The sequence below is a fragment of the Bos grunniens genome, chromosome 17 (assembly GCF_055505025.1).
Source record: "Bos grunniens cultivar Pamir isolate PY7600 chromosome 17, Bosgru_T2T1.0, whole genome shotgun sequence".
NCBI classification, from domain to species: domain Eukaryota; kingdom Metazoa; phylum Chordata; class Mammalia; order Artiodactyla; family Bovidae; genus Bos; species Bos grunniens.
The window spans coordinates 50,139,128-50,211,216 of record NC_141181.1 but is presented as its reverse complement, the minus strand read 5'-3'; the positions used below and the strand labels follow the sequence as shown (position 1 = coordinate 50,211,216).

At 41.7% G+C, this 72,089-nt stretch overlaps 1 protein-coding gene across 2 annotated transcripts; it reads right to left on the bottom strand.

The window, feature by feature from the left end:
* Positions 1 to 18,509: 18,509 nt before the first annotated feature.
* LOC147355316 (uncharacterized) lies at positions 18,510 to 44,068 on the bottom strand. 2 transcript variants are annotated; one of them, XM_086345978.1, is made up of 3 exons: positions 43,846 to 44,068; positions 43,535 to 43,614; positions 18,510 to 18,861 (listed from the first exon to the last, which is right to left on the bottom strand). In XM_086345978.1, the coding sequence occupies exons 1-3, from the start codon at positions 43,856 to 43,858 to the stop codon at positions 18,682 to 18,684; spliced, it is 273 nt and encodes a 90-aa protein (XP_086202104.1). In that variant the 5' UTR covers positions 43,859 to 44,068; the 3' UTR covers positions 18,510 to 18,681. The 2 variants fall into 2 exon arrangements, with proteins under 2 accessions (XP_086202104.1, XP_086202103.1); XM_086345977.1 differs by lacking the exon at positions 18,510 to 18,861 and adding an exon at positions 37,331 to 38,621 and having other exon boundaries at positions 43,846 to 44,047.
* Positions 44,069 to 72,089: the final 28,021 nt, after the last annotated feature.

Genomic DNA, 72,089 nt, shown 5'->3' with positions numbered 1-72,089 from the left:
GAGGAATTCAGAAGTGGCTTGATTAGGCTTTTCTGCTTCTTGGTCTCTCATGATTTTAGCATATGATATAGGCTGGGGCTTCATTCTTCTGAAGTTTTGACTGGGATTAATTACTAGGTGGAAAAATTCACCACCCAAAATGGCATTCACCTGACTGGAAAGTTAGTGCTGACAGGGTAATCAGGAGCTGTCTGTGATGAACAGTATTAAAGATGGATTCAGTTCAGTTCAGTTCAGTTCAGTTTAGTCGCTCAGTCGTGTCCTCTTTGAGACCCCATGAATCGCAGCATGTCAGGCCTCCCTGTTCATCACCAACTGCCGGAGTTCACTCAAACTCATGTCCATCGAGTTGGTGATGCCATCCAACCATCTCATCCTCTGTCATTCCCTTCTCCTCCTGGCCCCAATCCCTCCCAGCATCAGAGTCTTTTCCAATGAGTCAACTCTTCGCATGAGGTGGCCAAAGTATTGGAGTTTCAGCTTCAGCATCAGTCCTTCCAGAGAAATCCCAGGGCTGATCTCCTTCAGGATGGACTGGTTGGATCTCCTTGCAGTCCAAGGGACTCTCAAGAGTCTTCTCCAGCACCACAGTTTAAAAGCATCAATTCTTCGGCACTCAGCCTTCTTCACAGTCCAACTCTCACATCCATACATGACCACAGGAAAAACCATAGCCTTGACTAGACGGACCTTTGTTGGCAAAGTAATGTCTCTGCTTTTGAATATGCTATCTAGGTTGGTCATAACTTTCCTTCCAAGGAGTGAGCATCTTTTAATTTCATGGCTGCAATCACCATCTGCAGTGATTTTGGAGCCCAAAAAATAAAGTCTGACACTGTTTCCACTGTTTCCCCATCTATTTCCCATGAAGTGATAGGACCAGATGCCATGATCTTCGTTTTCTGAATGTATTAAGTACAGCATATTAACTAAATATGGCCATTGATCTGACAGTTTCCCAAAACCAGTGCAACTGTGTTTGGTATTTCTCTTTTCACTTTTATCTGTAATTTAAAAAAAAAAACAAACCTTGCTTGTTGAGAAAATGAACATTGACAAAGAACAGAATAAACAGTCCTCATTAGCACCAGATAGATTACATTGTTCATACAATTCTAATTATATTTTCCTCTCTAGTGCCTATCAGCCAGTACTATAAAACACAGACATCAACCTCCAATAATATATTTTCTTACATTCCAGACACTGGAAATTCCACAGAGTTGAGTATGAATAAACACCAGTTTAGCCAGATCCTCTGAAAGGCTAACAGCAGCCAATTTTAATTTGTCCTGGGACCAAATGGTATTTCAACAATCTATTCAAATAATAGCTCTTCCCAAATAATACTTGATTTGGTTCATCTAAGGCTGTGCATGCTAAGTCGTGTCTGACTCTTTGCGACCCCATGGACTGTAGCCCACTGGGCCCCTCTGTTCATGGGATTTCCCAGGCAAGAACAGTGGAGTGGGTTGCCATTTCCTTCTCCAGGAGATCTTCCTGACCCAGGGATGGAGACCATGTCTCTGGTGTCTCCTGCTTTGGCAAGCGGGTTCTTAACTGCTGAGCTGAGCCACTAGGGAAGCCCTCACCTAAAGCTTGAAGAATGGAAAGAACAGGAAACTTCTAACACTGCCTTCATCCTCAATGTGTGCCTGCCATGGTATCTGTACCCTGACACTTACATTCTAGCAAATTTGGAAAGACCCTGCATCTCACTGGACTGGAAGTGATATTGGATCCCTTGTCTGAAGACACTGAAATGTGGGTTGGTTGGGGGTCTGTCTCAAGTACTTACAAGGGCTTAGCCATATGTCTATATAAAACATTCTGATTTTCTAAAAGGGGCACATTTTGGGGGCACACAAGACAGTCAGGGTAATAATTCTATACCTTCACAGAAATATATGAGTTCTACTCCATTTTCATGAACAATCAACCCTACTTATTGGTCTAGTTTTCATTTATTCACTTTGGAAAGGAGACACAGGAGAGAGGGAAAAAAAATAAAACTTCACTTTTCTCTTGAGTCTATTTCAAATAAAATCAAAAGCAGAGCCTAAGAATGAAATGGAACTCACCTCCCAGCTCAGATGAAGGCACCTAGTGGGAGTGGGGGGACAACGGTACCTGGAGAGCAAATGCCTCTTCTCCCTTCCCCCACTATTGTCTTGGTGTTTCTGGGGATTGTCATACATGTATAAGGATCTACCAGAAATACAGAGAATCACCATGTCTGTCTTTCTGCCTTGTTCCCAGGTTAGACACAGATTGCATCCATCTGCACTGTGTTCCATCTGGCCAGGTCCCAGGAGTGTCAGGGATGTGCCTGATATCAATAGCTGATCACTCCGCTCATGTCTTCCCTCTCCCAGCTCTGCCCTATCTCTGAGAGGGTGGGGTCATAGTTTGTGTGCCCTAGTCCGGCCCCTCTTCCATAGCCTGGGATCTGGACCAGGATGGATGGGGGCTGTCAGAGGAGGAAGGTGAAATCAGGAGGTTTGAGGTTGGAGAGGGGAAAAGCATGAAGCTCCCTTTGTCCCCATAGAGCCCCCTCCTTGGATCCTAGAACTGGAAAAAGGCAGAACATCATTTTATCTCCACAACATCCGGAAGGACCTGCTGTATCTTAATTTTACGTACTGAGACCCAGGTCAGACTTCTTGCCTCCAGAACTGCAAGAGGATAATTCTGTGTTGCTGTAGAGAGAATGGGGCTTCAGGGGATAGACTTCTTTGGGGGTCCGTAGGCTACTGTTGCCATCTTGAGGGCAGTGAGGAAACAGTGTGAGCCACGGGAAGAAAGAAGAACAGAGAATGAGATCCCCAAACTCCCGCAAAGGGGACGACAGAGGATGAGATGGTTGGATGGCATCACTGACTCGATGAACATGAGTTTGAGCAGGCTTACAGAGTTGGTGATGGACAGGGAAGCCTGGCGTGTTGCAGTTCATGGGATCATAGAGTCAGACACAACTGAGTGACTGAACTGAACTGAACTTGTTCGAGTTATGGCAGTGTTTTTAGTATCTTTACTTTGTGCCCAATCCCTGGCCCATTGTGGATGCTCAACTCAAAGGGGAGAATGACTGGCACCTACTATAAAATTTTGCTGAGCTTTTTTCTCTAGAGTCTCAGACAAACGAGCTGCTGGTTGCTAATGGTGCTCTGGGATTCAAACACATAGGGAATTTGAAAAATATTTCCATGTCTAAATAAAATAAGAGCTGAGCTGTACCAAACATGAGCTGTGTGGTTCAAAGAGGAAATGCAGATGGCCAACAGGGACATGAAAAGATGTTCAACATCACTAATCATCAGCGAAATGCAAATCAAAACGACAGTGAGATAGCACTTCACATCTGTCAGAATGGCCAGCATCAAAAACAACACAAACAACAAATATTAGCCAGGATGTGGAGAAAATGGAACCCTTGTACACTGTTGGTGGGAATATAAATTGATGATGTCACTATGGAAACAATATGGCCGTTTCTCAAAACATTAAACTAAGCTAAACTCAGCGCTTCTACTGCAGGGGCTGCAGGTTCAATACCTGGTTGGGCAACTAAGATCCCACATTCTATGTGGCCAAAAATAAATAAACAAAACAACAGAAAAACTAAAAACACAACTACCATTTGATCCAACAATTCCACTTTTGGGTACATATCCCCTTCATGAAAAAAAAAAAGACAAACTCAAAAAGATATCTCCACCACAATGTTCATAGCAATATTATTTACAATTTTAAATATGTAAATAATGTTTATGGTGATAAGGAAGCAACCTAAGTGTCCATCAACAGATGAATGGATAAAGAAGATGTACATATATTCAGTGGAGTACTACTCAGCCATAAAAAAGAATGAAATTTTGCTATTTGCAAATTTCATGGATAGACTTAGAGGGCATCATGCTAGATGAAAGAAACCAGACAAAGACAAATATTGCATGATATCACTTACATGTGGAATCTAAAAAATATTAATACAACAAACTAGTCAATGTAACAAAAAAGTAGACTCAGATATACAAACTGGTGGTTACCAGAGGGGAGGGGCAGTACAGGAGTCGGGAAAGTTAGATATAAGCTACTGAGTGTAAGATAAGCTGCAAAGATGTATTGTACAACACAAGGAATATAACCAATACTTTGTAATAACTATAAATGAAAAGTAACCTTTAAAAATTGTATAAATTTTTTAAGTGAAAAAAATTTATTATACCTCATTAAAAAATTAACTGTGTAATGGGCACTGCCCTGGGTATATCATTAAAACCCCTTCACCCCTGTGGTAGTCTTTGATTTCATCATTTTTTAAACGAGGGCACTGAGGCTTAAAGGATTCCCTTGAGTCATAGAACAAGTTAGTGGTGAAGTCAGGATTGAGACCCAAGCATTCTAAATCCAGAATCCAAGATTTTAACCAAGAGGTTTCATCTTGAGGTTGGCATCATTCAGAATAAGGTCAAAATGCCACCACATCCTTTTCCAGGCCAAATACAAAGAATCAGAGTAGAAGATAAAAGATCGGTCAGTGGCTTTCTAGATGGCAAAAGATTCCAGTCTTAAAAATATCAATTACAATTCCATGTTTGACTTTTTCATTTTTTCCCCCAATTTTCTAAGATATTCCTTTTGGTTCTTAAAATGTGGTGAGAGATCAGTATCTAGATAACCTGGAAGATAACAATTGAACTAAAAATTGCATACAGAGGGAATTTTCAGGGAGACTGTCTGGGAAGGGTCAATTATGGAGACATTACAGCAAACTTTGCTGGGCCTGAAGAGACCAACGCTCTGAGTTCACATGCCCTGCATTCCCGGGAGGAATGCATTTGAGACTCATACATATTTATATCCAATAATGTATTAGAGTAAATGTCAGCTTTTTTTTTTTCTCCTGTTAACTTAACATGCAGGAAAGTAAATGACCCATAAAGAAAAAGAAATGATTTTCTCTCTACCATGAAAGCCTTTAAATATGCAAACATTTCAATACCTAATAGAGCAGGTCATAAAGTGAGTCTGGTGCATTTTCTTTGAGAGAGGTTTTACAAGGTTTTATAAGGGTTTTGGTTGCTGTGCAGTGTTCAATAGTTTATATGGTTGCATTTTGAAACCTAGTTATCAGGTGATTCATTCGACAAAGCATTAACAGCTCTGTAAATGTTCGGTGTGTGTTGATGTAGAGACTGAATACTGATGGGTTTATAAATCTATAATAACTAATTGGGGTGATCGGGGTTATTCTTCTGTTTGTTTTTAACTAATTTATTTTTTAAACTGCAATGAGTTAATCATGGGATTTTAGTTCCTACACCAGGGGTTGAACTCAGGCTCTCCAGCAGTGACAGCGAGGGGTCCTAATGACTATACCTCCATAGAATTCCTGGGCTTATTCTTTTTAAAATGCCTGCAAACTTTAGTGATCGAACTTATTGAATTTAAAATTGAAGGTACATTGCTTACCTGAGACATTTTTTTTTTTATTATTCAGTTCTGCCCTTTATTAGTTTAAAATAATGGTGGCTACAGACACACTTACAGTCTTGCATCTCCACGGCTTAGCCCAGAGTCCAAGTAGCTCAGGGCTATAGGGCATTCTGTTTCATACAGTCACTCAGGGACCCAGGCCCCTTGCATGCTCTGGTCTTGTAATCCCTAGAACCCAAGAGAGCTTTGTTGTGTCTGTGAATCCTGCCAGCTGCTGGGGAGAGAGAATAGAACGAGGACTGTGAGGGAGGAGTCTATGAGTGGACTCTGAAAACAGCCCATGACACTCGGCCACTTCCATTGGACAGAACCTGGTCACATGACATTGCGTACCTGCAAAGTATGCTGGGACACACAGTACAACTGTGTGTCTGGGAGAAAAGGGAATGAGATTCCCTTTCATAACCAACTATCAGCTTACTGCAGTTTAAAACTGTATGTTTGGATAACATCTCCTGTGGGAATTGATAACCTAAACTCAGAATCAAAAATAAATGATGTTCTCAGTTTCCTCATGCATCGGTGTGAGCATATGAACTCAGTTCTGATCCTCAGGTGTATCTGTGAGAGGCACTGTGTGAGAAGTTGATAGTGGAAGCAGCATAGGGTCAAGGACAGTGATGGGGTGGGGGTTCATTAAGGCAGAGTCACTGGGCTTCCCATAGAAAAACATGTTAAATGGTTCTGCAGAAGCTCTGCCTACAATCTCTCCCTCTGTCAACTTCAGTCATTCTTGGAGAATCTTAAAATCCTTTAATAAATCTATACTGCCTCAATAAGAGTGAATCTACTTCTCTGCAACTATGAATGTTGTCTTTTTACCTATTTGTTTTTGAGGGGGAAAAAAGAAACAAAACACATATACTTTAGAAGTTGAAACATGAAGCCTTTGACCAGTCAAGATGTTTTATTTGAATATTTTCATTGATTACTAATATTTAATGGTTATGTGATTTCATATGATTTTTTTATGTCTGTCTTTTCTTGAAAACCAAAAGATCTGGCAAACTGAAGGGAATGTATAAAGGATTTTATGAGGAATATATACTCAACAGTTAATTTATTCCCTCAGAAAACCTGTATTACATGCCTGGTGTTTCCCAGCCCTGTGTTAGGGGATGGTCTAGAGAGATGAATAAGGCTTAGGGGGTGGATGGGACAATGCACCCTTTCCTGGCCTGAAATTCCCATTTACTGGGTATTTCATCCACTCAAGGTTTTGATGGATAGTAATAATAATAGCTCAGTAAAGGCTGACTCTTCACAAGCACTCACTCTTGCAAGTCACGGATTGCCTCACATCTTAACATCTTATAGTGTTATTGCCACTTCATTTCAACCAATGAGTAAGAGAGGCACAGAGAATTCAGACAACTTCTCTAATGCCTCACAGCTGGTAAGGAGAAGAGTTGGAATTTCAATTCAGTTCCATCACCAGAATCACAGTCCTAACCATTATGAAGGACTGCCCCTCTCCTAATGCCCATGGGTGTTTAAGTCTACTTGTCTATTTACATCACCAGTTAAGTGTTTTAAAGCATCATGAATTGTATGGATGAACCTTGAAAATACGATGCTAAGTGAAAGACGGCAGACATAATAGGCCACATATTGTATGAATAAGTATTATCTCATAACTGCTCCAGAAGGGAATTTCAAGGAATGCCTTAGTGAATCAATGATATGATCAAGGCATAAGATTATTTCTTGAGTCTTATATGCAAATTTGTTTCCTCATTGTCTCAAAGTGGCTGCTGCTGCTCCAGGAAACACTTTATCCCATGATAATGATCATAAAAGAGGAAGAAAAAAAAGGGAAGAAAAATCACTGTCTGCATTTCTGTTTTTATTAGTGAGAGAAAAAATTTTCCAGAAACACCAAAGCACCAAGATGCTTCTTAGCATCTCATTGGTCAGAATTTAGCCACTTGCTTGCCTATGACTTCAAAGGAGGATGGAAAAGTGAGCATCTGTGATTTTTCAGCTGAAACTGTGGGAATGGGCTCACCCTACAAGGAAAAAAGTTGGCCACAGCACTTCAGGCAGAAAAAGTGAAGAAAAGCCTTCATATTAGGTCTGCCAATCTTATGTTTTTGGGAATTTTCACTTTATGACATTGTTCTGAACCTTCTCAATATACTTAAGGAAGGCAGAGGGAAAATACAGAGAAGAAAATTTCCCTTATTAATTTAAGTAGTTACAACTCAGTTTAATGGTGTAGATATTGTCAGTGACTTTATGGGGAGCATGGAGAAGGATGGCCAAACTCTGCCCTCATCGCTGAGTGGATGCAGTCTCAGATGGGAATTTATAAGTGTTGCTGCAAGTGTAGGATGGAAAAGGGCTCCCACAGTCCTCTATGGGAAAGGCCAAATACAGATAGGAGGTCTGGACACATTTTCAAGGTTGGTAGGCACGATTCTGCCTTTGGAGATGCAAAGAAGATGCTCTAGGAGTAAGCAGGAGTGAGGGAAACTCTGGAGGTGTGATCTCCTTTATTGAAAGTTGACAAAATCCAGTTTAAATGGAGTAGGAGACAGAACTCAGAGATGGGGCAGGAAATGCAGACTGGGCCAGACTGGTGGTCCAGTGGCTAAGACTCTATGCTCCCAGTGCAGGTTCCCAGGTTTGATCCCTGGCCAGAGAACTCAATCCCACATGACACAGCTAAAGATCCCACATGCTATAATGAAGATCAAAGATTCTGTGTGCCACAACTAAGACTTATCGCAGCCAAATAAATAAATAATAATAAAAAAGAAAGTCTTGGAGTCCAGTCTTAGAAGTGGGTATGTCATATTCTAGGGAATAGAGAATACTGGGTGATGGGACAAGGGGCACAGTTCTATGACTCTGGCTGTTGAACTTTGCTTGTGGTCATTGTCTGGGAGACATACCTATACTCTGCACCTGTGTCTATGTGTGTATATGCGCAGGTGTGGTGTGTGTGTGTGTGTGTGTGTACATGAGTATATGTTGGTTTGTGTGATGTGTGTATATATGAACATGTAGATTTGTGTGGACATGTGTTTTTGTGTGAGTATATGTGTATGTGTGTGTGTATGACTTTGACCTCAACACTGAGATCACTCACTACCATTTTTTGAAACTTATCTTCTGGCTAAGTCAAAGTCCATGATCTTAGCAGAGGCATAGACCTCTGTGAATCTGCTGAACTACTTGGTAACTGCTTCTATGGAATATATATGGGTGTCAGGATCTTCTGTTCTAAGCCTCATGCTTTCATAGTTGGGGGACAAATGCACTTTTCAGGAAATGCGTTTTCATGAGTGGCTATTTGGGCTAAGACATGGTCATTTTAAAGTTCCCTAGGGATTTCCCTGGTGGTCCAGTGGCTAAGACTCTGTGCTCCCAATGCAGGGGGCCTGGGTTTGATCCCCAGTTAGGGAATTAGATCCCACGTGCCACAGTGAAAACCGAAGATCCTGCATGCTGCAACTAATACTCAGTGCAGCCAAATAAATAAAAACAAATAGTAAAAAAAAAAAAGTTTCATAAACTGGTCAAATTTAATCAGTCACCCTTAGACCTCATATATGAAGACCAAGAGGCTTTGTTCTATTTTGGAGGTGAAAGTTACCATGCACATCAATGCACATAATGCAAGTTCTAACATATCACAACCAAATAAACAGTGAATGGAGAAGAAAAGCAATCAACATGGCCTCCCCTTCAACAGACTTTCATTTTAGGACTACCCTCATTTCATGGTATCCTGTTCTTTTCAATGATGACAATTAAATAAATATATATTTAAATGTGATTTGGTGCTTCCACCTTCGGAAATCTTTTCCTCATTGTCCATTCACAATGTAGAATACATTGTGTTTTGTTTTGGCAGTAAGATCAACTCAATTCATCCAGGTTGTTACTTTATTTTTTAGCAGTTTTGCGCCCTGTTTCTTATACAAATTGCCCAGGATTTGGCTGAGATCTGCTGGTCTTGGCATCTGCATAGTCTGGTTTGGAACTGATTCTCTTTATTTCCTCTGTGGATGTCTAAAGCCTTCCCACAACATGATGAGGAGGCTTATGATCCTGCAGTCACATCTCACTTTTGCTTTTATTTCCAAGCTTCCCTCTCATTTGCAAGCTATGAACCCCAGGTTTAAAGCTCAGCACCTTCTTTTATTTTCACATCTTTACTTACACAAAGCATTAGTGAGTTGAGTACATTCTGGTGAAGCTAGGTGAGGGGCAGAGGGGCCAAAGGAAGAATTTCCATTATGGATACAGTGGCAACTGAAAATTGAATGCAAGGCATCTCTGTTCATAAACTTACACTTTAAAAACATCCTCTGAGGACTTGCCTGGTGGTCCAGTGGTTAAAATTCCTTGCTCCCAATGCAGGCGGCCCAGGTTCAATCCCTGGTCAGGGAACTAGATCCCACATGCTACCACAACTAAGACTCAGTGCAGCCAGATATATATGTAAAAATATCCTCTGGTCTCTCAATCATTGGGAAATATCCTCAGAATTCCCAGTCCCAACTATCTATGGGCTTCCTTTCTCTTGGCCAAGTCCACTAAGCTTGACTATGTGGGGCTCAAGGGCACCAGCAGAGAGGCTGGGAAGGGTGAAATTAATCCCATGCTGGGTTTACCAAAGTCCTGGCAGAGCTTGGCTCTCCTTCTGCTCATTCCTTGCACTTCTTTGCCTATCATGCTCCATTCCCACCTTAAATCTTAGAAGTGGAACCACCTTCCTCACTTTCTCACAAGCAACAGTCACACAATGCCTCTTGTTTTGCTTTGGTTTGCTTGTTGCTTTCGTGTTAATATCTATACTCCCAAGATATGCAGTCCAAACACCTAGCGAAGAGGATTGAGAATAGAGGAGGGACAAGATAAGGAACATAGGTTTCCAAGATTTCTCAATAGCATCTTGCGGAAGGCAGGGATTAATTCTACCTACCTTGACCATCTTTACATTTCATAATTCCTAGTACTAAGTGATTTTTAAAAAAGTCTTGGGTACTAGAATGAATGGTCTATCAAAAGCAATTTCCGTTCTGCATGAGTATTTTTGATCTGTAGGATGTCTTTGAGTTTCAGCAGTAATACTTTAGTTTTGCATCATTAATTCAATATGTTGATATTAAACACTTAATTGTACTCCTTGAAGTTGTTTTGAAGTGGATTCTGTCTGGTAACATACCCATAATGGGATTGAGACAGCTGGTAGAGCTCAGCGGTTTTATAATTTCACTTTTTCACCTTTGAGCTGACTGCATTCTGATGAATCTGGACTTGCTTTGGCCATAATCCCACTGAACAGGGCAAAATCACAGATAAGATCATTTGAACTATAAGAAGTCAGCCTCTTTTAAGGAATTATCAGATGATTCAACATGTCATGAGGCACCTTAACCAGTTTTAAATGAAAACTTGAACTTTTGGAAGAACACTAGGAAAAAATGGCACGAATCACTGTGTTTTAAAAAATTGAAGTTAGGCATTTACAACCTCTTAGAGTCAAATAATTCAACAAGGCAAATATGTATATGTGTGTGTGTGCTCAGTCACTACAGTCGTGGCCGACTCTTTGAGATCCAATGGACCACAGCTCCCCAGACCCCTCTACCCATGGGATTCTCCAGGCAAGAATACTGGAGCAGATTGCCATGCCCTCCTCTAGGAGATCTTCCACACCCAGGGATCGAACCTGTGTTTACTGCTTTGCAGGTGGATTCTTTACCACTGAGCCACCAGGAAAGCCCGCCCCCTACACACACACATATTTTTAAATCCTTGAACTCATACTGATTCCTCTACTCAGAGGCAACCATTTTCAACATATATAAGCAATTTGTTTTTAGGGTAATTTCTACATCTCAGTATATTTTGGTTGCATCCTATGTCTTGATATTTATTTATCTTGATATTTATCTTGATATTTATCTCTTTTATAAATTTTCTTCTCTGCAAAGCTCTAATCCCTTCAAGTTGCTTCTTGCTGTGTTCTTGCTTGTTTCGGTGTGTACCTTTGGGCTGGAAGATTTCCTCATGGATGTGAACCCTGATTACTGGTTTAAGAGCAAGGGACAATGATATTGAACATGTGGTGGAGAATGTCCAGTGCAGGCTGAGCTGGGCTGTTTCACTAAAGCTTTGACGCCAGTTCCTTTGTTGTTGTTGTTGTTTGTTTGCTTTTTGTTAGACTTTGGGTTTTTATTCTAGGAGACATGAGAAACAACTGAACCTGCATCTCTAGAGAATATACAGTGATAGAATATCTGTGTCATAGGGTGGGCATATCTTCAACTTAGTAATAAACGGCAATTTATTTTCAAATACAACCACATCAATACACTTCCACTGGCAGTGTATGAAGAATCCTTGTAGTTTCACATTTTACCAACATTTGATATTATAAAATTTTAAATCTTTTTGCCAATCTGATGGACTTAAAATGCTATCTCATTGAGGTCACAATTTTTATTTCCATGATGGCTGAAAAGATGGAAACTCTTTATTTTTTCTATGAAATAATTTTATTCTAACTCTTCACATCCATCATCAACATAAGGGCATTCCTTTTGCCAAATCCAGAGCCACCTTTAAAATCAGTTCCTATTTTCTTTTATTTAGATTGTTTAAAATACAGTGGGTATTTTTTTAACCTGAGCATGAGGCTTTCACTGGTAAATTTTATCCTAACACCTAAGTTACATTTGATCCTGGTACCTTTGTGTTTTTCCCCATTGGCTCCTGCAGCTCCTCAGAGGTGGATCTTGTGAGCATGGTGTGGAAGGTGGGGTCTGGCCATCATCATTCTGGAGCCCAGATGGTAGGGAGGGCTGTGCATCTCCTCTGGGTCCAGGATGCTCTGCAGGAATGGAGTATAATAGCTCATCTTCAAGTGTACCTGAGCCCATTATAATCATCACAGGAAATATACCATGGGTTCTGCCAGCTAGAGAAGAGATCAAACTTCTTAAGCAAATGCTGTTATGTTAATATTGCCTGTCTAGCTGTTTAGAGGCTTCTGGTGTCAGGATTCTTGAACCTCTGAGTAGTTCTTTGGAATAAACTGGGTTGTTGCTTAGCTTTTCCCTATTGGACTATAGGGGCTTCCCTGGTGGCTCAGATGGTAAAGAATCTGCCTGCAATGCAGGAGACCTGTGTTCGATCCCTGAGTTGAGAAGATCCCCTGGAGGAGGGCATGGCAACCCACTCCAGTATTCTTGCCTGGAGAATCCCCATGGACAGAGGATCCTGGTGGGCTGCAGTTCATGGTGTCACAAAGAGTCAGACACCACTGAGAGACTAAGCACAGCACAGCACATTGGACTATAATTTAGTTTAGCTTCCAACTTTTTTTGTTCCTGTGGTCTCCTCTGTCTTTCTTAATCCTTGTTGATTTACTTCTCAAAAATAAAACCAATTCACAGATATTGTAGCAGCAACTTGGAAGGGAGTGAAAATAACTCAGGAGGACAACCTCCTAGTTGAATCAAAAACTGATCCCCTGATTTTTTACATGTTTTGTCTGTATGAATGAACTTGGGGTAAACAGCATTCTAAAGCAGTCTACATTTTAAATTTTTCATGTGAATTAATTCTACTCAAAGTCATTTTTAGCCCCTTAAGCTAATTGTCAATCTTGCCTAATCCGTGATGTCCTATCCTCACCTTTTAGTGCCTTTTAATCAGAAAAAAAGAACAAAGTCATAAGTATTTCATACCACAGGTTTTTTGTTTAATTTTCTTTTCTTTTTTTTTAAGTTGATCAGAGTTTGAATGCAAGCCAAGGTTTCTAAGAGAAAAAAGCAAAGAGCAGGGTTAAACATAAAGACATACGTTTTTTTCCCCTCTCTGGCTCACTAGATATGTTTCCCTGTACCTTTCATTCTGGCAAAAAATAAAATTTATCTCAACTAAAGGACACACACAGCATAGTACCTGTAGTCTAGTAAGACCAAGGCAAAAGGTTACTGATAATATGGATTTTTTTGTGCCAGATAATGATTATTAATCCCTAGATCTAAGTAGGCTAAGCCTACATGTTGATTAATCGTCCAGTGACACATGAGTAACATTTACATTTTACTGGATTGAATCAACCTAACAGAAATGGACTTGGCTGATGAATAAATGGATCCTTTTATCCCAACAGTTTAAATGATTACTGAATATCTCTAAACTCTCTTGCACTTTTAACAATTATTTTAAGCACAGTAACCATAACTCACCTCATGGAAAGTGATACATCTGCAAAATGATGGATTGTTGATATGTTTTTACACCTTTTACACTAAGTAAGTTCATAATTTATTAGGAAAATTGAAAAGACTCATTAGAGGAAAGATTTCTATCCTTCCTTCCCTTTCTCCCTCCCATCTTCCTCTTGTTTTTTTGCAGTGTTTGGTTTATGAGAAAGAGAAGAAGGAAAGAGAAAGAAAGAGAGAAAACAAAATGGGCAAGTTGCAAATTTAAATATGGTTAGCTTCCTCTTGGAAATGATAAACCTGCCGTCTTGTTTCCCTTTACATCTGTGGTTTGCATTTTCTCAAGTCACAGCATCATTTCACTCCATCCACTTTATCCTTTCTCTACAGCTATAGCCTTACTTTTATTTTCTCCAAAGCTGCCCTTGAAAACTTACTTAGAAACTCAGATTTATCTTAATTTAACAGTGATTGCTATCTTGTTTCCAAAAAAGAGTCAGGAGAAAAACCAGATGACCGTGCTGATGGACTCTCACACAAAGAGATTAATTGCAGTGCTCTGGAAGACTTGGGCAAAGTGATGAGCAATCCACAGAATGCAGAGAAAACTAGAGCTAGTGGTGTTTGCAATGTGCAAACTCCTGGATATTTGTAAATATCCTCACGCTGGGATGGTAAATTGGGAACAGCCATCTGGATGTTTGGCTACATTTTTCACTTTTTAGATGATATTTAAGACTGCTAGATAGGAGCTTTCAGCTTGGCTCCTTATTCTTTGGTTTTTGATAGCAGCAAGTCATGATACAATAAATTCAATGATATTTTACAATTTTCACAGTACCAGACAATGAAATTCACAACATGCTATGAATCAGTATCTGTTAAGTGATGTAATTGTATGTAGCTAGCCCAAGAATCTATTAAAAATACTGTCATGTATTAAAAGTATGAATTCAGAGAATATAAGCAGTTGAAATACATCTCAGTTTTTATAATCTCATTGCATCATTTTACTATTTAAAAAATTTGGTGTGTTAGGTCAAAATGGAATCACCTAGGCCTCCATCAGCCTTTGATGGGACTGATTCCTTATGAGACCCACTTATATAAACAGTACTATATGCAAAATAGATAGTCAGCAGGGATCTACTGTAAAGCACAAGGAAATCTACTCAGTATTCTGTAATAACCTATAAGGGAAAAGAATCTGATAAAGAATGGATATATGTATTGATATATATATAACTGAAGGACTCACTGGTGGCTCAGCGGTTAAGAATCTGCCTGCAGTGCAGACGACCAGGGTTCAATCCCTGGGTCAGGAAGATCCCCTGGAGAAAATGGCGACCCACTCCAGTGTTCTTGCTAGAGAATTCTGTGGACAGAGGAGCCTGGCTGGTTACAGTCCATGGGGTAGCAAAGAGTCAGAAACAACTGAGTGACTATTCTCTTTCTCTCTCTCTCTCTCTCATGTAGAACTAAACCACTTTGCCATCCACCTGACCACAAAATCAACTATAGCTCCAATATAAAATAAAAATTAAAAAAAAGAAAAGTGCTGATTTTTCACTAGTGTGATGGTGATGGGAGTCCAGTGCCTGGAAATGGGATGAAACTGCCTCTTCCATGTTTGTTCACACACATATACTCTTGAGTTTATACCCACACACCAACAACAGGCAAGTCCACACATAGAAGCCTGGAGCCCCCAACGACCTCATCTCTTGAGCAAGAACTTTCTTCTCCATCACGAGGTGAAGCCCACAGCTTCCTTCTGCACCAGTCAGAAAGGATGACTGCAAAAACAGCACACTTCTTTGTCCGCACAGGAAGTGAATAGCAGAGAGGGAGATGACCAGTCATCACATAGAGTGGCACCTCCACACCCCAGTGCTGCAGGTCTGAGAACTCAGAGCTCTGAGGACCAGGTGGAGACGGAGCAGCACAGAGATGATGCCCAGAGATGCCCGCAGCACCGTGCACAGACCCAGCCGACAATGACCCACAACCGTGGCAGAGAGTGCTGATCCCAGCCTCACAGGTATTCCATGGAACACTGTCATACCTCTCACTTCAAGAATGACTGTATTTACTGAAATCCATTTTAATTATAGAGGGAGTCTGCCTCCCATTCTGATGGGTGTCAGACTCCCTCAGTGGTGTCCAACTCTGTGACCCCATGGTCTGTCCATGGAATTCTCCAGGCAAGAATACTGGAGCGGGTTGCCATTCCCTTCTCCAGGGGATCTTCCCGACACAGGGATTGAACCCAAGTCTCTTGCATCTCCTGCATTGGCAGGAGGATTCTTTACCATTGTGCCACCTGGGAAGCCCAATTCTGATGCTTCTTCAAAATGAATAAAATACTGACTGTAGTAACTTACACATATGGTTCAGAAACAGACTGTTGACACATCCCTTTCATGTCTTTTACAATTACATATTTTTCCCAGGTCTGAAGAAAAAATTGGCCAGAGTTTACAATAGCTTCTAAGCATGAAAGTGTCAGATGTAGTTATTGCAGACTGAAAACATTTTCCTCCAAAATTCTATAGTCCTCAATTTCTGCAAACAGTGCTTCTCTAAACAAAATGTTAACAGTCAATGTTCTGTTTTCTAAAGTAGAATGTGTGTTCTAGGGTCAAATATTTTCTAATGAAATCTTTCTTGCATTCTCTGAGGCTTAAATAAATGTTGGCCTTTGACAGTCAGATACAAGGGAGATGTTTCCACTTCCCTTCAAGGATGTTAAGTGTTCCCCAGCTTCCCTGGTGTCTCAGTGGTAAAGAATCCGCCTGCCAGTGCAGGAGATATGGGTTCGATCCTGGTACAGAAAGATCCCACATGCCACAGAGAAACTTAAGCTGGTGAGCCACAACTACTGAGTCTATGCTCTAGAGCCTGGGAGTTGCAGCTACTGAGCCCATGCACCCTAGAGCCTGTGCTCTGCAACAAGAGAAGCCACTGCAATGAGAATGAAACTAGAGAGTAGTTCCTGCTTGCCACAACTAGAGAAAAGCCTGCGCAGCAAGGAAGACCCAGCAGCAGCAAGGAAGACCCAGCACAGCCAGAAAGAACTAACTAAATAAAATTATTGTTTTAAAAAAGAATGGCACATGAGACCCTGTCATCCACAATGCCATACGATCCTGACTTCACTGCTCGTCTCCTCATGCTGGCTGCTGGGTAAGTTAGAAACGAAGGGTAAATGCTGATACATCCCACTGATACTCAAGACACCCACAGAAACACTTACCAACTTATACATTTCCTAGAGTTTTCAATTTACTTGTTTGTATATACAAAATAGATATATAGAATTTACCCAAATGTTACCATTTTGTAAATTCCATTGCCACCAACCACCATAGAACACAAGTTAATTTTTTTGCTAAATTGAGCAATATGAATTCTCTCTGCAGCTTTCTGTGACTTTTTCACACTTATCAGTTATTTCAACTCTCTCCTGTGCCCTCAATAGAGTATTTCAATTCATTTCCCAGATCAAGTGAGCTGCCAGCAATATTTTAGGACTGGAAAACAGGGCACAGAAATGACTGAAACCTATAATTAGAGGGGAAAAAAACCTTACTTTATATTTATTCCTAAATTTTAAAAAATTTGTTTATTTTTTGGCCGCTCTGGGTCTTCTTGCTGCATGTGGTCTTTTTCCAGAGGGGACTACTCTTTAGTTGCAGTGCACAGTCTTCTCATTGCAGCAGCTTCTCTAGCTGTGGAACACAGGCTCTAGGGCCTTGGGCTTCACAAGTGCTCCCAAGCTCTAGAGCTCGGGCTCAATAGTTGTGGTGCATGGGCTTAGTTGCTCCATGGCATGTGGGATCTTCCCAGATCAGGAATCGAACTCGTGTTTCCTGCATTGGCAGGAGGATTCATATCCCCTGCGCCACCAGGGAAGTCCCTTGTGCTGTGCTGTGCTGTGCTTAGTCTCTCAGTCATGTCTGACTCTTTACAACCCCATGGACTGTAGCCCGAGAGGCTCCTCTGTCCATGGGAGTTCTCCAGGCGAGAGTACTGGAATGGATTGCCATGCCCTCCTCCAGGAGGGGAGTCCCTTACTTTATATTAAAACGAACTTTTTCATTTTCACTAGTGGCTCAGATGTTAAAGAATCTGCCTGCAATGTGGGAGACCTGGGTTCAATCCCTGAGTCAGGAAGATTCCCCTGGAGAAGGGAATGGCCACCCACTCCAGTATTCTTGCCTGAAGAATTCCATGGACAGAGGAGCCTGGAGGGCTACAGTCCATAGGGTTGCAAAGAGTTGGACACAACTGAGTGACTAAACACTTCAAAGTTCACTTCACTTTCATTTGAAAGAAACAAGCACCTTGTCACATGTTAAGTGAATATTAATTATGAACACTGGATTATTTGTAAGAAAGCAATACAGAAGTAGATTCTGGATTTCTCTCTGGGTTGGACTGAATTCACAACAGATATGATATAGACCGTTTTTTAAAAGTCTCTTAATTTGTCAGTGTTCCTGGTGGTAAATGATATATTAGGCCAAGTAATAAAAAGGTAATGAAATAGATTGTCCCTTTATGAAATATTAGCATCCATTAGATCTGATAACCCTGAGTCTAAATGTGAAATCTCCCCTTTATGAATCATCTCACCCAATATGAAGGGTGATATGCTCAAGTCAAGAAGAATCTCGCACTCCTCATTAAAGGAACCCCAGAGGATAGTTAAAACCAGATTTAGGGATAGCAGTTCCATCAAGGGAAGGAAAAAATAAAATTGGAGAAGGACACCCAGGAGGCTTCAACAGTATTCTTAATATTTTAACCAAATTCTGGCCTGTGTTGGTTATATTATTCTTTATTCTTTTAACATTGCTATGTGGGAATTCTTTCTGGATCAAGAAAACAATACGAAAAAAAATACACCTGCTTTCCAAAGTGAGGTGCTACCCACCATACATAAAGTAAACTTGATTAGATATGAAAGGATTAAAGTTGAAGAGTTCTAAACAGTGGGCTGAAGAGAGGGCATCTCTTTGAAGAGAGTCGTCTGTGTGCTGAAGTTGGATCTGAAGGCTGACAGGATGCTCTCATGGTTCTTCTCAAGTCTGCTCAACTTGGGAATGACGAGTGAAACCTTAGGTGGAGGATTGCAGGAATGATGGAGAAGTTGCCAGATTCTGATCTAGACCAGAGCAAAAGAAGACAATCAGGGGATTAAGCTATGTGAGATGATGGAGATCATGGCTTCTAGAATACTATTCCTAGTGGGAATAGACTACATTTTGTTTATCCATTCTTTAGTTCATGAACTTTGGTCATTTTCCCATCAAACATAGATTTTTTAACTTTCTATTTCTCTACACTGCATTTTAGTAATGTGAAGGGAAATGGAAGATGACAGATACAGCATGTTTAATAAAATATCTTAAAACACATTTTGATATCATACAAATGTTAACTTTGCAGGATGTCTTAAATGTTTTCCAGGGTATAAGTTTTTGCATTTTTAAATATACCACATTTTATGTATATGTCATGTGCTCAGTCATGTTGGACTGTTTGCAACCCCATGGACTGTAGCCCACTAGAATTTTCCAGGTAAGAATAATGGAGTTGGTTGTCATTTCCTCCATCAGGGGATCTTCCTGACCCCGGGATCCAACTCACATCTCCTGTGTCTCCTGCATTGCAAGTGGATTCTTTGCTCACTGAGCCATCATGGAAGCCCCATTTTATACATAGGAATAACTTACAAAGTGAGATAAAGTAATTTGTTTTGAGGCGGGGATTGTCTGAAACTAGTCACTTAGCTTAAGCTGAGTTTTTAAATTTGAATAAACTGAATTCCTGGAACCAAAAGGTAAAGTCTCCTGAAAGCGGTTGGTAATCTAGCTCATGAAAAATCCTAAATAATGGAAAATAATAATTCCCCGAATTTTTGCCATAATGAGTCTTCTGCCTTGAGAATGGAATCCCCTTATAGAGCTAAAGAGATAGAGCTTTTACTAAACATGATGTTATAAACTATTTAATTATCCCAAGTTTGAGTTTGATACGGTTTATATCTGCAATTTTTTTCTATTTCAGATTAACAATAGCTGTTTGAAATTTTTTCCTTTTTTTTTTTTTCCTTTTGGAGTCCAGGGTCAAGGTCTTAGTATTCAAATGTCACACTTCTCTTCCTAAAAATAAATGGTGCATTTGGGTATTCACTGTTATATTCATGCTATTTTCTTGGCCTCATTATAGGGCTAGAAATTGCTGGGGGATTTTTTTTTAACAAAGTACCAGCTGAAATAGGCACCCATTCACTCACCATCAGAGGTCACCGGGGCATCATTCTAAGTGACCCTCCTCACCTCCTTCTGCAAATATTTCCTCAACTGTGGGCTTGTAGGGAGGATCCCCTGTCACTCTGAATCATAATCAAGTCCTGTTCAGAATCCCAGGAATATCATTATTTTGTGGAAGTCCCCAGATGCCACATTTTAACGAGTATCAACAGCTCTTGAAACAGCTTCACAGGCTTTTTTTCACCCATCGTATGGCCTTTTTCCCATGTTCTCCAGCCAGACACACAAGCAACTCATGGCCCAGGAATGAGACAACCTTAGTCACTTCAGAGATCTTTTTCTCACCCTTTTTAAAATGCAAGCAACTCACAGACTGCAGTTCTAATCAACAGCTTCCAGCTGCCAAGACAATGCAGACAGTGAGATGCCTGACACCCAGTGGGTTTGTCCCTCTGTTCATCATCTAATCATTTTCATGCGCTGTCAACATGGTGACTGCAAAGCCATATTCCTCAATCTCAAAAGGAGCAATTTGGGGAAATAGCCAAGTGCTATTCAGCCCAGTTATCAAGAAAGCTTTGCTCAAACTGCAGAAGAAAGGAAGAAACTAAAGCATGAAGAAGGACGCATGACAAAACAAAAGAACTTTTAGTATTGTTTCCATATGACTTTCCCATCAACTCAGCTTTCTTTTTTTAAAATTGACTTTTATTTATTTAGTTGCATCAAGTCTTAGCTGCAGCATGTGGGATCTTCGATCTTGGTTATGGCTTGGTGCTGCATGTGAATTCTTAGTTGTAGCATGTAGGATCTAGTTCCTTGACCAGGGATTGAACCCAAGCTCCCTGCATTGGGAATACAGTCTTGGCCACTGGATCACCAGGGAAGTCCCAACTCTGCTTACTTAAATGATGAGAAACGTTACTTCATGGAGGAAAAAATGTGTTTTCTTCAAATTAGCCCATGCTCCTATACGATTCCTAGTTCTTTTTATTTTAACTAGTAATGCAAAATTTGATTTGTTTTCCGTACTGTTAATAGTTGCTCCCAAAATTCAGGTAAATTATTTTTTAAATTTGAGATAATTTCTAGAGTAATGTAACACCATTTAAATGACCACAAAATCATTCTTGCTCATAAAATATCGGTAACTAGGTAACTGAAAGGGTCATCTGTCAACTACATGTGTTACAGACCTATTTATGCCTTCGTCCCAGATAATTATTTATAGCACTCTCCTTTCACACTCAGAAATCTCCAAGGGTAGGGAATAAGTTATTTCACCATCCTAATAATGAAATTCTTTTAGGGTCTTTGCTTTCTTGGTATTTTAATGTATCATTTGATTTAAGGTGCCTTTTGGAATCCCTTTGGCTGAGAATAAGAGGTACATTTTCTGACCCTATGCCAATGACTGTGCTTTGTGGGTGGAAGGAAGCAGGAGGAAGCCTGGGATGCTGGCACTATGTGGACATCACCATTTAAGTGTGAAGTTCACACATGGGATTAAGTGTTGGGATGCTTCAGACTACCAGGCTTAAGGGACTGGAAACATATCCCATTTAGTTATATGTAATGGCCAATGGGGCTTTCCAGGTGGTGCAGTGGTAAAGAATCCACCTTCCAAAGCAGAAGATACTGGTTTGATCCCTGGGTTGGGAAGATTCCCCTGAAGGAGGAAGTGCCTACCCACTCCAGTATTCTTGCATGGGAAATCCCATGGACAGAGGAGTCTGGTAGACTACACAGTCCATGGGGTGGCAAGGAGTCAGACACGACTGAGCATGCTCCATTTGCTCCACTTGCAAAGTAATTAATAGCTCTGAGGATCCCACATTTCTTTTGTCCTATCTGCTTTGCCACAGGGAGAAAGAAGATGCTTATTCATTATAGCTGAAGCTCATTTCAAAGCAGTCAAGCTTCCCCCTAAAAGGCCAGTGCCCTCCATCTAGGTCAATCCTCAGAGAGAACAAACTCCTTCAAAGACTCCAGGTAGAACTTGGTTTCATAAACCCTGTTACCAAACTCAGGTCCACCTACTTGCTGTTTGAAAGCTAACACTCAAGAGGCAAGTGTTGGTAGGAAAGGAAAGATTGCTTTATTCAGGAGGCTGACAACCTGGGGAGAAGGTGGACTTGCAACCAAAACCAACTCCCAACTGCCCATCGGGGCCAAGAGCTTTTAAAGGGGAGTTTCAGGGGCATGCAGGTGGAGGCAGGGGGCTACATGCAGAAAGATCACAGTAGCTCTGACAGCCATCTTGAAATTGATCACGTGGTGGTCTGATCCAGTATCATCATGATTGTTTTAAGCACAGTTAATTTTCAGTTTGAGGGTCCATTTGTTCCCATTCCCTTGAGGCCAGTCCTCAGAATTGTGTCAGCTCATGTCATGGCTACAGTCTGGTCATCATTTAGTTAATTTCTGCCATCTGGTGGGAATTTCAGTGTCTCTAAGACAGCTCACAGGAGATGGCTCAGAATATTATCTATTTCTTGAGGAGGAACTGAAGATCCTTGACTTTGTTTAATGGCTAAACTATTATTATTTTGTCTTGTTTGACTCTTTTCCTTTGCTTCTGCGTTTTCTCATTTCTCTGATTAAATTTATCCTTTGGTTAGTTTTTTTACAGACAGGAGGAGGCAGGCAGAGACAGCAGTTGGTGGGTGGGGGGTGGGAGGGGGGAGTCTGTGCAGGGAAGACCCATAGGTTTCTGCTTGGTTACAATCCAGCTATTTACTCCAAGCATCCAAAAGTGCCCTGGGCAGGTGACACCAGCTTCCCTTCCTTACTGGGCCCTGAGAACCATGATCTAAGGTTCTAGCTGGCTGTTCTCCCTGGTACCATAAATGGCCATTGTAGCACTTCTTATACTCTGTAAAAATTGGTGTGTTGTGTGTCTGTTTAAGCTGTCTCTCTATGCTATGGGAGCTGGAATTACTTTGACCATTTCTCTTTGTTGATTATTTTTCACTTTATGTGGAAGGGGTCATTTGTCATCAAGTCACCCAGTGCCGAGTACAGAGTAATTGCCCATCAAGATAGGTGACCACAAGTTTTCCCTCCACTTAGTCACACTCCCTTGCAAATGACTTTTTCACTGGTCCCATGGAAAGTGGTTCTGTTTGCTCATATTTTTGCATCTAGATTTGTCATTGGGGATTTGTCTGACTGATCGTAAATAATGCTTAAACAGAGAACTAAAGACCATTTACTTTTTAAAGCTTTCCTTCAGGGACTTTCTTGGTGGCCCAGTGGTAAAGAATCCACCCTGCAGTGCAGTTGACATGAGTTTCATCCCTGGTCAGGGAACTAAGATTCCACATGCTGTGGAGCAACTATGCCTGTGAGCCACAACTCAGGTCTTGCAACTAAGACCCAACATAGCCAAATAAAGAAATAAATATTTTTTAAAAGCTTGCCCTCTCTTGCTCTGGAAACCCCTCGCTTGCTCTGCACCCCCCACCCCCCTTCAAACAAGCCTCACTGAGCCTATGAATGAGAAACCACATGACCTGTGATCTCCATCATGTCTCCTGCCAGGCACAGAGTGAGGCCACAGGACCCTGGTGACAGGGAAGCCCATCTCAGCAGAGGCCAGACCAGATCTCCAACCTGGAGAATCATGTGTAAACAGATACTTCTGTTTAAAGTCACTTTGGTTGTTCACAGTTTGTCATGCAGGAAAAGCTAATTGGCATACCCAATAAATATTTATGAACAAAAGAATTAATCATAGCCTGAGAACTTGCAAAACACCAGACATCTGTGTATGTATATGTATTCATTTTTGCACATGGAAAGCATTGTGAATTTTTACATATTTATTCCCTTCTGGAGCACATGAAGGAAGTACAAGATTCCTCTTTGTATTAGTCAGGGTTCTTCAGAGGCGCAGTCCCAACAGGAAATATATTGACATATGGAGATTTATTGGGTTTCCCTGGTGGCTCAGCTGGTAAAGAACCTGCCTGCAATGTGGGAGACCTGGGTTCAATCCTTGGGTTGGGAAGATCCCCTAGGGAAGGGAACAGCTATGAAATCCAGTATTCTGGCCTAGAGAATTCCATGGACTCTATGGTCAATGGGATCGCAAAGAGTGGGACATGACTGAGGTACTTTGACTTTCACTTTTTAAATGATTTATATATGTATTTGATTACATCAGGTCTTTATTGTGGCAGGCGAGACTGTCACTGCATCAAGCGGAACCTTTCATTATGTTGCACGGACGCTCTAGTTGGTGGCATACAGGCTCCAGGGTGCTCAGGCTCAGTAGTTGCCGTGCTCAGGCTTAATTGCTCTGCGGTATGTGGGATCTTGGTTCCCCAACCAGGTACTGAACCCGCGTCCCCTGCATTGCAAGGCAGATTCTTAACCACTGGACCACCAGGGAAGTCCCTGACTTTCACTTTTTATGGAGCTTTATTATGGGAAAGTGGCTCACATGATCGTGAAAGGTTGAGGAGCCCCATGATTTGCAGGGTTAGGGCTACACTTAGGTTTAGGTCTGCAGACTGGACACCATGGGAAGTTGGAGAGATTCAAGTCCTAGTCTGAAGGCCTGAGAACCAGAAGAACCAACAGTGTAAGCCCCAGACCAAGGCAGGGGAAAGGATGTCCTAGCTGAACCAGGCGGGCAGGAAGGGGCGCTTTGCTCTATATAGGCCCTCATCATGGCTGATGCCCACCCACACAGGGGAGGATGAGCTACAGAGTCACTGATCCCAATGCTAATCTCACTCAGAACACTCACGCCAAGGAGCGATGTTTACTCCGGGCCCCCCATGGCCCAGTCATGGGGACTCACTAAATTAACTGTTTTTTTTTTTTTTTTAACTATTTATTTGGCTGTGTTGGGTCTTACATGTGTCATGTGGGACCTTTCATTGTGGCACATGGACTCTCTAGTTGTGGTGCACAGACTCCAGGGCACATGGGCTCAGTAGTTGCAGTAGGTGGGCTTAGTTGCCCTGTGGCATGTGGGCTCTTAGTTCCCCAACCAGAGATCCAACCTTCTTGCTTGCCTGGTTCAGCTGGGACATCCTTTTCCCCTGCCTTGGACTGGGGCTTACACTGTTAGAAGGCAGATTCTTTACCACTGGACCACCAGGGAAGACCCATCTCAAATTAACTCTTGCACAGTTGAAATACTCACTTGACCAGTTGTTTCTCTATAAGCATTGCCTTACTAGAAATAACTACTGTGGATATTTCCATCTGGTGTCTGAATATTGCCAACCGCAAGATCCAGAATATACAGGTGAACAAATTGAGAGGTTCAGGGAGGACTGGGGACAGTCCTGAAGTCTTGGGGCCATCAGCAATGGGCAGGTCTCAGATCTGGAAGCTGGAGCACACAGTCTGGAGGATGTCGGGGTAGAGGGACAGTGTGGCTTCCCCAAGTTGCAAGGGAGGCAGTCTGTACAGCTCACCCTTGGACTTGAGTTAGTTCTACGTTGGAAGGCCTTGAAGGATAAGAAGGGCAGTGGGGGAGATGCCAGTGATGGTGAGGGCAGGATGCTATGTGCGTCTGCTCACTCTTCTCCCTTGAGACTCGTGGAAGATTCAGATGCAGGGTACTCTGTTACTCAGGGAAGAGAGATATGCATCCCTGGTGCCCATAGGACCAGAGGCAAAACTATTCACTGCCTTCCTCCATTACCTTAACAATTTCTACAAATGCCTACTGGTTGACAACATGTAGACGCATCAGTATCATTGAAAGAGGAAAGATCTGTGAGACAAAGAAAACATGTTTACTTAAAGAACAGCGGAGTTTGGGGTATGGATTTCCTATTATCAAGTCATCTGATATTTTATTAACTCCTTTCCTTGGGCTACATCTTGTTCTCTTTAAAGTTTTGCATTTTATCTCTATTTTTTTTTTTCAGGAGAAAAAATTCTGATGACGCCTGTGATTTCAGAAGAAAATTACACAAGCAAACAATATAAAAAGTATAATTTGTTCATATGCATAATTCCCACTAGTGCACTACTTAAGATCTGCATTTTGCTAATTAAAAATACTTTTTTTTTCTGCCTCATAAGCTTTCTGGCAGATATATATATTTTTGTTTGTTGTTTCGGATGGTTAAGTTTTTTAAACTTTTTATACAATTTTTAAATGTCATCTTTTAAAAAATTTTATTGATTTCCTTAGTTATGGTTATGCTGGGTCTTCATTGCTGCCTTGGGGCTACTGTCTCATTGCAGCGAATGGCTTCTCATTGTGGCGGCCTCCCTTGTTGAGGACCGTGAGTTCTAGGGCACACGGGCTTCCGTAGTTGCAGCACATGGACTTTGTTGCCCTGCGCCACGTGGGATCTTCCCAGACCAGGGATCGAACCCTTGTCCCTTGCATTAGCAGGTGGATTCTTAACCACTGGATCACCAGCGATAGTCCCACAATTTTTAAAGGTTACCTTCCACTTACAGTTATTAGAGAATATTGGCTATGTTCCCCACGCTGTGCATACACCCTTTATCCTACCTCACACCCAACAGTTTGGGCCTCGCACCTCCCCACCTTTATATTGCTCCTCCCTCCACCACCAGTAACCACTAGTTTGTTCTGTGTATCTGTGAGTCTGGTCCTTTTTTGTTATATTTGCTAGTTTGTTGTATTTTTTAGATTCTACATATACATGATGTCATACAGTATGCTTTCCAAGTCTATCCATGTTGCTGGGAATGGCAAAATTTTGTGTGTTTTTATGTCTGAGTAGTACTCCATTGTGTATATACGTACCGCATCTTCTTTATCCAGTCATCTGTAGATGGACACTTCGGTTACTTCCATATCTTAGCTATTGTAAATTATGCTGCTGTAAACATTGGATTGCATGTATCTTTCCGAATGAGTGTTTTTGTTTCTGTTTTATTTTTGTTCTGGATGTGTACCCAGGAGTGGAGTTGCTGAATCATACAGCAACTCTATTTTTAGTTTTCTAAGGACCCTCCATACTCTTTTCCACAGTGGTTGCCCGAGTTTACATTCCTGCTGACAGTGCTGATGGTTGCTTTTTCTCCACATGCTTGCCAACATTTGTTATTTGTGTTCTTTTTGGTGACAGCCATTCTAACTGGCTTCTTTAGGCTTTATAAAGAAGCACCATAGATATATGGTGTCAGGCTCAGGTACAGCCACAACAGGAGGCATAGGAGAGATTTAGGAAAAACAAGGGTTATTATACTCACAAGTCCTAGAGATGGGAGACACAAATGCACACACGGCCACGTGCAAAGGCACCAGGAAGAGGAGGCTGAAGACAACAGTGAGGGGAAAGTTAGGCCATGACCTTTAGGGGCATTCCTGGGGAAAGCCAAGGACGGCAGAGTGAAGAATTCAGGGTTAGCTCACTGGAAAAGGTGGTGGGATTTGTGCTACAGGAGTGGTCCCCTGCTTGCTGGCTGCTGGCCCTGGGGTCATTAATCAAGAGGAAGAGTTCCTCCTGGGGGGTAGGGCCCCAACGAGAGGAAGCCTGCTACAGGTCGGGTATTTTGTGTATCAGAGACATAGTCCTGGCTGAGCCCTTATTACTAATATCTCTAAGAACTGGGGACTTCCCTGGTGGTCCAGTGGCTAAGAATCTGCCTAGCAATGCAGGGGATATGGGTTCCATCCCTGGTTGGGAAACTAAGACCCCACATACCACAGGGTAGCTAAGCCCACACACTGCAACTACTCAGCCCGTGTGCTCTGGACCCCATGTGCCACAACTAGAGAGTGTGAGCTGCGACAAAAGATCCGGCATGATGCCAGGAAGATCCCACGTGCTGCGATTAAGACCCAAAGCAGCCAAATAAATATTTGAAAGAAAGAATTGTCTAGTCCCTGGAGGGGTGGTCTTTTCTCAGCCAAAAAGGATTCTTAATATGTCAAAATATCATAACATGTAGAAAATTTAAAAAATATTTATAACACAGTATACCACTTCTTAGGGCTTCCCAGGTGACTCAGCAGTAAAGAATCTGCCTGCCAATTCAGGAGACAGATTTGATCCCTGGGTGGGGAAGATCCCCTGGAGGAGGGCATGGCAACCCACTCCTGTATTCCTGTCTGGAGAATTCCATGGACAGAGGAGCCTGGTGGGCTACCATCCATGGAGTCACAAAGAGTCAGGCATGACTGAGGTGACTGAGCACGCATGCACACACACATATATTTCTTAAATTTACAATAAAGGCAAAAGAGAAGATGAACAAAGAAAAGTCAAATTTATTAATACTCAGTTCAGTTCAGTCACTCAGTCATGTCCGACTCTTTGCCACCCCATGAACTGCAGCACGCCAGGCCTCCCTGTCCATCACCAACTCCCAGAGTTCACTCAGACTCACGTCCATCGAGTCAGTGATGCCATCCAGCCATCTCATCCTCTGTCGTCCCCTTCTCCTCCTGCCCCCAATCGCTCCCAGCATCAGAGTCTTTTCCAATGAGTCAACTCTTCACATGAGGTGGCCAAAGTACTGGAGTTTCAGCTTTAGCACCATTCCTTCCAAAGAAATCCCAGGGCTGATCTCCTTCAGAATGGATTGGTTGGATCTCCTTGCAGTCCAAGGGACTCTCAAGAGTCTTCTCCAACACCACAGTTCAAAAGCATCAATTCTTCAGCGCTCAGCTTTCTTCAATGTCCAACTCTCACATCCATACCTGATCACTGGAAAAACCATAGCCTTGACTAGACGGACCTTTGTTGGCAAAGTAATGTCTCTGCTTTTGAATATGCTATCTAGGTTGGTCATAACTTTCCTTCCAAGGAGTAAGCGTCTTTTAATTTCATGGCTGCAGTCACCATCTGCAGTGATTTTGGAGCCCAAAAAAATAAAGTCTGCCACTGTTTCCACTGTTACCCCATCTACTTCCCATGAAGGGATGGGACCAGATGCCATAGTCTTCGTTTTCTGAATGTTGAGCTTTAAGCCAACTTTTTCACTGTCCTCTTTCACTCTCATCAAGAGGCTGTTGAGTTCCTATTCACTTTCTGCCATAAGGGTGGTGTCATCTGCATACTGAGGTTATTGATATTTCTCCCGGCAATCTTGATTCCAGCTTGTGCTTCTTCCAGCCCAGCATTTCTCATGATGTATTTGTATGGTAATCTGCCTTCTCTTCAAGATTCAAGTCAATCATTTTATGGCCCAGGATGACTCACCTGGTTCCAAGATTATCTCAAAATACATCTTGTAGGTGAGGGGCCTGGTGCTATTCTCTGAGTTTTGAGACGTTCCTTTATTTCATTAACAGACTGCTAGTAACTATATACCAGAGAAGGCAATGGCACCCCACTCCAGTACTCTTGCCTGGAAAATCCCATGGACGGAGGAGCCTGGTAGGCTGCAGTCCATGGGGTGGCTAAGAGTCAAGACACGACTGAGAGACTTCACTTTCACTTTTCACTTTCATGCATTGGAGAAGGAAAATGGCAACCCACTCCAGTGGTCTTGCCTGGAGAATCCCAGGGACGGTGGAGCCTGATGGGCTGCCATCTATGGGGTCGCACAGAGTGGGACACGACTGAAGCGACTTAGCAGACTTAGCAGCAGCACTAACTATATACAGAGAAGGCGATGGCACCCCACTCCAGTGTTCTTGCCTGGAAAACCCCATGGACGGAGGAGCCTGATATGCTGCAGTCCATGGGGTCTCGAAGAGTCGGACACAACTGAAGTGACTTAGCAGCAGCAGCAGTAACTATATAACATCCAGCTAAAGATTAGCAGGCTGGTATTCTTTCTGCCCCTTTCTAATGGCTATGTCAGAAGCTTTCTCTACCTCTTTTATACTTTAATAAAACTTTATTACACAAAAGCTCTGAGCGATCAAGCCTTGTCTCTAGCCCCGGATTGAATTCTTCTCCTCTGGAAGCTAAGAATCCTGGTGTCTTTTGTGGTTCAGCAACAACCTTTCAAGTGTACATGGAAAATAACCTTTAAAAGTTGTATAAAAATTAAAACTTAATTTGAAGGAAGAAAGGAATAAATACCTTATACAAAGCTCATCATTCAATTGATAAAAATCACTACTGATTGCTGACCCAATACCCCTTCCCTCACAGAGAGAGAGATTGTTTTAATGTCTACAAAAGAGCTTCTTTGGGGAGAGGGGAGGAAAGAGTGGAAAAGTTGCTTTGCATTTTTAGCTGTTAAAAGATTTTACTGAGGTCCCCTAACTCTGGTCTGCCTAAGCCACAGCTCCACCTAATTGGCATAGGTGTCAGTTGCTAAGTCCTATCTGACTCTTTCTGACTCCATGGACTGTAGCCCATCAGGCTCCTCTGTCCATGGACTTTTACAAGCAAGGATAATGGAGTGGGTTGTCATTTCCTACTTCCCAGGTGGCTTAGTGGTAATGAACCCCCTGCCAATACATGAAACCCTGGAGACACGGTTCTATCCTGGATTGAGAAGATTCTTGGAGGAGGAAATGGCAACTCACTCAAGTATTCTTGCCTAGAGAATCCCATGGACAGAAGAGCCTGGTGGGCTATAGTCCATGGGGTCGCAAAGAGTTGGACACATCTGAGTGACTGAACACACACACACACACACACACACACACACTTCAGGGGATCTTCCTGACCCAGGGATCAAACTTATGTCTCTTGTGTCTCCTGCATAGGCAGGTGAATTCTTTACCATTAGCGCCACCTGGGAAATTGGCATGGGGATCCTATTAAATTGACTGGTGGCTCAGACAGTAAAGTGTTTGTCTGCAATGCAGGAGACCCGGGTTTGATCCCTGGCTTGGGAAGATCACCTGGAGAAGGAAACGGCAGCCCACTTCAGTAGTTTTGCCTGGAAAATTCCATGGATGGAGGAGCCTGGTAAGCTACAGTCCATGGGGTCACAAAGAGTCGGACACGACTAAGCAACTTCACATTATTTCAGGAATCGGAAGGCATCCAGTCCTAAAATGACAATGCATCACCCAGATATTAATATAAAGCAGCTGGAGCTTCCACGGACTAATGGATTATTGATCTCAGTTGAGGAGACATATTTACAAGGTATAGGGTTGGCCTAGGGAGGATTTTAATGTGGACTGTGAAACTGTGCTTAGAAAAGAGCATCACACAACTTAACAGGGCTTCACCTGGGATGTGGCTGAGCTCAGCCACAAGAGGTCAACCTTATTTGCACCAGGGACTGGTTTCATGGAAGAGAATTTTTCCATGGACCATGAGGAGAGGGGATGGTTTGGGGATAATTCAAGTGCATTACATTTATTGTGCAGTTTATTTCTATTACTATTACATCAGTTCCACCTCAGATCATCAGGCATTACATTCCAGAGGTTGGAGACCCTCGGTGTAACAGGTAGTCACAGAAACCAACGTGTGGTACACATGGCCATTCTATAAACTCCATCAGTTGTCAACCACAGAACTGAATCATTGCTTTTCCATGTTATATGTGGCTTGAAATCTCATGGTTCTGCATCTTGGAAACGTTATTTGAAATTACATTTACTTGGACATTAAAGGCATTATTGTTGAAAACAAGCAAACCTATGTAATGTTATATTTTAAGCATATATTTGTCAGAGAAAACTTACCAGAATATCAACTGTTTTTGCCTCATGTTGATAGCATACTAGTGACTTTCAATTTTCTTTCTTTTAAAAATAATCTGCATGTTCTGATTATTTTAAAACGATGGTATTTCAGGTAATTCAACATCTTTACACAAAAATGGAGTGATGTTTTTAAAAGACAACATGTTATTAGTTTGAAAATGAGACTGCAGGCTAGTCTTCTTCCTGGGCACGTTTTCTTATCTACCTTCTTCTTATCATAATTCAGTCTGATGGAAAAATGATGCTCTTCACTGCTATGATGGCTTCACATTAATTTATATTCATCCTCACTCAGACTCATGACTCACATAGACTTACATTTTTTCCCTTAAATATACTGAAAGCGTGAATCATTGCTGAGTGCCTCAATGATTTAGGGCATGTTGGTGGCAGAAATGCCTGAATAACTATGATAGTCATTTACTTATGAATATAGTCAGAGATCCAGCCACAAATCTGTCCAGGATGAATTCACGTGGACTTGATTAACATTCATATGGAATGAATTTCAGGGCATGTCCATTTGCAGTGCACATTCTTGACACACAGATGTCATATTTATAATAATCGTTCTGCCACAATAAAAAGCAGAGACATCACTTTGTTGACAAAGGTCTGTATAGTCAAAGCTAAGGTTTTTCCAGTAGTCATGTACAGATATGAGAGTTGGACCACAAAGAAGGCTGAGTGTTGAAGAACTGATGCTTTTGAATTGTGGTGCTGAAGAATATTCTTGAGAGCCCTTTGGACTGCAAGGAGATCAAATCAGTCAATCCTAAAGGAAATCAACCCTGAATATTCATTGGAAGGACTGTTGTTGAAGCTGAAGTGCCAATACTTTGGCCAAACTAATAGCCACCTCCAATACTTTGTTTGATGAAAAGAGTTGACTCATTGGAAAAGACTCTGATGCTAGGGAACACTGTAGACAAAAGGAGAAGCAGACAGCAGATGATGAGATTGTTAGATAGCATCACTGACTCAGTGGCCACGAATTTGAGGAAACTCTGGAAGATAGTGGAGGACAGAGGAGCCAGGCATAATACAGTCCATGGTGTTGGGAAGAGTCAGACACAACTTAGCCACTGAACAACTCTGCCACAATGCATGGATTTTGTACCATTCTATTTTTTATATATAGTTGTCAAATTGCCAAATTTATAATTGTGGCTGTGTTTCCAATTTGAAACAAATGTCTGTAACTTGTGAAATCATTTGTCATTAAATGATCAAATTTCATAAGACATAGAAAACCCCAAAGAGGTGTCAGTGAAAAAACAGTTTTTAACAAAAAGGAATTTCCTCCGCAGTCAATTTGAGGGTCTTTGATTTCCTAAGTGACCTTGAAAGAATTCTACCTCTGCATTTCAAATCAAAATTGACCTCAAATAAACCTATTATTCAACTCTTAAAAAAAATACCTTCTGCTTCTAATGAATTGATGTGCCTGTAGGATGGTCACATCTTATTGAGATAAAGAGCTCATTGCTCCTCACTGGAAACAAATGAGGAAGATCAACCTTGGGAAAAATAACGTACAGTTTCAAAAAAAAAACAACTTTAAAAAGCAGTCTTTCTTAACTGCAGTATTCTTTCTCCTTGAAAGCAAAATCAGTTTTGAACTTAATTTATCCTTATTAAATATATACACACAATAAAAACTTTAGATCCCCCCACACCTCTTCTTCCTTTCTCTGACCTTAACTGCCAGAAAACTAGTACTTTTCTGAAAGGCCCTCAGATCTATTGCCCACTGGTGGCTGTCACTGCTTATTGCCTCTTCATCAGCTGTTCTCTCCTGTTGCCAGGGCCCTGATTTGGTCAGGGTGCCCTGATTCCAGGCCCCAGGAGATAAATCAGTTCTAGTCTAAGTCTTGGCAACCTGGTGCTCCCTTGTGATTGGTCTAGACACGAGCACGTGACCCAGTTATGGCCAATGAGAGAGGAGGTGAAGTGATCTTATGGCACTGGGAAATATTTTTCTTAATAAACAAAAAATAATCACACGGGATAAAAAATTTTCTGCCACCCTCCTGTTCCTTCCTGCTGTGTATACAGTTTTGGAGGACATGACACCTGGATGGGAGACAACTCCATTGGGATGACAAGGGACTGAGCCTTGGAAAACAGGCTATGTGCCAAGGACAGGAAAAGAGAAGACTTAGAATTACTTCGTCAGCCCTGAGGATGCCCACCGTGGTGGGCAAAACAATATCAAAAACATATATCTCCACACCCAGAACCTGTGAATATGCTACGTTACACAGCAAAAGAGAATTCAGATAGCAGATGGAATTCAGATTGTTAATTAGGCAGACACCCTGGATTAACAGGGTGGATCCTATGTCATCACACGGTCATTAAATGTGGAAAAGGGAGGCAAAGGAGTCAAGGTCACAGAGATGCTGTGTGAGAAAGTCTAAGCTGGCCACGGCTGGCTTCAAAGATGAAGGACATGCCCACGGGCCCACAATGCTGGTAGCCTCGAGAAGCTGGAATTCTAGAGAATGGGTTGTCCCCTAGAGCCTCCAGAAAGGAACATAGCCCTGCAGATATCTAATTTTAGTCTCATGAGACCTGTTTGAGACTTCTGACCCTCAGACCTGTAAGACAATAAATTTGTTTTTGTCACTAAGTAGAGTAAGTCTTCTACATACAAACCTTCAAGTTGCAAACTTATGTGTTCATGTCCAATCATGTCAGGCATAAGTGAAATTGTGGCTTGCCCTCCATCTCCTATTGCTAACAATCCTTCAGCTCTACCATCTCCCACCTTCTCTCCCTCCTCCATCAGTAACTCTTCTTGCCTGTTCACTCGATGCCAGCACCTGTGTGCCAAATGTGGTACTATACTGTATACTGTTCAAGGTCCTGTACTGTAAGATTAAAACTGTTTTCCTTATTTTTGTGTTTGTTTCTTATGTATTATTTGTATGAAAAGTATTATACATCTATTACAGTGAAGTATTATAGAGCCTATTGTTAGTTGGGTATCTAGGCTAATTTTGTTGGACTTACAAATATGCTCTCAGAATGGACCTTGTTCATATATAGGGCACTTACTGTATATGGTAATTCATTACAGCAACAACAGAAAACCAATGTATCCACTTATGGATGTTCAGTTTGAGGACAAAATTCTGTTTGAAGCCATTGTTAGCTCAATTTCTTGTCAATTATAGCCAAAGACTTGCAGATATAACACTCCATCATCTGAGTTAATATTATTATTTTGAAAACCATTACCTTCAAAGAGATGATTACCACCAAAGAGATCATCACACGAATCCCTGACTAAATGAGATGTTTCTCAAGGCAAGAAATGACAAGCCTTTCTCTATTATATAGTCTCATGAAAACTCCAGGTCCCTCCCCAAGTATGATTTACTGTCTGTGGGATTTGAAGATCCATGAAAGAAAGATGAAAACTACAAATTTATGTAAGAAACAGAGTGCTTAGTCTCTCAATTGTGTCTGATTCTTTGCGAACCCAAGGACTGTAGCCTGCTAGGTTCCTCTATCCTTGGGGATTCTTCAGGCAAGAATACTGGAGTGGGCTGCCATGTTCTCCTCCCGGGCATCGTCCCAACCCAGGGATCTTACCCAGGTATCCCGTATTGCAGGTGGATTTTTTACCATCTGAGCCACCAGGGAAGCAAAAACAGGGCAAGTACGTTAAATCACATACTTTCTTTCAGCCACACGGAAGGCATGTAAGATCTTAGTTCCCCAACCAAGAATGGAAGCTGTGCCCCTGCACTGGGAGCGTTCAGTCTTAACTGCTGGACTGCCCAGGAAGTCCTGGGATCATTTCTTTATAGCAGGTTTTGAAGAATTTATTCACATGGAATACAGTTATTATATAAAATTTTATATCCATTCGACACTGTCCTAATGATATAAATCAGAACAGAATTCCAAATTTGCCTTCTGAAATTGATGGTGCCATCAGCAGTGTTATTCCAAACTTTGAAAACTTAATGACTAAATTTAGTTCCTGTGGTCTGTATGTTGCATTAATGTACATATAAATACATTATATGTCATGTAGATTATGATTAGATTTCCCATTTGTCATTTAATATTTACAAGGACCTATTTCTCTGGCCAGTGGGAATTAATAATGGTGACAAACTTTCTTTCACTACAGTGGCCTTGCCAATCTCTTTGTTTATATCATTCATATCCCATCATTGTATGGCTATGTGTTACTCACAACATATAACTTTCCAGTAAACGTAGTATGTTCTCCAGGCACAGGGCTATCTATGATTAGGAAAGCCCCAGGCATGCAGAGTATCAAGCCAGGTCTCCTGCATGGCAGGCAGGTTCTTTACCATCTGAACCACCAGGGAAGCCCTACATTAAGACATCCACCCATAAACACCTAATTGAATGTAGATAATGGGAGAAGGCAATGGGAACCCACTGCAGTACTGTTGCCTGGAAAATCCCGTGGATGGAGGAGCCTGGTAGGCTGCAGTCCATGGGGTCGCTAAGAGTCAGACACGACTGAGCGACTTCACTTTCACTTTCATGCATTGGAGAAGGAAATGGTAACCCGCTCCAGTGTTCTTGCCTGGAGAATCCCATGGACAGAGAAGCCTGGTGGGCTGCAGTCCATGGGGTTGCACAGAGTCGGACACGACTGAAGCGACTTAGCAGCAGCAGCACAGCTCCAAGAGGCTAGCTACGGTGTGCACTGCTTTCAGAGGACCCCTCGGGTGTCATCCCCATTACCTCAAGTCCTCCTTACTCTCCTGATTCGTGTGTCCTCAAGCCTCCGTGAGGAGCCTACTCTGCCTGAGGTCACTCAGGACCCAGTGGGGTGAGAGAATGGAGAGTTGCCAGTTACAGAAATTTCCTACCCATTCCAAAAGGCTTCCGTGTTACCAAACCATCTACCTCAAACATAGGTGATCTTTAGGCATTTAGGTTCATTTTCAGCATTTTCTAATGATTGAAAATCTTTTTTTTAAAAACTGTAAAACTACTCTCTAATGACATTCCAAAGAGGCTAACTAAATTCAGCAAAACAATCTAATTTATAGCCATGACTTTACGCTAAAGATACTAGTTACCTATTGTAGGTTTGTCTATAAAAAAAATTTTTTTTATTATAGTTGCTTTACAATGTTGTGTTAGTTTCTCCTGTACAGCAAAATCAATCAGCTGTATATTTTTTAAAATTTCCTTCCCATTCAGGTCTCCAGAGTGCGGAGTAGATTTCCCTGTGCTATACCATAGATTCTCGTTAATTATCTCTTAAAATATCTTTATGACTGGCCAAGCTTTAAAGATAGAGAAATCGGGGTTGGAGTGGGAAGTATAAAAGATTTTCACAAATGCTGGTTGGGGTCCTTGGCTAAGAGGAGACTCTGCCTTGGGCCCGCGGGTGTAATAAACTGCACTCCACTATCTGCATTGTCCTTCTGAGTTTGTTTCCTGGAACGTGTGGCTATAACATTGTAAACACACACACACACACACACACACACACACAAAACCCTTATTTATTATAGAATCCTTAGTGATATGTGTGTGTGTGTGTGTGTGCTCAGTGCTTTGTTCAGTTTATATCATTCATATCCCGCCACTGTATGGCTATGTGTTACTGACAATATATAATTTTGTTCTCTAAAATTGGTATGTTCTCCAAACTCGGGGCCATCTATTGAAAGGTTGTTGCTGAACCACGAAAGACATTGGGATTCTTGGCCTCCAGAGAAGAATTCAATCCGGGACTGGTGACCAGGCTTGATTACTCAGAGCTTTTGTGCGATAAAGTTTTATTAAAGTACAAAAGAGATAGAGAAAGCTTCTGACATAGACATCAGGAGGAGGCACAAAGAATACCATCCCGCCCCGCTAGTCTTTAGCCAGATGTCATATAGCTACTAGCAGTCTGCTTAATTAGAGAAAGGAAACGTCTCAAAACTGAAGAGAATAGCACCAGGCCCCTCACCCACAACATGCATTTTGAGATAACCTTGGCACCAGATGAGTTGTCCCGGGCCATAAAATGATTGACAAGAATCTTGAAGAGAGGTTTCCGAGCAAACAGTTTCATTAACATAGCTTAAGAGAGCATTTGCATGAGTAAAACATACCAGTTTGTCACGTTGGTTCTGAGTCTTAGGCAGAACTAAGAGTCTAGGGTAAATACATAGCTCATTAACATAGTTTAAGACAATCATTTCCATAAGAAAAGCGCATTGGTTAGCTCAAGGTTTGAGAAAAGTTAACTTCAGGTGGAACCAGGTGTCATTATGGCAGGTTTTTAGAATTTTAAGAGAAACCTCTTTTTAAAATGTGTATAGAGAAGGGGGAAAAAAATCTAACACTTGTTTCCTCCTGCCACTTAAGACAGAGATAAAAAAAAATGTCTGACACTTGCAGCCTATATCCTCCATTTAGAGACACCTGGCCTTCCTGCCTGTTACCCTCTCATTCCCCCCTTTTCTTTTAGGAGAATTATGTTGCCTAGGGAAAGGGGCGTCATTCTCGGTTCCATAACTGCTTCTGAGCTGATAAGGGGTGTTGCTCCTAAATTGGTGAGGCAACATATTCTCCTAACCCTCATATTGAGGGTCTCTGATCCAGGGGCCCCAAGTAGTTGTTGGAGGAAGCTGAGGCAGTTGCAGGAGTTTGAGCAATCATTTGTAACTTAAAAGCCTTCATGCGACTAGAAACAAATCCAGCTACACAGTTACAGATGCAGGGAGCAAGCAGCAAAAACAGAACAATAAGCAAAGTTAAAAGTCACATTATGTCCATAGTTAAGGTAAAATTGTTGCACTAGTCCATTTTAGGATTGTTAGATGTCATCAGATGAACAAGAGGCTTTACGTATGATTGGTAGTCACAGACTTGAAGAAAGTCCTTTCCCCGAAGTGAAGGAAGTCGTCCACTGATAGAGGGGAGGGCTCCGCAGACCCAGCAGCTAGACTGATTGTGGAATGCAGCGTAGGAGTGAGCCCAGGACAGGAAGGCATTGTCTTGAGGATCAAAGGGCAGACTCAGGGTTTTTGGAGTCAGCAGAAGCAGGCTCACATAGATTATCAGGCCCATCTGAAAAGTAAAGTCACAGCATAGAAGGACATAAAATGACATCACTTAGTTCTGATCAGGGTGCCACCTCTTAACTCGAGTGTGGTGCACCCACAAATCAATTCCTGGCACCTTGAGAGCTGTGGGAGAAGAAAGAATAACCTGGTAAAGGCCTTCCCAGAGGGGCTCGAGGGATTGGCCCCCATATGCTAAAGTTTTTATCAGGACCTCAGTTCCTGGCTCAAATAGACACTTGCTTGATTCAAAGGCTGGGTCAGGAGTTGCCTCCCAGAGTTTCGTCAATGCTTGTTGAAAAGCTGAGAGCTGAGTTACGTAATTAGTTAATTCCAAGGCTTTAGGAAAACTTTTCCATTGAGCATTTTCAGGAATTAATCGTCCATCCTCAGACTGTAACCATCTTTTATCAGTAATCTTTGCTCCTCTTTTCTCATCTTTCTAATTCTTCCTCAGTATATTGTGGTTTTTCCTGTTCAGCAGGACCTGTCCAGATATAAGGCATCTGCAGTGAAGGGGTTTTGTAGAGTGAAGCTTTTCTGGCTTGACAGTCAGCCAGATAATTACCTTCAACTACTTTAATCCCTGCTGTGCCCTTTGCAATGCATATAACAGCTACTTCTTTAGGACAATACATAGCAGTTAAAAGTCTCTCGATCTCTCTGATATGCTTAGTAGGTTCTCCTGTTGCCATTTGAAACTGTCTTTCTTTGCATATTGCAGCAAGAGCATGTTAAGTCAAATAAGCGTACTTAGAATTCAGTGTAGATATTTACTTGCTGCCCTTTGCTTAACTCTAGAGCTCAGGTCAGAGCCACAAGCTCCACTAGTTGAGCACTCCTTTCCTGGGGTAGAGATTTCACTTCTAAAACCTGTTCAGCCATCACCATGGCATAACCTTCTATAAGCTTCCCATCCTGAACAAAAGAACTGCCATCTGTAAATATTTCCATGTCAAGACTGTCGAATGTGGTACCCATCAGATCTTCATAGTTTAGTTAGAAATTGGGAACAATCATGATCAGGTGTTTCATTTTCCTTTCTCAGGAAGGAAAGTGGAAGGATTTAAATTTCCACAAACTTTAAGCTTAGTTATTGGTCTTTCTAACAAGAATGACTGATATTTAAGAAGCCTGTCTGTCATCCAGATATTAACCTTAGAGTTTAAGATTCCACTCCTATAGGCTGCTGGTGAGGCCTTCGGGCTTGTGTCAAAACTCCTAGGGCCGTACCTTTTCTTTCAGTGACAAACAAATTAAGTTCTGACCCTGTGGGCAAGCTCAAAGTGGGAGCTTGCAAGAGAGCAGGCCTAAAGAGCCTTTATAAAAAGCCTTTGATTATCTGGAGATCAAAACAGTTTGTCGGTTTGGGCTTGTTGAGTTTATATACGGAGAAGGCGATGGCACCCCACTCCAGTACTCTTGCCTAGAAAATCCCATGGAAGGAGCCTGGTAGGCTGCAGTCCATGGGGTCACGAAGAGTTGGACGCGACTGAACGACTTACTTTCACTTTTCACTTTCACGCATTGGAGAAGGAAATGGCAACCCATTCCAGTGTTCTTGCCTGGAGAATCCCAGGGACGGGGGAGCCTGGTGGGCTGCCATCTATGGGGTCGCACAGAGTTGGACACGACTGAAGCGACTTAGCAGCAGCAGCAGCAGAGTTTATATAGAGACTGGGCAAGTTCCCCATAACCCAGAATCCACATGCAGCAGTAGCTGGTGATTCCTAAAAATCCTCTCAATTGTCTTAAAGTCATAGGTAGGGGATGATTTAGTATAGGTTTAATTCTCTTAGGGCCTATGACCCTAGTCCCTTCTGATATGATTAGGCCCAGATATCTAACAGATTGTTGACAAAGCTAAGCCTTTTCACTTGAGGGCTTGTAACCTCAGCCTGCCAGAAAGTTTAAGAAATCTGAGGCTTGTGAGCAAGCTTCCTCTGTCTCAGTACAAAGCAGATTATCATCTACATATTGTAGCACCATTGCTTCGGAGCTATTAAAGTTTTGTAGATCCGTGACAAATTTTGCCCAAACAGGTGGGGGCTGTCATGAAATCTCTGGGGCAAAACTGTCCAGGTTAACTGTGAAGCTGGCTAAGTAGGTTCTTCAAAGACCAATAGGAATCAACTTTCCTCCACCAAAGGCACAGACTAGAAGGCATCTTTTAAATCAATTACTGAGAAATATTTGGCTCATTCAGGAATTTCAGACAATAGGGTATATAAGGATTAAGCACCATGGGGTGTAAAGGAACTACAGCTTCATTTATTATTCATAAATCTTGAACTAGACTCCATTTGCCATTTGATTGGTTTATACCCAAACAAAAAGCATGGGCTGTTACAGGGAATAGTCCCTGCTCCTTTAAATTCTCAATTATGGGTTTTGACCCTTCCTTAACCTCAGGTTTCTGGAGAAGGCGATGGCACCCCACTCCAGTACTCTTGCCTGGAAAATCCCATGGACGGAGGAGCCTGGTAGGCTGCAGTCCATGGGGTCGCTAAGAGTTGGACACGACTGAGCGACTTCCCTTTCACGCACTGGAGAAGGAAATGACAACCCACTCCAGTGTTCTTGCCTGGAGAATCCCGGGGACAGGCGAGCCTAGTGGACTGCTGTCTATAGGGTCGCACAGAGTCAGACTGAAGTGACTTAGCAGCAGCAGCAGCAGCAGCAAAGTCCTAGCACGCCTGAGTCCTTCAAGAATACATCTGACAAAATGAATATGATCCCACCTTCCTTTAGCTGTGTAATTATATTCTCAATCTGGTTCTGTAATTGGGACCGCTTGATTCTCAGTGGGGAGGGCGGCTATCTCATCCTCCCTCTTCCGTACTGATTCATTACCAAGCCATTCATCTCCATAAGCAACTGCTTTCCCCAAAACTCGAGCTTTTGAGTCAGGAGATAGTGTTTGTCCCAAGATGTACATCACTTCCCTCCAAGTAAGATCATAAAGCAGAGTAACAACCTTAAAAGCTCTAATATATTTTTCTGGGTCCTCTAAATAGTCTCCCAGATCCTCCTTGATTCTTTGTATTTCTTGATAAAGAAAGGGTTCTTAACTCTCATAGACTGATTATTTTTCCCGCTGGGTGCTTCATGAAGAGGCAACAGCTTGTGTGGCTGTTCCTCAGCCTCTCTGATTGCTCTGTGCACATGATCCCAGGGATAGATTTGGAGAAACCTGGTTTTCTTTATCTCTTTGACTTCTGTCCTCCATTTTATCCTGTATTTCACCCTTAGTTTTCGCTAACTGAGCATCTCTTACTTCGATTGTCTGAGCTTCTGTTGAAACCAGAGTAGTCTGAGGTCGTACTGAGACAGGAATTGTTTGGACCTCTACTTCGGCAGTTTGAATCTCAGTTTGGGTTATTACTGAGACCAAGGCAACCCTTTGGGGGGGGGGGGGGCCGTGGGGCGATTCCCTGACTTTCAGTTTGCTCAGTTTGGAACCCTGGGTACGGGGGCAAAGTAGGAAGACAGGAGGGAGCTAATGGTTTCATACCCAAATCTAGGACATAAGTATGGCAGGTCTCGAAGAAAGAAAAAGGGCAACACCTATGCTACTTCACCCCATTTCCCTTGTTTTCTACAGAACCATTCTAATTGTAAAACAGTATTATAATGAAGACACCCTCCAACCGCCACTGTTGGGCATCCTACAGTGATACTTTGGCCATGCAGTGTCACAAAGGAAGATCAGGTGTGTCTTCTTTAAGCCCCGGGGATCAAATCTATCCCAGTTTTTTAGGATACAGTTCAAAGGAGTGAGGCTGGAATTGTTAGCGCCCATCTGTAAGAGAGAAAAAAGTGACCAGCTCCATCTTTCTACTGCAGACTTCCCTCCCTGCTCTGGATGGGGGACTTTACACTGAAGCTTTCCTTCCCTGGTCTGAGGCAGATGCCATACTTGTCCCTCCCAGTTCCACCACCGAGACAGGGTGGGGATGTACCAGGGGTAGACGTACCAGATGGCATCCCAGATTAGAGTCCAGTTCCTAGCATTAAAATCTCGCTTGCGTCCGACTCCACCCGGGGTGCGATCACAGTAACCTTGGAATGCCTCCCAAGCTAAGACCACTGGGGGGAACATTTGTCTCCTGAGTGCCTGTGCACGTCCCTGAGTATATTCCTGACTACAAAATGATTGGTACGAACAAAAACCAGTATGTTCCTTCCGAACATCATCACACCAGTATAAGCGATAGCAAAAGAGATGGTTGAAGGGCTGGCCAATGAGGAAAAAGTGATTTTTCTCCTTGAGTTATTAGGGCCAGTCCTTCCAGTTCATTTCCACAGATTTCACAGAAAAAATATCTAAGGAGTTAGGACAAAAGCCACTGGAGAGCCTCCTCTGGTGCACCAAGAGCCAGCGTTACCAAAGGAAGAAGCCCATTGCACTTCCAATCTGAGTAACCTTTATCCTGAGAGATGCTCTTGAAGCTAGAGCTACATCTAGTTTCTGAACTTTCGACTCCTAGTGAGGCTGGATGCTTCCTGACTACCAGTTAAAGTTTGGGACCTAAGTAACAGAACATAGATCACAAGTCCCTTGAAAGTCCACGATCCGACAGATTAGCTTAGTAGTTCTAATTCCCAATAACTTATGAAATGATCAAAGAGACCGGAAAGTTTGACTGAGAAAGGAGAGATCAAACGCTTTGCCCGTTTCTGGCCGCTCCTCGAAGGAGACATTGGGTGCCTTTTGGCATTGGCAGGTTGGTATAAACCCCTGACAGGGTTTCTGCCGTAAGCCGTATGAGGTCACTGCGGAACTGCAGAGCAGGGGTCCGTACTTGTTTTGCGCAGGGCATGTCATTCATTCACAAAAGCACACCATAGAGTTAGTAAAGCACAGCAGAAAACGTGTTCGCTAGGAGAACAAAGAACTAGAGCTCCAAACATCCTTACCTTGTCCTGAAGGATCCTGGATGAGCCCCCAAAATCAAAGGTTGTTGCTGAACCACAAAAGACACCGGGCTTCTTGGCCTCTGGAGGAGAAGAATTCAATCTAGGGCCAGTGACGAGGCTTGATCACTGAGAGCTTTTGTGTAATAAAGTTTTATTAAAGTGTAAAGAGATAGAGAAAGCTTTTCTGATAGACATCAGAAGGGGTCAGAAAGAGTGCCCCCCTGCTAGTCTTTAGCCAAACGTCACTAGCAGTCTGCTAATTAGAGAAAGGAAATGCCTCAAAACTCAGAGAATAGCACCAGGCCTCTCACCCACAGCATGCATTTCGAGATAATCTTCGAACAAGGTGAGTGGTCCCGGGCCAAAAAATGATTGACAGGAATCTTGAAGAAAGGTAGGTTTCCAAGCAAATACAATCTCATTAAGAAAGCTTAAGAGAACATTTGCATGAGTAAAACAAACCGGTTTGTCAAGTTGGTTCTGAGTCTTAGGCGGAACCGACTTGAAGAGAGCCTAGGGTAAATACATAGCTCATTAACATAGGTTAAGACAAACATTTCCTTAAGAAAAACCGCATTGGTTAGCTCAGGTTTGAGAAAAGTTAAGTTCTGGCAGAACCTGGTGTCATTATGGCAACACAGAATTTTAAGAGAAACCTCTTTAAATTTGTATAGAGAAGGGAAAAAAAAAATCTAACATTAGTTTGTTTCCTCCTGCCACTTAAGAGAGAGAGAAAAATGTCTGACACTTGCAGTCTATATCCTCCGTTTGGAGACCTTGGCCTTCCTGCCTGTTACCCTCTCACTGGTATAAGAAACGCTCCAGGCATGCAGAATATCAAGCCTTTGCTACCCCATGGACAATAGCCCACTACATTCCTCTGTCCATGGGATTTCCCAGGCAAGAATATTGGAGTGGGTTGCCATTTCCTTCTCCAGGGGATCTTCCCGACTCAGGGATCAAACCAGTGTCTCTTGCATCGCCTGCATAGGCAGGTGGATTCCTTACCACCAGTGCCACCTAGGAAGCCCAGTAATGAATGGCAATATCTCCCTGTCCAGGAGAGCGCCATATTGTTATCATTCTTAGAGAAGCACTGTGAACCTGTATATTTAATTCCCTGCTGCCTGCACTGCTGTTTTCTGAAATCCACTGCTTCTTGGCTCCACATGGGGAAACAAGTTACCTGTCAACTGCATAAATATAAACACAGAGATCCCCCTCATCCCAGGAGCCCAGCTTCAGTCTCATATCACAGGTCCCTTGGGGAACAAAGCCTAGCAAATATGTGACTGCATCTTTTTTTTAATCAAAGTTCAAATGAATGGAGTGTTTTAACATCCTTCAGCCTCTGCAAAATCAGGGTGTCATTTTCCTGTTTGGAGTAGGACAAACAAAGGCAATTTTGTCACTAGAGCCTGAGATTTTGACTTTTATTGCCTTTCATTGCCATGTTTCTGAGAAAGTGTCTAGATTGATCTTTGAGCAGAAAGCACAGCAGGTCCTTAATCTGACTGTCTCAGAGAAAACTGGGGGCAATGTTTCCAGCACCAGTGGCACGGGAGAGTTTGCAACAACAATTGCTCTGTTCCATCAGATGGACTACTTTGGCACAGGAACACAAAGGTTGCAATGCATACAGTTGCCCTTTCAGGAGTGTAAACTTACCTAATGCTGAGTGAGCCAAATGCAGGAGACTCAGATTGATCTGATGGGGTTTCCTGGTAGCTCAGCAGTAAAGAATCCATCTTCCATGAGGGAGAGGCAGGTTTGATCTCTGGTTCAGAAAGATCCCCTGGAGAAGGAAATGGAAACCTACTCCATTCCTCTTGCCTGGAAAATCCCACAGACAGAGGAGCTTGGTGGCTAGAGTGCATGGGGTTCCAAGAGTCAGACATGATTTAGTGACTAAACACCACCACCACCACCAGAATGTCAGAGGGTATTTAGGCTTCTGATTAAGAAAATTCATAAGGTAGAAAAGCAGCAAGAGTTGTATATTTGAAACTGCAGCTGAAAGTGGGGTCCAGATACTCAAAATCCAATAAAGAGGCCAGGCTGATGGAAAGCAGTTTCCTTTATTTTGGATGTTGTCAACTATGGCGGGGGAGGGAAGACTCCTGTCCAAAGGCTAATTCCCCTCTATAGACAATCAGTGGGCAAGAGGTTTTATAGACAGAGAGAGGGGGCTACATGAGCACAGTCAGCTCTGACAGTCATCTTGAAATCAGTCATCAGTGATCTGATCATCACTTGATTGTTTTACTTGATTGTTTTAAGTACAGTTAATCTTCAGTTCCAGGGTCAGTTTTTTGCCCTTTCATTGAGGCCAGCTCGCAGAACTGTGGCAGCTTGTGTCATGGCTAGAGTCTGATCATCATGTAGTTAACTTCTTCCACCTGGTGAGGGTTTCAGTATCTATAAGACAGCTCACAGGAGATGGCCTAGAATATTATCTAGAGCCCTTGAGAAGGAATTAAAGGTCCTTGAGTTTGCTTCCTGACTAAACTATTGTTGTTTTGTCCTGTTTGACTCCTTTTCTTTGTTTTTACATTTCCTCACTTCTCTGATGAAACGTATTCTTTGGTTGAAGTTTTTCCACAGACCAAAGGTAGGAAGAGGACATGAGGGTTAAGGATCATAGGGTCCTGCTCCATTTCAAAGCCTGGTTTCTCTTTACATGTCCTTTATTTATTTTTTGTTCAAGGGATTGCTTTCTCTAAGGAAGCAGAGGAAGAGGAAAGAGCAGTCAGGGAGATGCAGACATAAAAAAGGAGTTCAAAATAAAGTGATGGGCAAAGAATAGATTTCGGAGGCTTAGTGACTGGAAATATCAGTGGAGAGAAAGCAGTGAAAGATGGATGGTACAGTCTCTCCCTTTGACCCCTATCAATGGACAGTATCCAGGGGATACCCAGAAGTCAATAAGGGAAGGAGAAATGCTGTGACGTGCAACATTTGGGCCAAATATAGTGGTCTCTGTAATTTAGCATAAAGAAAATGATCAGGTATAATGGTCTCTGCAACTTAACATAAGGAAAATGATCAGTAGTGTTTCTAATATAACGGAACCAACTTCATTTACCCCTATACACAGTAAGCCCAATGCTGAGACGTCAGGATTTTTCAGCAGAGAAAATGTTTATTCACGTGGCAGCCAAACAAAGAGATGGATCTCACAGATCTCAAATCTGCCTTCCTGAAGGTGAGGGACACAGCATTTTTATGGGATAAAGAAGCAGGGTGGCTATATATATGTTGTAGCCACGCGTTCCGGGAAACAAACTCACTCAGAAGGACAATGCAGATAGTGGAGTGCAGTTTATTACACCAGCGGGCCCAAGGCAGAGTCTCCTCTTAGCCAAGTGAGAGAGTCATTTCCTAGGCAAGTTGATAGGGAGTCTAGGGGTCCCCAAGGAGAGAGGGGTCTGGAATTCTCAAGGAGGAAGAAAGGACAAACTTTTTTTCTTTCTCCACATTCCTTAGGATTATATAACAATAATGTATCCTCCCTAAGGACAGTCTTTGAATTAAACCTTCTGTTATCTTAAAATGTAAATTATGGGAGTAGGTCTGATGAAGTCTTTACAACCTCCAGACATTCTTTGGATTATATAACTTCATTGTTAACACTAGCAAGCGGGTACTCTTTCTGCCCCCTTCTGATGCCTATGTCAGAAGCTTGCTCTATCTCCTTTACACTCTAATAAAACTTTATTACACAAAAGCTCTGAGTGATTAAGCCTCGTCTCTGGCCCCGGATTGAATCCTTCTCCTCCGGGGGTCAAGAATCCCGGTGTCTTCGCGTGATTCAACAACAACCTTTCACAAGGACCCCGACCAGCATTTGTGAAAATCTTTTATACCCCATGTGTACATGTCTGAACCCACCACCCCAAATTCCTTGAGACTTACATAAACCAAGGAAAATACAATCCCAATAACCCCATCATTCATGCGCTATGTGCTCATGTGCTCAAACAGTCAAACAGTTAGCCAATAATCAATAAACCCGAGGTTACACTCCGATAGATACAGAAAAATTTATGGCCTGTCTGGAGGAAGAGGTGATTAGTGTATGTTTTCTCTTAGGCGATGAGTAACCTAGATACGATCTTCAAGGTTCCCCTGTCTGGAGGGGCTCTTATCCTTCTGTTGTTGTTTTCATAGGCACTAAACACAGAGTTCAGAGTCCATTGGAAGGGTGGCCAAGCATGATCAGCACAAACAGGCCTAAGATGGAGTCCAGGCCCTATGAATTCCTTCTTCATATAAAACAGGTAAAAATGAAGTCTTACTGTACAACACAGGGAGCTGTATTTAATATCTTGTAATAAACTGTAATGGAAAAGAATATATATATATGTACGTATCACTGAATCATTCTGCTGTACACCTGAAACTAACACAGCATTGTAAATAGACTGTACTTCGATTTACAATGAAAAAGAAATAGGGTGGCCTGAGGCATGAGGAATGTGGGGAAATATGATTGAGGGTAAGGAAAATGTGAGGTCACTGTCATTTTGCCAAGTGCAACTAAGCTACCGGTGTCTTCATGGGATGCATGGTCAGAAAATTCGGGTGTTATCATGTTCCGAGGGTGGAGTTTTTCCTCTAAAATCAAAAGGTCACCGAGGGACAGTGGTCCCTTCTGATCTTACCCAGCTCAAGCTTGAATTGGACACAACTAGTATCCTAAGTCCCTGAAAAACAGCATGGGATGAACATCTTATTGTTTAGGAGAACATGCAAGTTTTTATAAAAATAATTAAAGTGAGCTTGATTGGTGATGGCTACAATTCATTATGCATTTATTAAGCAAGTTACAGTTTGCCTGGTATCTGAGTCACCAGGGAAACTCATTGGAAACAAAACTCATTGCCTGCAGTGCAGGAGAACTAGGTTCGGTCCTTGTGTCAGGAAGATCCCCTGGAGAAGGGAAAGGCAACCCACTCCAGTATTCTTGGTCTTCCCTGGTGGCTCAGATGGTAAAGAAGGAGCCTGCAATGTGGGAGACCTGGGTTCAATCCCACGGTCAGGAAGAACCCCTTGAGGAGGGCATGGCTACCCATCCAGTATTCCTGCCTAGAGAATCCCATGGACAGGAGCCTGGTGGGCTACAGTTCATGGGATCACAAAAAGTCAGATACACCTGAGTGACTAATACACACATACAGTTTAATGGGTCTAACTGACCACCCTCAGTTTCATTAAATGAGCGGTCACTGATGAAGTTCCACCAGTTTGGAAAACTGTGACATGATTAACTCATGTGAGAGATGCCAGAAGCTCTCCTCTAAGATATCTGTGTGCCAAGGCCCATCAAAACATGATTACAGAGGTGGGTGAGAGGTGGATTGGGAGTTTGGGTTTAGCAAATACAAACTAGTATGTAGGATGGATAAACAAAGAAGATCCTATGTAGCACAGGGAGCTATATTCGATATCTTGTGATAAATCATCATGGAAAAGAATATTGAAAGGTTGTTGTTGAACCGCAAGACACTGGTATTCTTGGCCTCCAGAGAAGAATTCAATCCAGGGCCAGAGATGAGGCTTGATTGCTCAGAGCTTTTGTGTAATAAAGTTTCATTAAATTATAAAAGAGGTAGAGAAACTTCTGACATAGACATCAGAAGGGGGCAGAAAGAATACCCTCCTGCTAATCTTTAGCTGCATGTTTTTTAGCTGGATGTTATATATTTAGAGAAGGACATGGCAACCCACTCCAGTATTCTTGCCTAGCCAATCCCGTGGACACAGGAGCCTGGTGGGCTGCTGTCCATAGGGTCGCACAGAGTCGGACACGACTGAAGCGACTTAGCCTGCATGCATGCATTGGAGAATGACATGGCAACCCACTCCAGTATTCTTGCCTGGAGAATCCCAGGGACAGAGGAACCTGGTGGGCTGCCGTCTATTGGGACGCACAGAGTCGGACACGACTGAAGCGACTTAGCCTGCATGCATGCATTGGAGAATGACATGGCAACCCACTCCAGTATTCTTGCCTGGAGAATCCCAGGGACAGAGGAACCTGGTGGGCTGCCGTCTATTGGGTCGCACAGAGTCGGACACGACTGAAGCGACTTAGGAGCAGCAGCAGTCTGTTAATGAAAGAAAGGAAATGTCTCAAAACTCAGAGAATAGCACCAGGCCCCTCACCCACAAGATGCATTTTGAGATAATCTTGGCACCAGGTGAGTCAACCAGGGCCATAAAATGATTGACTTGAATCTTGAAGAGAGGCAGATTACCATACAAATAGTTTCGTTTACAGGGATTAGGAGAACAATGTATGAGGATAACTTACTGGTTTGTCAAGTCAGTTCTGAGCCTTTAGGCAGAACCGACTTGAGGATAAAAGTCTAGGGTAAATGCATGGACATTAACATATCTTAAGACAAACATTTTCATAAGAAAAATGCATTAGTTAGCTCAAGGTTTGAGAAAAGCTAAGTTCAGGTGGAACTAGGTGTCATTATGGCAAGACAGTATTTTAAGAGAAACCTCTTTTTAAATTTCTATAGAGAAGGGGAAAAAATATAACACTAGTTTGTTTCCTCCTGCTACTTAAGAGAGAGATAAAAAATGTCTGACATTTACAGCCTATTTCCTCCATTTGGAGACCCCTGGCCTTCCTGCCTGTCACCCTCTCAATATGAAAAAGAATGTGTACACATTCAGTCGTGTCCAACTCTTTGCGACCCCATGGACTGTTCCATTATCTATTACATATAGATAAGTATAACTGAACACTTTGCATTGTAAATCAAGTATAAATAAAACAAAATTTTAAAAGCCTGATCACAAAGTGTTTATAAGAGTTTTACTCATAATATTTAAAGACAAGAAATAAGCCTTCTGGGATGGTGTATGTGTGTGTAGGCATATGTATATATTCATATGTACTTACATATTCATTTATATGCATATATGTATAGAGTTTTCATTCATAAGCACAGTTAACATTTCACCGTATATATGTTATACATCTATCTGCTAGTAATCGTTTTTAGATAGTGAGTTGTTTTCTTTTAAATTAAAAAAGTAGTGGTAATCATGATAAATGCACAACAGCCAAGAATTACGAAACATTTATTATGCCAGAACTTGTCTATTTTTAGGAATGAAAACTTTCCCCTCTTCCTTTCTACATTCTTTGGCTGGCTTAATAATTAAATTGAAATAACACAGAGTAACAGGAGAAAAACAAATTTGATTTCATACATACGGGATTCCATTTAAATAGGAGACTACAAAGGAGTGACCAAGGAGATAGCTTTTATACATTTTGGACAAAGAATAATAAACTTGTGAATAACTGACAAGACAAAGAAATTTGGGCTTGGGGTAATAAACCAGTGAAAAGAGTAACTTTTTTTAATACCATCTTCTTGACCCTGAATTTCAGCTTGTCTCTGGTGATAAGGGTATGTCTTTCCATCTCCTAGTGCACAGAGGGTATCTTTCACATGAGAGATATATTTCCTGCTTTTAGTGGGACCAAAGAAGGCCAGAGTGTCCTTACTGTACTGGCTTTTTAAAAAATTTCATTTTATTGGAGAAGGAAATTGCAACCCACTCCAGTACTCTTGCCTGGAAAATCCCATGGATGGAGGAGTGTGGTAAGCTACAGTCCATGGGGTCGCAAAGAGTCAGACACGACTGAGCGACTTCACTTTCACTTCACTATAGTTGATTTACAATGTAGTGTTAATTTCTGCTGTACAGCAAAGTGATTCAGTTATACGTGTATCTACATTATTTTCCATATTTTTCCATTATGATTTATTACAGGATATTGAATATAGTTCCTTGTGCTATACAGTAGGACATTGTTTATTCATCTTATTATACACACCAGCTTGCATCTACTAATCCCAAACTCTTATTCCTTCCCTCCTTCATCCCCCTCCCTCTTGGCAGTGAGTGAGTGAGTGAAAGCCACTCAGTCGTGTCTGACTCTTTGCGACCCCATGGACTGTACATACAGCCCATGGAATTCTCCAGGCCAGAAATCTGGAGCAGGTAGCCTTTCCCTTCTCCAGGGGACCTTCCCAACCCAGGGATCGAACCCAGGTCTCCTGCATTGCCAGTGGATTTTTTACCAGCTGAGCCACCAGGGAAGACCCCTCTTGGCAACCACGAGTCTTATTTTCTAAGAATGTGGGTCTGTTTCGGTTTTGTAGCTAAGTTCGTTTGTGTCATATTTTAGATTCCAGATATAAGTGATATCATATTGTATTTGTCTTTCTCTTTCTAACTTACTTCGTATCATAGTTTCTAGGTCCATACACATTGCTGAAAATGTCATTGTTTCACTCTTTTCCATGGGGGAGGACTATTTCCTTGTGCATATACACCACATCTGCTTTTCCCATTTATCTGTTAATGAACCTCTAGGCTGTTTCCATGTCTTGGCTATTGTGAATAATGCTACAGTGAACATTTGGGTGCGTGTATCTTTTTATTTTCTTTTTACCTTTTTGGCCATGCTGTGTCATGTGGGATCCTAATTCCCTGATCAGGGATCAAATCCTCAGGATCGCCTGAGGATCGCCTAGAGAAATAAGACTTTCTCAGTGTATATGGCCACCTGATGAGAAGAGTCGACTCATTGAAAAAGACCCTGATGCTGGGAAAGATTGAGGCCAGGAGAAGAGGGCAACAGGGGATGAGATGGTTGGATGGCATCACTGACTCAAGGGACACGAATCTGAGCAAACTCCAGGAGATAGTGAAGAACAGGGGAGCCTGGCATGCTGCAGCCCATGGGGTCACAGACATGACTTAGCAATTAAGCAATGTCTTTAATAAGACTGTAACTTATTTGGAATTCAGCTTCAGTTTCACAAGTTCAATTACCTCCGTGCTTTAAAACTACTGTGAGAAATGGTTTGACTTATGATAACTTCTGTTGTGCTTCACATGTTTAAAAATTTTGGGTGTTTTAGACAAGAATAGCCAATATGTGAGATTGATCGATGCAGAGAACTTGATGGACTAAACAGCTGGTCTTTCAAAACAACCCTACAGTAGATAGGAAATGCTGAACGTTTTGGGAAAGCTTGACACTAATTCCTCAAGGCCAGAAATCATGCTGTTCTAGTAAATGAAAGCTTAAGTTCCATGCACAGACCGTACTGTCAGCAGTGCATTTAGCTTGATAACATCACCTTGAACTAATGCTAGGAATCAACGGTGTGTAGACTTGATAAGAACACAGCTGCTTGTCAAAGGGTACTTTATATGTGACTGCATTCAGTTTTACCTCTACATAAAGAAAAAGAAGGTGTCCTGTAGGCTCCGGCAGATCAGAGAACTTTTATCGGACAAGGAAGAAGAATAAGAATATCCTATCATTCCACAGGACAGAAGGAAACATGTCATTACTATTGTTTTATTAAATATAAATAATGTCTGCAGGGGCTTCCCAGGTGGCCCAGTGGTAAAGAATCTGTCTACCAATGCAGGAGATGTAAGAGACGCAGGTTCAGTCCCTGGGCCGGAAAGATCCCCTGGAATAGGCAATGGCAACCCACTTCAGTATTCTTACCTGGAAAACTCCATGGACAAAAGAGTATGCCATGTTATAGTCCATGAGGTCACAAAGAGTCAGATATGACTGAGCGACTGAGCACAGTGTCTGTTTAATGAACCCTGTTGCATTTATCTTTTCCCTTTGAAAGTCTAACACTTAGGGATTTTAAGAATATTTAATGGCATAGCCTATAAAATTCACATCTCCAATAAAGTGTTAAGAAGTAGTTACAATAAATGGTTTGATCAGAGAACAGAGATATTACAAAATATCATTATATGTTCTCACACATAGTATTTGCTTAATTAGTCATATACATACATATATTTGCATATACATTGGTCACACCATGCAGCATGTGGGATCTTAGTTCCTCCACCAAGGGGGAAAATAAAATAAAATAAAATGTTGGTATTTTATGTGCTCCCTTCATCTGGAGTGTGGAGTAATAACCAACGGAAGACCAGGGAAGTCCCTATTTAGTCCTATGCTAATTAGTCTGAATTACTACTTTTAGTCAATCTTGTTTTAAGTAAATAATATCATTTATAAACATAAAAGTAAACAATGCAGAATAATATGTAATTTAAATTGTTACTCTTTTTAATATACAATGTGCAATATCCACTTTATATTTAAGTGAATGACAAATATGTGCATAATTATTTATTATGTTTATATTATACAATTGATTTATTGGTTAACAACACTAATAATGATATGATACTATTATATAGTTATATAGCTATATATCACATTCTATTTATTATATATTATATAATGTGGGTTTTTTAAATTTATTTTCTACATAGACCATTTTCAAAGCTTTTATTGAATTTATTACAATATTTCTTCTGTTTTATGCTTTGGTGTTTTGGCCAAGAGGCATGTGGGATCCTAGTTACTGACCAGGGATCGAACTAGCAATCCCCTCATTGGAAGGTGAGGTTTTAACTACTGGACCACGGGGAAGTCTCTATGGTTCCTTTTTAAGACTGGTAGGTTATGTACTGACTTTCTTAAAAGTCAGTCTAGTCCTATTCCCAGAGACACAGGATTAAGTAAAGCCTCCTCCTTTGACTATGGTCATTGAGAAGAGAAAATGTAAATAGTAAAATTTTCCGTTGAAAATTAATTGTGCTGTAAAAGCTTCATGAAAAATGGGTAAGTTTCAAAGAAAAAAAATATTAGTTTGTTGCTATTGTTTGTTTTCTGTAAAAGGAAAAAGCTCTGTTGGTGAATGCTGGCCCCTGCCAATGCTCGGTGCATGCATGCAGTCATGTCTGACTTCTTGCCACCCCACCCCATGACCAGGTAGCCCTCCAGGCTCCTCTGTCCATGGGATTTCCCAGGCAAGAATACTGGAGTGGGTTGCCATTTCCTTCTCCAGGGGATCTTCCCAACCCAGAGATCAAAACAGCATCTCTGGAGTCTCCTGCATTGGCAGGGGGGTTCCTTAGCACTGTGCCCCCTGGGGAGCCCCCATTGGCCCTTCTGTTGCTATTCAGTCGCTAAGTCATACCCGACTCTTTGTAACCCCATAGACAGCAGCATGTCAGGCTTCCCTGTCCTCTTCTCTCTCCCACAGTCTGTGCAAACTCATGTCCATTGAGTCAGTGATGCCATCCAGCCATTTCATCCTCTGTCACACCCTTCTCTTCTTGCCTGAAATCTTTCTCAGCATCAGGGTCTTATCCAATGAGTTACCTCTTTGCATCAGGTGGCCAAAGTATTGGAGCTTCAGCTTCAGCATCAATCTTTCCAATGAATATTCAGGATTGCTTTCCTTTAGGATTGACTGGTTTGATCTCCTGGCAGTTGAAGGGACTCTCATTATTAAGAAAGTACTTCTTAAACTTTTTTACAGCAATTATGCTTAACTTAAAATGATTATGAAAGTGCTTCTTAAACTTTTTTATGTTTTCTAGGATTGAAAAAAATACATAAATATACTGCAGAGCCAGATTTCTTCATGTTGGAGGAAAAAGTTAGATATATGGAAATGAGGAGGAAGAAGTAAATCCTGGGGCATTAGATTGGAATCAGGTACTAGTATGAAGTGCTACACCCACACACACAAACACACACACACACAAATATAGATTTATGTGTGTGCAAAAGTTGGTATACATATCTATATTTCTTAGCTCTGTCCTCTGAGAGGACCTAGAAGCAGTGACATCCCAGTAACAATGAGGTTACCTAGTACCCAGATCTTGGTTTCTAGTACCATTCTTTAATAATATGAATCAGGGCTCTTGGGGAAAAAATGCTGACTCCAGAGCTGAGGCAGAAAAATTATTGGATGAGCCTGGAGCATCTTGTGGTGCTCAAAAGTAAGGAAGCACTCAAATGTGAGAGAAATAATAGAAAGATTACAGGAACCAACCTGAAAGAGCTCCAAGTATTTAAAGCCAGAACAATGTGTACAGCAAAATAACTACGACAGCATTGGGCAGCAACCCATAGAATAAAATAAGTATCCAAGAATTGACATGTTATCAATCAATCAATCAATTAATGGTAGAGAAGAGCCAACTTATCAGAGAGGAGAATCCCAATTAAAAATGCAAAAAAAAAAAAAAAAGAACTTCCATGTGACCCAGCAATCCCACTATTGGGCATATACTGAGAAAACCATAATTCAAAAAGACACTTGCTCCTCAGTGTTCATTGTTGCACTATTTGCAATAGCCAAAACATGAAAACAATCTAAAAGTCCATCCAGAGGAATGGAAAAGAAAATGTGGTACATATATACAATGGAATATTACTCAGCTGTAAAAAGAAAGGACATGGGATCGTTTATAGAAATATGGATGGATCTAGAGAGTGTCATACAGAATGAAGTAAATCAGAAAGAGAAAAACAAGTATGTATGCATACATGTGGAATCGGAAAAATATTGGTATAGACAATCTTATTTACAAAGCAGAAATAGAGACATAGAAGACAAGCATATGGATACCAAGAGGGAAAGGGAGGTAGAATGAGTTGAGAGACTGGGATTGACATAAATACGTTATTGATACTATATAAAAAATAGGCAAACCACTTCAGTATTCTTTCCTTGAGAACCCCATGAACAGTATGAAAAGGCAAAAAGATAGGATACTGAAAGAGGAACTCCCCAGGTCAGTAGGTGCCCAATATGCTACTGGAGATCAGTGGAGAAATAACTCCAGAAAGAATGAAGGGATGGAACCAAAGCAAAAACAATACCAAGCTGTGGATGTGACTGGTGATAGAAGCAAGGTCCGATGCTGTAAAGAGCAATATAGCATAGGAACCTGGAATGTCAGGTCCATGAATCAAGGCAAATTGGAAGTGGTCAAACAAGAGATGGCAAGAGTGAATGTCGATATTCTAGGAATCAGTGAACTGAAATGGACTGGAATGGGTGAATTTAACTCAGATGACCATTATATCTACTACTACAGGCAGGAATCCCTCAGAAGAAATGGAGTGGCCATCATGGTCAACAAAAGAGTCTGAAATGCAGTACTTGGATGCAATCTCAAAAATGACAGAATGATCTCTGTTCATTTCCAAGGCAAACCATTCAATATCACAGGATTCCAAGTCTATGCCCCAACCAGTAATGCTGAAGAAGCTGAAGTTGAACGGTTCTATGAAGACCTACAAGACCTTTTAGAACTAACACCCAAAAAAGATGTCCTTTTCATTATAGGAGACTGGAATGCAAAAGTAGGAAATCAAGAAACACCTGGAGTAACAGGCAAATTTGGCCTTGGAATACGGAATGAAGCAGGGCAAAGACTAATAGAGTTTTGCCAAGAAAATGCACTGGTCATAACAAACACCCTCTTCCAACAACACAAGAGAAGACTCTGTACATGGACATCACCAGATGGTCAACACTGAAATCAGACTGATTATATTCTTTGCAGCCAAAGATGGAGAAGCTCTATACAGTCAGCAAAAAAAAAGACCAGGAGCTGACTGTGGCTCAGATCATGAACTCCTTATTGCCAAATTCAGACTTAAATTGAAGAAAGTAGGGAAAACCACTAGACCATTCAGGTATGATCTAAATCAAATCCCTTATGATTATACAGTGGAAGTGAGAAATAGATTTAAGGGCCTAGATCTGATAGATAGAGTGCCTGATGAACTATGGAATGAGGTTCATGACATTGTACAGGAGACAGGGATCAAGACCATTCCCATAGAAAAGAAATGCAAAAAAGCAAAATGGCTGTCTAGGGAGGCCTTACAAATAGCTGTGAAAAGAAGAGAAGTGAAAAGCAAAGGAGAAAAGGAAAGATATAAACATCTGAATGCAGAGTTCCAAAGAATAGCAAGAAGAGATAAGAAAGCCTTCTTCAGCGATCAATGCAAAGAAATAGAGGAAAACAACAGAATGGGAAAGACGAGGGATGTCTTCAAGAAAATCAGAGATACCAAAGGACCATTTCATGCAAAGATGAGCTCGATAAAGGACAGAAATGGTATGGGCCTAATAGAAGCAGAAGATATTAAGAAGAGATGGCAAGAATACATAGAAGAACTGTACAAAAAAGACCTTCATGACCCAGATAATCATGATGGTGTGATCACTGACCTAGAGCCAGACATCCTGGAATGTGAAGTCAAGTGGGCCTTAGAAAACATCACTATGAACAAAGCTAGTGGAGGTGATGGAATTCCAGTTGAGCTATTCCAAATCCTGAAAGATGATGCTGTGAAAGTGCTGCACTCAATATGCCAGCAAATTTGGAAAACTCAGCAGTGGCCACAGGACTGGAAAAGGTCAGTTTTCATTCCAATCCCAAAGAAAGGCAATGCCAAAGAATGCTCAAACTACCGCACAATTGCACTCATCTCACACGTTAGTAAAGTAGTGCTCAAAATTCTCCAAGCCAGGCTTCAGCAATATGTGAACCATGAACTTCCAGATGTTCAAGCTGGTTTTAGAAAAGGCAGAGGAACCAGAGATCAAATTGCCAACATCCGCTGGATCATGGAAAAAGCAAGAGAGTTCCAGAAAAACATCTATTTCTGCTTTATTGACTATGCCAAAGCCTTTGACTGGTGTGCATCACAAGAAACTGTGGAAAATTCTGAAAGAGATGGGAATACCAGACCACCTGATCTGCCTCTTGAGAAATGTGTATGCAGGTCAGGAAGTAACAGTTAGAACTAGACATGGAACAACAGACTGGTTCCAAATAGGAAAAGGAGTTCGTCAAGGCTGTATATTGTCACCCTGTTTATTTAACTTCTATGCAGAGTACATCATGAGAAACGCTGGACTGGAAGAAACACAAGCTGGAATCAAGATTGCCGGGAGAAATAACAATAACCTCATATATGAAGATGACACCACCCTTATGGCAGAAAGTGAAGAGGAACTCAAAAGCCTCTTGATGAAAGTGAAAGTAGAGAGTGAAAAAGTTGGCTTAAAGCTCAACATTCAGAAAACGAAGATCATGGCATCCGGTCCCATCACTTCATGGGAAATAGATGGGGCAACAGTGGAAACAGTGTCAGACTTTATTTTTCTGGGCTCCAAAATCACTACAGATGGTGACTGCAGCCATGAAATTAAAAGATGCTTACTCCTTGGAAGGAAAGTTATGTCCAACCTAGATAGCATATTCAAAAGCAGAGACGTTACTTTGCCAACAAAGGTCCGTCTAGTCAAGGCTATGGTTTTTCCTGTGGTCATGTGTGGATGTGAGAGTTGGACTGTGAAGAAGGCTGAGTGCCGAAGAATTGATGCTTTTGAACTGTGATGTTGGAGAAGACTCTTGAGAGTCCCTTGGACTGCAAGGAGATCCAACCAGTCCATTCTGAAGGAGATCAGCCCTGGGATTTCTCTGGAAGGAATGATGCTAAAGCTGAAACTCCAGTACTTTGGCCACCTCATGGGAAGAGTTGACTCATTGGAAAAGACTCTGATGCTGGGAGGGATTGGGGGCAGGAGGAGAAGGAGACGACAGAGGATGAGATGGCTGGATGGCATCACTGACTCAATGGACGTGAGTCTGAGTGAACTCCGGGAGTTGGTGATGGACAGGGAGGCCTGGTGTGGTGCGATTCATGGGATCGCAAAGAGTCGGACACGACTAAGCAACTGATCTGATCTGATCGGAAGGAGAACCTACTGTGTAGCACAGGGAACTCTACTCAGTGCTCTGTGGTGACCTAAATGGGAAGGAAATCCCCAAAAGAGAGGATATATGTATACGTATAGCTGATTTACTTTGCTTTACAGTAAAAGCTAACACTACATTATAAAGCAATATACTCCAATAAAAATTTTTTTTAAGTGCAAAACATATGTGTGAAACACATTTTAAGTGCAAACATATGTGTGAAATGGAAAATCCTTACGAGACAGGAATAATTGTTGGAGCAAGTACCACCAGGTGATGCTAAAATAACACGCTGCAGAAGCCAAAGAGCTCCCTGTGGCAAATGCTGGCGTCACTAGGGTCAAGGATCTGGGAAATTCAGCAATGAAGTTCCCCTAGAAGGAGTCATTAATATCCAAAAACAGCTTCACAGCCTCTAGCATTAAGCTGTTGGGTGTTTGAAGGCAGAATGTATCTTCTTTGACATATGATGGCCACAACATCTGGAGAAACAAATTGGGGTGAAGCCTTTGCACGTGTGCTAATGAAAACATGTTGTCAAGACAAGGCAGAAGACAAGACAAGGTCAGGGAGCCCTGGGGCTTAATTGATTTGTCTTCCAGGAAAGGCTGGCAGTGGGCAGAGTGACTTGCCCCCAGATATCTGGGGACCAGTCATTAAAAGCTTATTAGAACCCTATATCCTGGCGACAGACCTGAATCAAGCTAATTAAGGAAAGAAAGTTGGTCTACCACCAGTTTCGTCTGAATATTGTTTGCTCACACAAGCATCTTATTGTTGTTCTGTGCCAAAAGTCATTAACAGGACTTCCCTGGTGGCACAGTGGATAAGAATCTGCCTGCCAATGCAGGAGACAGAGGTTTGATCCCTGGTCCAGGAAGACCCCACATGCCTCAGGGCAACTACATCTGTGGGCCACAGCTACTGAAGCCTGGATGCCTACAGCCAGTGCTCCACAAGAGAAGCCACCACAAGGAGAAGCCTCTGCTTTGCAACTAAGAGTAGCCCCTGCTTGCCACGACTAGAGAAAGCCCCTGTGCAGCAACGCAGACTCAGCACAGTCAAATAAACAAAGACTATTTTTATAAAAAATATATATAGTAGCTTCAAGTCCAAGAATTTCTGTGCTTGAAGCCAGAAGTCACTGAATCAGTTCAGTTCAATTCAGTCGGTCAGTTGTATCTGACTTTTTGAGACCCCATGGACTATAGTGTGCCTGTCTTCCCTGTCCTTCACCAACTCCTGGAACTTGCTCAAACTCTTGTCCATCTAGTCGGTGACGCCATTCAACCATCTCATCCTCTGTCGTCCCCTTCTCCTCCTGCCTTCAAACTTTCCCAGCAGCAGGGTCTTTTCCAACAAGTCAGTTCTTCGCATCAGGAAGCCACTGTATAGGGAAGGGAAAATTAAATTCTCAGATTCTGAATTCTAGAACACAGAAAACTGAAAGGGGGATTTTTCTCCAAACATGTGATTGATTCAAAATGTCTTAAATACCTGGGAACATGTAGCAGAGAAGGTCAGTGTCCTGAATACATCAACGTGCCTCCCTACTCAAGTAACGTATATGGCTTCTGAGAAGAGGTACTGAAAAGCCAGGGTTTCCTCCATTTATCACTCTTGCCCCTGCTGAAAGGCCCTGGTAGACCACTCGGAGTGGTGCAGCTACAAGGGAGAAAATGCCAGGACCATATTACATGTGCGTGAGGAGTCAACCTTTACAATTTCAAGTCACTGAGATTTCAGAGTGTGTGTGTTTCTGGTGATAAACACTCTGACTCTTCCAGAATGCCTCCCCCTTCCCACTGCAGCAAATACAGGAAAGCCTACTTCTTCAGTCCATACAATCCAGGAATAAAATTTCTGTGCTTCAGCCAGAGGTTACTGCAGAGGTGAAAGAAATGTTAGTTACCAGACTTGAAAATAGTCTTTGTCTGTTCACAGGGGCATGATTCCCAAACCTGGCAGAGGAATGGAGCTCCCTGGGCTTGACGTGGTGAATTATGTTCATCTGGGCTAAGCAGATTCCATAAATCATGAGAAATTTTTACGGACTCTACTGTAAACAGAGTTGGAGCCCCAAGTCTGACATTTCATACAGCTTAAATTGAGAATAATGGGTCCTTCTTTGACCATTTACCCAATAGGTGGAATAAAATATGAGAGATGAAAGGGCTTTTAAAAATGAGTTTAATGAATCCCTTCAGTTCATTGCAAACATTTTATTATATCCCATGAACAGTGGTCGAAACTGGGAATTCAGGGATAAGTAAGACCTTTCCTCAAGAAACTTATGTTTGTTTTTTGGGTTTTTGTGTGCTTTTTTTTTTGCACCCACATAATGAGGTAGTTATTGCAGCATAGGAAAAAACAAACAATTTTACTAGAATTTTCATTGATAGATGGGAGGGGAGTTTGGGGGAGAATGGATATATGACTGAGTCCTTTCACTGTTCACCTGAAATATCATAACATTGTTAACTGGCTAAACCTCAATACAAAATTAAAAGTTTAAAAAAATAAAAGCAAAAAACTAAAACAAATTTACTGAGAAATAGTAAATAAAATGCAATATATACAGCAATTTAAAAAATGAGATCTATATAGAGCATGGATTTTGCCCAAAATATATTGTGTGAGAAGGGCATAATCAAATTATAAAGTATAAATCCTTTATTGTAAACATGCATTAAGTATATGCTGTCTATAACATTATGACATGTTTCTAAATACGTAGTATAAATATTCTAAATACTAATATGTTCTCTATAAGGTAGGAAAGGATAGATGACTAAGTAAGTTATAAAATTTTTCTCACTATTAAGACATATTCATGTCACAATTGTATGGTTAAATCCACTGTACATCAGTATCTAAGACGTGCGCATGCTCATACGCAGTCACTTCAGGCGTGTCTGACTCTTTGCGACCCTATGGACTGTAGCCTGCCAGGCTCCTTTGTCCATGGGATTCTCGAGGCAAAAATACTGGAGTGGGTTGCCATTTCCTCCTCTGTGGAATCTTCCCGACCCAAGGACTGAACCTGTGTCTCTTGAGTCTCTTGTATTGCAGGCAGATTCTTTACTCACTGAGCCACCTGGGAAACCCATCCAAGACATTTCTGTCTAAATAGTTGACCATGAATCTAATTAAGTTTTTAGAGCCAACTGCCAATTACAGGAAATATAAGACAAAAAAGAATAAGTTAAATGAACCACAAAGAAGCAAACAAAAATCCAGAATTTGGTTGCTGAAAACAACTGATTCAGTTTTCATAACATGCCAATAGTAAGGAGGGAGAGGAAAAAAGATGGGAAGAGTTGGGGGAAGGAGGCTACTGGGAAGAACCAATCTAGATTTTTCAAGAGTCTTAAGAAACATTAATTTGACATATGGACATTAGTTGAAGCAAATAACTGTAAAAGGACATTTATATTTTTCTTTCAGAAAAAAACTTCTGTCATTTTTGTCTGATAAAGAGTTCTTTGGGATATTTATAGGAATGGCATTATTGTGGAAAGGAGCTTATGTTGTAAATAAGAAAACAAATACAGAAACTATACAGTGAGATGTGTGCAATAGGACTTAAATAAAGGATATACGGCTGGGCTTGGTGGAAAAGTAATTAGTGCAGCTTGGGGGCAGACAGAAAGCGTCGTGAATGGATGACGCCCCGCTGGGTCGTGAAGTTGGTTGGCAAAAAATGTGGGACAGATGCTCCAAGAGAGATTTGTGTAAGCGGAGTTAAGAAAGAATGAAAGTGCACGGTAGGCAAAGAAATAATAAACATCTCAAACACTTTTGTGGTCAGAGCTTAGTCGAAGTTTTTTGTTCCTATGCCTGCCATCACACTTAAGTGGCTGTTGCTAGAATATAAGGTGGAGAAATGGTGGTATGTGAGCTGAACATATTGACCAGAGGGAAACTCTATTTCTGTGAAGATGAGATATAATCTAGGTTGAGTTATTAATAAATGATAAATTTGTTTAAAGAGCTTCAAGGGCACGGTATAGGAAACTATAATTTTAAATTGAATTATACCACTATTTTAAGAGGACGGTATTTCGGTTAGTGGTACTTTTTAAAAAAATTGCTCATCAGGGACTTCCCTTGGTGGTCCAGCGGTTACAAATCCGCCTGCCGATGCAGAGGACACAGGTTCGATCCCTGGTCCGAGAAGATCCCACTTGCCTCGAGGTCACTAGGTCTATGCACCCCACTTACTGTACAGTACACTGAAGAGCAGCCCTGCCTGGCCACTAGAGAAAGCCTGGCTGGCCGCAGCTAGAGAAAGCCTGCGCGCAGTGATGAAGACCCAGTGCAATCCAAAATAAATAAAATAAAACTGCTCATCATTTTTTACTCCTGCTTTTTTCATCCAGAACATAGAAAATTTAAATGAAGATTTTACCCCTTACGAATTTTGTTTGCACACTGCTGCTGCTGCTGCTAAGTCGCTTCAGTCGTGTCTGACTCTGCGAGACCCCATAGACGGCAACCCAGCAGGCTCCCCCGCCCCTGGGATTTTCCAGGCAGTTTGTACACTAAAATAATTTTAATTTGCTTCGAAGCCAGACTACAGCAATGCATGTATTAAAGCTTGAAGGAAAAAAAAGGGGGGCAGGAGAGAGAAGAAAAGTAAGTATGGTTATCCTTTCCCTGAAATTAACTTCATTGTGTTGCACTGCCCCAACCTCCACCTACGCATTTAAAATGTTTTCCTAAGATTTGTAAAAAAGTTAAATGGAGTTAGGCACCTTCTGAAAAATCAAAAGAGAAACTAAGATTAAAATGTGTCAAAGGAAAATTCACATATTCACTGGAAAAAGGTGTGAAGAAGCCACCACGGAGGTGGCTGCATTCTTCTAATGACAAAAATTAAGTGATTCAAAGAGGCAGTTGGACTTGAGTCTGGTGAGTGTAGATGCCTTGGCTATCAAGGAGACATCTCTCTGGAGGGGCCCCGGTGAAAAGAGCTCCTCCTGATGCTAATGACGTCTTGCACAGAAACCAAGTCACCTGGAATAAATAGAAACCAGTGATGCAATGCTGTTGTAGGCTCCCCTTTGGGAGAAGGGCTGAGGTGGATTTGGGGAAGAGTTTCAGCTAAAGATGGCTTCCCTGGTGCCTTAGCAATACAGGAGACCCTGGTTTGATCCCTGGGTTGGGAAGATCCCCTGGAGAAGGAAAAGGCAACCCACTCCAGTATTCTTGCCTGGAGAATCCCATGGACAGAGGAGCCTGGTAGGGTCACAAAGAGTCGGACATGACTGAGCAACTGACACTTTCACAATATGTTTCAGCTGAAGGTGAAGAATGGACTCTTGGGACTTCCCTGGCAGTCCAGCGATTAAGACTCTGCACTTCTACTGCAGGGATCTTGAATTCCATCCCTGATCAGAGAACCAAGATCCTACATGACTTGCTGAGCCGCCACAAATAAATAAATAAATAAATAAATATATATATATATATATATATTTTTTTTTAAACAGTGTATTCCTATGGGAAAGGGCTAGGTAGTTAACTGATGAGAAATACTGAGCTGGTGAGGTGAGAACACTTGGATCAGGTCTCCAAACGGGGAGTCAGAGCGATTAACCAAGGACACGAAAGTATAAGGAGGCAGAGAAAGAGAAAGTTGAACCCCCTCACAGAGGGAGGAGAAGCCCTGATGGAAGAACTTATCCCAGACTTTAGATAACTTGGTAACAGCTGTTGTGTGAAGAGGCAGCACTCCCGGGGAATGTGCGTGCGCCCTCTTCAGGACGCACAGGCTAATTTCAGAATAAAGAAGATTGAGCTACTCCCTGGTGGAAGCAAGACTGTAATCTGATTTTGTACTCTCCTAGTGCTTTGTCTTTATGCTTCGCGTCTTATTTTTTTTCTCATCCTTGAGACATGATGGATATACCCTGTGCAAATAGCAAGCTGGTATGTGAATGGGAACATCCTTGATCGTACGCAGATGGCCTGATTCTCAAATAGTGTGCTCGTGTTTTGGAATGGAATGTCATATATTTCAAAATGTGGAGCATTTACAACGAGGGGAAAATCATTGTAAGACATATTATGTCCATATGGTTAAATATGAAATCTGTGTTAAGATGGAATTTTATGTGCTTTCAAATATGGTTTAGACTATAAACTCTTGGTTGATGTCTTTAATAGATAAAGAATCTAACAAGTGGAATAAAGAAAAAACAAAGACCACAGATAGAAGATATATAAGAGAAGAAATAGAATGAAAAGTAAACCTCGACTTCTCCAATAACAAAATGTAGTAAGTATACCAGCTCTAGTGAAAGTATTTTAGTTACACATAAAATTATATGCACAAATGTAATATTCCAGCTTTATAGTTATGTCATGGCAAAAAGAAATGCTATGAAAACTAATACTTTCTGGCTAACAGGAGGGGAAAAAAAGAAATCCAGTGATGGAATATTGAAGAACTTTCTAAAATAATTTATGTTTGTTTGTTTGTCATTGAGTTCAGGTATCCAGCCTGGATTCACTGTGCCTTCTTAACAACCAATTTTATCCCAGTGGATTGCACTGAATGCTGGCCACCAAAGAAAACACAGATCAACATTTTAATTTATGGTCTTTAAGGGAAAATTGTTCATGGTGTTGTACTCTTCAATGGAAGGTATTTGAAACTAATTACTCTAGTGCTAGAAGAAGATTAATTACTGTGGCTTTATCCACATTAAGCAGTATCACTCTCCAGAAACTGTGCTGTTTGGTGTCGCTGGTTGAGTCTTTATTGAATTCAAACTCAAGGTAGTAAACCAAGGCTCTAGGGCTCCCACAATCTGGCCAGAAGAGAACTCAAGTACCACCTCTAGATTATCTCTGTTATCTCTCTGTTATCTGTCTGTTATCCTTGGTCCCTGTGTTTTCTCATAAATGTGACTGTGTACAGTCTCCAGTGGGAGGGAAGGGGACAAGGCGTGTCTGCACTCTAAGACTCAGGCCCAGGGGCATCAAAATCATCCAACTGTACTTAAAGTTGGTACATTGTATTGTATATAAATTACACTCTCCAAAGATGACTTATTAAAAAGCAGAGACATTACTTGACCAACAAAGGTCCATCTAATCAAAGTTATGCTTTTTCCAGTGGTCGTGTATAGATGTGAGAGTTGGACCATAAAAAAAGCTGAGTGCAGAAGCTGATGCTTTTGAACTGTGGTGTTGGAGAAGACTATTGAGAGTCCCTTGGACAGCAAGGAGATCAAACCAGTCAATCCTAAAAGAAATCAACCCTGAATATTCATTGGAAGGACTGATGCTGAAGCTGAAACTTCAATACTTTGGCCACCTGATGTGAAGAACTAACTCATTTGAAAAGACCCTGATGCTGGGAGGGATTGGGGGCAGGAGAAGGGGAAGACAGAGGATGAGATGGTTAGATGGCATCATGGACTCGATGGACACGAGTTTGAGTAAGCTCTGGGAGTTAGTGAAGGACAGGGAAGCCTGGCGTGCTGCAGTCCCTGGGGTTGCACATAGGTGGACATGACCGAGTGACTGAACTGAACTAACTAAAGATGATTTAAAGCAGATAATGAAGGGGGACTTCCCTGTTGGTCCAGAGGAGAAGAATCCACATGCCATAACTCAGACCCTACTCAGCCAAATAAATAACTACTTTTTAAAAAACTTAAAAATAAAGCAGATAACAGAGAAAACACATAAAGATTTTTTCTTGGCAACTAAGACATGAAACTCCAAGTTACACAAAACACGTTTTCTACACGGGGTAGCATCCTTTCTAGTTTTTTGTAAATGTGTAAGGAGTCTGTCCTGAGAATCATTCTGTTAGATGAAAACTCCCAAGCTTCTCTCCCCAAACCTAGAGCTGTATGCAGTTGCCCAAATATATTTACTAATTTTGGAACTTCATGGTTCCTCCTCAGAGATGCACATTATTTACTTCATCTGAAGCCCAGCAGCATCCAAGGAAAACAAGATCATCTTTCCTCCAGTCTCTAGCAGCAAGAAGAAGGGGGAAGGAAAATCAATACGTCTGATCATCTTTCTTCTCCACACAGAGCAAATAGGTTGGGGTGGGTCGTTATTCATCTCTGCTGGTGGAAATTGGGCTCTTAAGTATTGGAGAAGCAGAAAGCAAATTTGGAAAACAAAATGTGTCTTTAACTTCATGGCTGAACAGCATGCTGAGGGATCGTTAATTGCATACACCATAGTTTTAAGATCCGTGACACATTCCAAGATGATACTGGGTCTGTGGTTTCTAGGTTGTTACTCCTTTGAAAAATCAATTATGAAAATTACAGCCTATCAACTTCCCCACACATAAGTGTCTTCAGGTGGACTCTTGAGAAAAGCTTGGAATAAAATATGGGAAGACTAGTTCTCAGTGTAGCTGGATGCCAGTTAAACAATGCAGAGGGTCCAAAGGGAGGCATTATTTTCATATTGCTTTGTTTTGTTGTTTGCTTTTTCTAGATCAAGGGTTAACATGTCTTTTTTTTCTGTAAAGGATCAAATAGTAAATCACTCTGCAGGTCAAAAAGGCAAAATCAAGAACATTATATAAGGATTTCTATATCCATTTAAAATGAAAAAACATTTTTAGCAGGTGGACTTTGCAGGACAAGGGTCAGCCCACAGGCCATAGTTGCTGACCCTGTTTTAGATGGTCTCTAAAGTCCCAATCTACTCTGAACATGGACTCTGGTGGTTCAGTGGTTAAGAATCTGCCTTGCAATGCAGGGAATGTGGGTTCAATTCCTGGTTGGGGAACTAAGATCCCCACATGCTAAGGAGCAGCTAATCCCATGCACCATGACCAGAGAGTCTGCAGGCCACAACCAAGACCCTGCTTGGTACAAGTAAGACTCGATATGGCCAAAGAAAGAAATGATTTTTTTAAAAAAGAAAATGTATGTGGCTTGCTCCAGGCTACCCACAGCTAATTAGAGCAGTTGGACTAACTCAAGTTCCCTGTGATTTTCCCCAATATGCATAGTTCATCAGATGTCTCTTGGTGCTATAACAAAGTATCGCATACTTAGCGGTTTAAAAAACAAATTCATTCTTTTACAGTTCTGGAAATCAGAAATTGAAAAGGGGCATTTTGTGGGTAAAATCAAGGTGTTGGTAAGGCTAGTTTCTTTCCAAGGCTCCAGGGAAGATTCTGTTTCTTTCGTTTTCCAGCTTTTAGAGCCACCCAATTTCCTTGGCTGATGGTGCCTTCCTCAGTCTCAAGAATAAGTACTGTAGCATTGCGAATCCCTCTGTGACACTGACCCCTCTTCTGTTTCCTCTTTCACTGTTAAGTGTAACAGAGGAGAGCAGACCCGGCTCCATGTTGGATCTACTCCTTTAGCTCTGATCCTTGTGCCCTGTGGCTTGTGCTGAGTCACGTTGGCTCTGCATCTTTTGCCTTTTCTTGTTGCTGTTCAGTTGCTAAGACATGTCGACTCTTTGTGACCCCATGGACTGCCAGGCTTCCCTGTCCTTCACTATCTCCTGGAGTTTGCTCCAACTCATGTCCATTGAGTCAATGATTCCCTCCAACCATCTCATCCTGTGTCATCCCCTTCTCCTCCTGCCCTCGATCTTTCCCAGCATCAGGGTCTTTTCCAGTGAGTCAGCTCTTCACATCAGGTGACCAAAGTATTGGAGCTTCAGCTTCAGCATCAGTCCTTCCAGTGAATATTCAGGATTGATTTCCCTTAGGTTTGATCTTCTTGTAGTCCAAGGGACACTTAAGGGTCTTCTCCAGCACCACAGTTCAAAGCATCAATTCTTGGCACTCAGTTTTCTTTATGATTCAATTCTCACATCTGTACATGACAACTGGAAAAACCTTGGCTTTGCCTATACAGACCCTTGTTGGAAAAGTGATGTCTCTGCTTTTTAGTACCTTTTGCCTAGAGCCTGATATATACAGGAGAGCCCAGTGCATATTTGTGGATAATGTGGCAAAAATAAATACATTAGAAGCTAGCAAACACTGCTCACATTTTGCCTTCATGTTTTCCATCTTAAGATGAGAATGGTAAGCAAACCACTTTGCTACTGGGATTTCAAATAATCTGCCAGTGTTATGATTCTGGAGCATTACTGAGCTTAAAGCTTTGTGTTTATTTATGTGATGGGGAATCCGCTCCCAGCCTGTTCAAAATCCCAGGTACAAAAGAGCCTGGAAATGAACAGTTTGACTCTAGTAAGACATTCTCACAGAATGAAATAAGACTCAGTTTTTAAGAAGACATATTAATACACTGTTTTAATTCCGTATGCAAATCCCCCTAGGAGAGTGATGAGAGGGCGTGTCCTCCTGATCAATGAGACAAGCTGATAGGCCAGGAGGGATGAGAGGTTTAAATACAGGGAAAAATCAAGAGCCATGGTTTCAATATCAACCCAATTTCCCCACATCCTGGCTACCAGGTCCCCTCCCTCTCCACCTGATGTTTACATGTATGATTGATGTTATGTGAGGAATTCCTTACATGCACCTCATGTCAGACTGTCTAGGGTAGAAACCATTAAAAATGAGCTCCTTTGTTTTAAAATTCGACACTCAGAAAACTGATTTCCAAGTACAAGTAAATCATGGTGTTTTTATGACCGGGGAGAATTTGTTTTCCTCTTGCCATCTTGTTCAAGGCACAGTCCCTGTTCACTAATGTTCATTTTTCTGAATTTGACCCCAGTCTCTCAACTGCAAAACATTCCAGTGGCAAATCAAGAAACCACAGCATGGTTTGCAGAACAAGAAAGAAAGATTCATGATATTGTCAGAAAATAACCGAGTTAGGGACTTCCCTGGCAGTCCAGTGGTTAAGACTCCATGCTTCCAATGCAGGGGGAACAAGTTTGAATCCTAGTTGGACCCTAGTTGGGGAACTATTAATAAGATCCCACACGCTGTGTGGCATGGCCAAAAAGCAATTCACCTGTTAGCGTTCTGTGCTAAATTAGGTGCCACTGGACCCTAGGTTCTTAACTCTGCTACAGCAACAAAACTCTTCTCTTTCCTAGAGCCCCTCCCCACTTTTAGGTATATTAACCAGTAAGTTTTTGTTGCAATTACCAAAGATTCAGCTCAATTTCCTTCTCCAAGACATTGTTTTGTTTGTTGTCCAATCTCCTTTTCATAGATATTACCCTTTCTTTTTTTAATCCCTGCTCTATCCTGGGCACTTGTTTTTCCTAGAAACACATAACGCTTTCCAGCTAACTTTTATTTACAGATCTGTCTCCTAACAAACCCATTAAATTCTAATCAGTGAGGTAATGAACCCTTTGCAAATTAAGTTGGTTAGTAAGGCAATGATTTGGAGGAGCTAACGGGATGAATGGGAGTTTGTCTGAGATGAATCCTTCTCGTGTTCTGGAACTTGCCCCTAAACAAGTTATCGAAACACAAACAGGAGGAAATGCACAAATGCACAGAGAACTGAAGGATGGTTTGAAAGCCACTGATGAATTTTCATCTCTCTGTGCAGTATATAAAAATGTCACCTAAAAGTATGGTGAGAGAGACATCCTTGTCAAGATAAAGCCTTTCAGCACAGTTAAGACCAGGGGGAGCATATTGAAATGTCACCACTAGTAAAGATGGAGCTTGCCAGTTCTGCCAAAAAAAAAAAAGTTTCCATAGGAAATGCTACATTTAATCTCCATTCTAGTTTATATGTTTTAGAATAGGCTTTGGTTTACAGGAAAATTGTGCAGAAAATACAGCAAGTTTCCATATACTCCTTCTCCCCTACATACCTTCTGCTAATACATTTTATTTATTCCTTGTGTCACGTGGGCTCTGTCACTGTGGTGCATGGATTCTCTAGTTGTAGCACACAGGTTTAGTTGCTTTGTGGCCTGTGGGATCTTAGTTACCTGACCAGGTATTGAACCCTCATCCCCCACATTAGGAGGCTGATTCTTAACCACTGGACCACCAGGGAAGTCCTTTCCTCTACTCTTAGTGTGACGCATTTCTCACAGTGGATGGACTCGTATCAGTGCATCTTTGTTCACTATAGTCCAGTTTACATTTGGGTTCACTGTTTGTGTTGGACATTTCTGTGCATAATATCCTGTATCCACCATTATAGTGTCAAGCGTATAAGTTGCACTGCCCACAGATTCCTCTTGTTCTCCTGTTTGTCATCCTCCCCTCAACTCCTGGCCACCACTGATCTGCTTATTGTCTCCATTGCTTTGTTTTTCCCAGAATGATATAGAGTGGGACTCATACTGTATGCAGCCTTTCAGATTGGCTTCTTTCATATAACAATATACATAACAACCTAAGGTCCCTCTATGTCTCACTGTATCTCTGTAACACATTTCTTTTTAAATCCCTATTCCAGTCTATGGGCTTTTTTCCCAGTTTTATTGAGAAATAGTTGACATATGTCACTGTATAAGTTTAAGGCATATGATGTGATGACTTGATTTACATATACTGTGAAATGCTTGGGTTTCCCTTGTAGTTTAGCTGGTAAAGAATCCGCCTGCAATGCGGGAGACCTGGATTCAGTCCCTGGGTTGGGAAGATCCCCTGGAGAGGGGAAAGGCTACCCACTGCAGTATTTTGGCCTGGAGAATTCCACAAACTGTATAGTGCACAAGGTTGCAATTATTGCAATAGTTTTTTAATGAAAAATGTATTTTTATGTAAAAAATACATGATTATTCCAATCCCAAAGAAAGGCAATGCCAAAGAATGTTCAAACTACCAGACAATTGCACTCATCTCACACGTTTGTAACGTAATGCTCAAAATTCTCCAAGCCAGGCTTCAGCAATATGTGAACTGTGAACTTCCTGATGTTCAAGCTGGTTTTAGAAAAGGCAGAGGAACCAGAGATCAAATTGCCAACATCCTCTGGATCAT

What these genes read in the sequence shown, in the direction of transcription:
- LOC147355316 (XM_086345977.1), bottom strand. An exon ending in CCAGGATCCTTCAGGACAAG is followed by an intron (nt 38,622 to 43,534) that starts GTAAGGATGTTT and finishes TTTACTTTTCAG; the next exon opens with ATGGGCCTGATAATCTATGT.